The sequence below is a fragment of the Coptis chinensis genome, chromosome 1, assembly GCF_015680905.1.
Source record: "Coptis chinensis isolate HL-2020 chromosome 1, ASM1568090v1, whole genome shotgun sequence".
Taxonomy (NCBI): Eukaryota; Viridiplantae; Streptophyta; class Magnoliopsida; order Ranunculales; family Ranunculaceae; genus Coptis; species Coptis chinensis.
Genome location: NC_141456.1, coordinates 72,739,435 through 72,811,523, shown reverse-complemented (window position 1 = coordinate 72,811,523; position 72,089 = coordinate 72,739,435). Strand labels below are relative to the sequence as shown.

Here is a 72,089-nt window from a genome sequence, read left to right as displayed (position 1 = left end):
TAGTTCTGGAACTTCCATAGATATCTGATCAGGAATAGGGTTTGATAAATCAATTTCAACCAATACACTAGCATAATACCCATTCATGCGTTCCAATGAATTCATATCCACTCTTATGGGACGACCTAGACCTCTACCCAAGCTCATAAGAATGTCAACTTCCCAATATTTAGAAGGGAGTCTAGGAAACTTGACCCACACATTTCCAGTAGTTTGTCTGTAGGAATCAATATTAAAATTAGGAGACCATCTGAAGACTCTAATCAATTGTCCCTGAATATACCATGGACCTCCAAATAAAGCTTTGTTAAAGTCTGCTTCATTTTCAAACCTGAAAACAACAAAACCTTTACCCAAAGGTGAAAGCTTTACAGACCCTGTTAATTCCCACTCGCTACTAACTACCAATCTAATGGAGCTAAAATTCAAAGACGTAGCATCCATTCGAGCTATCAAAGAAAATTTACACGCCTCAATTCCCCTCTCCATAGCTTCACGAGAAATCTTAATCGCCGGTTTGTCTTTCTTTCTATACGGCATGGGTAGAGAAGATACATCAACAGACTATTTCATCCTACCTTTTGCAATATCTGTATAAGACTCCTTTGATGAAGGTGTTATATCACAAAGAGTGCTTCCTCCTTGCTTTGATACTTCCACACCACTTCGCTCAGGAAAACCTTGATGTCTACCAGAGCCAAAACCAAGTGGAACTGAAACCATGATGATACAAACTAATACCCTGAAAATGGAAGTATATGATTACATGCCAGAACTTACTATCATGCCATAACTTACTTGTTGACATACAATGGTAACATCAAGCCAATGAAAGGGACATACAAGAGTGGGAAAAACCAACAGTAAGTATATGATTAGTTAAACTTCTTTGCTTAGTTTGTATATTTGTTAAACTTTTTTGCTTAGTTACAACAACTTACGCAAGTATATGCTTTGTGTATGTAGAACAAAGAGAAAATTGTCTTTCCTCCTCCATTTGAGATAGGCATTAGAAGGCCTAGGAAGTAGAGAATTAGGGATGAGGGGCAGGAAGAAGATAGAGGGAGGACCAACAATAAGCGGAGGCAAATGACTTGCACAAGATGCCAAAAAATAGGACATAACTCTAGGACATGCAAATGACTCCTTACAGCAGATACGTACTGGAAGAAATAAAAAGGCAAATGGTAACAACAACACAACAACAGCTGAACACAACTTCACAAAACTTAACTTCATAAAATAATGTACATGTCAGGAGGCCTACAACAAGATCTACAAGTAATGTAGTTGACAAGGGTTCAAGCAACAATGGCAATGCACCAAAAAATTTACCAGCACCTGTAAAGGGAGCAACACCTGCAAATACTAGGTTAAGTAGTGTTAATCTTCTATTTGTCTTAGGTCCAAAAATATGTATACAAAGGAGACATCAAGTAGCAAAGCCAAAGCCAAAGCAAATGGACTAACAAATGAAACAACAACTGCAAATAATAGGTTTATTACTGTTTTATCTTGTATTTATGAATGTTAAGAAGTTTGTGAGTCCAACTGAATTGTATTGTATTGTATTAGGTCAAAAAATCTCAATACAAAGGAGGCATCAAGCAGCAAAGGCAAAGCAAAGGGACCTGAAGTAGCAAAATGACCATCAAATTAGCCTGAGACACTTGTATATATATTACCCACCAAGTGATGCATATCTGGAAGGCACAAAAACACTTAAGGAGCTAGAATGCAGATTTTTCCAAGGACTTGAGCATAGACATAGTATGTCAGACTTAATTGCTAAGCAAAATACCAAATCAATTATAGAAGCATTAACATCAGCAAGAAAAACTTTTGGAGCACCAGGCGCAACACCAAGTCATATTAAAAAACCTATACACAATTCCCATGGCATGTAACTACACCATTTAGGCCACCAGCACAAGCTGCATCCTCAACATTACATATTAGAGAAGTGGTGACAAAGCAGAGCCTGCCTCCTCTAACCCCTCGAATGAATGCATACAATAGAAGCAAATTCAAGGTTATCAGGCCACCTCATTCTAAGTAGTGTTTTTTTGGTGATTTCGAATTGGAAATTAGGTCAATTTAAATCAAGTATGTAATTGGAGATCTCTTTTGTTTGGATTATATTTTGACAATTGATATAACTTTGGACCATGTAACATCACACATAATATTTTGTTCAGTGTTTTGTCAAACTTATTCAACACCCAAAAAAATTAATTAAAATTTTCTTTCTGTTATCTGTATATATTTTCATATAGTTCCTATACAGTTCTTTCCATCATCTTTTTTTTATCTACCACTGGATGTGAGTGTACCTTATACCGTTACGTTGCATTTTTTATGCTGATTGTTTCGGTACCTCACGAGTCAAGATCGGACGAGTAACGAAGCGAGGATTGACTCTGGAAGTTGGTAAGGCACTGAGGACAAGATCGAAATTTCTTGATTTCATTTGGGCTTGGGCCAAAATTTAATTTTCTTAAAAAAGGCACATGCCATCAACCCTTTTAGCCCACGTGACCGCCTACTTCCTTTCTTCTCCATCACAAAAATCCCCAACCCTAGCCACCCCACTCAACTCGCGCTCGCCCCTACCTAGCTCACGACCGCCCGTAAACCCGTACACACCTCGATCCAAATTTTTCACAACCTTCCCCATTTTCAACCCCCATTCCAACTCAAAACTCCAATTTTTTTAAATCCCTACTCTAAATGGCTCGAATTCTCAAAATCGTGCTGGAGCAAAATTTTCAAGACCTCTTCTATTCTGATTTGTTTGAAGTGCACTTCAGGGCTAAGATCAGAAGAAGAGGATGGGAACTCTTGGTTTTGTTGGAAGATGTGGTTTATTCTCCCTCTCTTACTCTTTCATTTTATAATTGCATGCTTAGAGGGGAGGGTGACTGCATTACGGTTGTTAAGGATGGTCGCTCGCTGGAGCCCACCAAGGAGGTGGTGAGTGGTGTTCTAGGGATCCCTCTGAAGGCCCATGTTCAGACATAACAGTCCCCAGACGGTAAGACCATTGATGTGATTATGGTAGAAATGCTTATCGAAGGGGTTAAAAACACAAGTCTCACTACGCGTACCAGAGTTTGCTACGAAGGAACCAGCTAGTAGTATCTCAGTGGACAACCTACAACCTGTTAGGCTCGGCCAAGCCTTCGGATATAGGTAAGGTGATGCTTCATCTTCTATGGATTCTTCAAGAGCAGAATAATAGCTTCTGCATCGTCTCCCTTATCTTCAAGCAACTCTGCAAATCGAAAAAGTCAACTCCACTTCTACCAATGCTGGTCACCAAGATCATGCAGCACTGGGGGTTCCAAGCCGTAGACACCCTAGTGGAGGTCAAGGAGGCTACCACAGGTCCTATCTATGCCAACTGTGTCTAGAAATCATGGCTTCCAACTGAAGCCAGAGCCGTTGAGCAAGCACGCCCGACTGAGAAGGTGGATTACTTCGCCGAAGATGCCACTCGACAGTTGCCAAAGGATTATGCACTCATATCTCCACCAACTCAGGGAAACTATGGGTAACATCATAGCGGAATATCAGAGCGGAACAACATACCCTTAAAGAGGAGCAGCGAACCTTCTAGCAGGAGTAGCGACGTTTTCAGAAAAGTGTCACTAGAACACTGCAGAGCATCAGAGATGCGCTCCCGCATAATGATTGACATGCTAGGCTGGCCTCGACGTCAGCAAGGAGAAGGATCTTCTAGATGTCGAGATGATTCACGCACGGATTCTGACTAGGATTCCTAGTGTCCATATAGTTGGATCCATTTTATTTTTATGTTTTTTTTTCACGTGTATGACATAGTATAAGTTTAATTTTATGCTTAATATTATCTGTTTGTTTTATTTTGTTTTGTTTTTCTTGTGGAATTTGGTTTATGAGTAGAAGGTAAAACAGATACATCAAACCAAAATTTTCCATTTTTCTTTTATGCATGTTTTCAAAAATACAAAAACCCAAAAAGATTTTATAGTAGAATAAACATCCCTAGTATAATAAACCATGTATTTCTCGTTCTATATTAAACAACCCACGCCCCAAACTTATTTGGGGGTGGCATATTTTCATCATAAATAACAGAATACAGGTGTATCGTTGTTTTTGTTCGTGTTTCTATGGTAATCTCTTTCCTTATCTCTTCATACTTTGAGGACAAAGCATAGTTCTATCATAGAGTTGGTATAGTAACATTTTGCAAAAACTAGGCATTTTCTATATAGTATATATAATAGTATCTTTCTTCATTTCTAAAAAAAATTCGAAAAAGACCAAAAATATTTTCCCGTTTAGTATTAAAAAGACTTGTTTCCTTTTTCTATGATGAATAAAAAGTTTAGAAGTCTCATGATAGCAATAGAGTAAGGACTCATTCTTCGTACTTAGACTAATATACATACAATATTTTCTTCATCTTTTCATGAATGGGATGCATCAGCATTTGTTAGTATATAACAGTGAGTTTCCGAAGCCAAGGTTAAAACAATTAAGTTCCATATCCTGTGAGAATTTAGCTGAAAACCTCATCTGAATGATTATTGAGTGATGACACAAAGGATGTCAGGATAGAAAGACCACACGTCCACTTGCTTAATCACCATGCCATATCCTATGAGGGAATTTGGATCGATATAGCCAAATAAATGTTAAAAACCCAAAAATATAGTTTTTCTCTAGTTATCCCTTTTGAGCCTTCACCCTTTCTAAAAGCCTTTTTATTCTTCACCAATAATTCATAACCCGTCACAACACACAATAAAAAGCTTACCCAGCTGACGAGTTGAGAACTGGATGGTTATTAGAAAAAGAGAAGAGAAGACCTTGTACAAAAACAAAACAATTATTTGCTTCAAAAAGAAAAAGGAAAGAAAAAAAAAAGAAAAGGAAAGAAAGACCCATCCAAAACCAAAACTCCCAAAATCCAAAGGAGTGAAAATTCGAATCTCCCAATAGTTCAAAATCAAAAGGAGACAATATCAAAAACTAAATAATCAAAAGCAAAGTTAGAACTCCCAAAAATTCAAAATCATATGGAGTCACAAAGCCAAATGGCTAAAAGAATGTATCACAATTCGAAAGCAAAAGAACAAAATAAGGCTCTTCTCTGGTTATAAGTATCTTGAAGACCCAGTTTCTCATCTTATCAGATTTTGTTTTTCCCTTCCTTTTTCTTTCTAAACCATCACCCTAGCCTCATAACTCCTTATAAAATACCTCTAGCTCGATTAGGAATAGGATGGTGTGATAGTAAATGGCATGCGTGATCAATCGACCCTGGTTCCTTTGGACGTTATTTGAGTATGTGACTAATATAAGTGCCTGCTGCACTTGAGAGAATGAACCTTTAGTGAATCTATCAGAAAGTTGTGATTGTAACACACCCCTATGAGAACCCACCTTAAGGAAGCTCTCCAAAAGCCTCGGAAACAACTTTGATTTTGTATTTCATTGCTCATGTTTTGTATAATTATCTTTAGATGTATAAATTACTGAACATATATTATTCTAAGTTCAAAGGAGCTTGTCCTTATTCACCGCTAATGAGATGTATGAACTTCTGAGAATAAATAAGGAAACAATACCATTTATACTAAATAGAATAAGTTTGTGAGTACATTCACTGGAAAACTCTCACGAGACTTAAAGCTCGTCCACTAGGGAATTCCTAGTGGTTTATGGCCTTGTTGCATATGGTCAATGCAATCGCATTCTGCGAAACGAGATTAGTATAATTGATAAAAAAATCACCCATTTGTGATCTTGGTTTTTTCTCTCATTCTTGCTTGGGGACAAGCAAGATGCTATTTGGGGATGGTGATCAGCTCCCAAATGTGCATTTTATTATCCGTATATTGCTACATTATAGTCCCTCTTATGCTTAACAAGAAGACAACTCATAGCTTTTACTTTCTTTTTCAGGTTAAAGAGCATTTCAAACCACTTATCATAAAAGCTGCGTCTTAGCACCAAAAGGAGCCTTAATCACGCTTATTATGAAGACCAGTAGTTGATGTGGAAAAGTGCTGAAACAATCAAATTCAACCGGTCAAAGTCAACAGTCAAATTCCTCAAATCAGAAGACCAAAGATTGATGCCCTTATTTCAAATTATGAAGACTTTCTGCCTAAACCTACCTTGGTCAAGAAGGCACTAAAAAGCAAAAGTAAAAGTGAAATGGGTGAGGTATCTAGTTTGTAATGGAGAAGAGCAAATCTGTAAATGGCAAAAGTAGGGGTATATAAACAAAAAGATAGGGAGACAGAACTCATCCATTGTCTTAGGATTTAAACCATTTGGTTTGTTTATTTTCTTGTCTTGCTTTTAAATTCATGTTTTTAATTTCTTGTTGTTTTATTTTATTTCAATCAACTTGTTATTTCCTTTTCTTTATTTCAATCAAACTTGTTACTTGCTCTTTGTTTTAATGTTCAATCTTGTTTGTTGCTTTCATTTCAATGTTTTAATCAATCTTCCTTTTATGTTTTCAAGTCATTTCAATCAAACAATCAAAGCTTTCAAATTCATTGGTTTAAAACAATTCTAATCCTACAAGAATCTACCTTTCTTCTTCATATCTCCCTTACTCAAACTCTAAACAATTTAGGATGAACCTCAACTTCTAATCTAAACTCTGTCGAAGTATACTCACTACAATATTAAAGCTTCAAATGGCGCCATTGTATTTAATAACTACACTATTATAAGTATATTTAATAATATATATTGAAGGATTAAATATATGTGAATTGTATATTCATTAAAGTATCAAGAAGATATGTTTAAAGTATATTGTATTAAACGAGAATGAAAGAAATAAAGTAACCCAAAGTGATACTATTCCCTATTTAATTTTATCTTTTTGCCTCTACCTCTTGTCTCAAGAATCTGATGTTAAAAGACTCAAAAAATTTCAAAAATTTCCTTTATAAAAAATCTTTCCCCTCTCGTTTAAATCTTTTCCCCTTCTAAATCTATCTCGTTTCTGAAAAACTTTTCAAAAATGTCTTCTGTAGCAAACAAAAACCCTCCACCTAGCAAGACTAGATGGATCAGTTTCAATGATCGTGTGCAAGCACTTCTTAGAGAACTGCAGCTTAAGATATGGACACATATACTGAAAATCATTCCTGGTCAACTTGCCCCGGTCTTCAACCTCATAATAATTATGTTTACAAAGTCTACATGTGTTATCCCCCAGTGCATTACGCTCAGTCTAAGAGAGTAATCCAGCCATATGGTTGGGATTGACTCAAGTTTTCAAAAATTTCCAAGTCTTGGGGATCTGACTTAAAACGACCCCACATATAGTCTTGAATATCTGACTATAAAAGATTCACGTTATGTTTTCTCGATGCATTCCATGGGAGTGCATCAATAAGGTAACCAGACCACTCCACTTGGAATGTGTGGTTGTAAGTGTCAGAGCCTTAGTCCACGTATATCTCACATTTTCTTTGTAAAACACTTTTTACTCGTCGTTTGAGTAAGTGTGACCCTTTGGAGCGAGTATACAAATTTTCTTTTCTTTATTTTATATTTCTTTGTCAAAATAGTTGTTTTTCTCTGTTCTTATTATAAAAGATTTTTGATACATCAATAGTCATGTGATCTTTCAAAACGGGCAATGGATTCCACATAGACCAACCCTTAGAAGTATGCAATCTCCATTATTCTAAGGGTGGTTTGAGGATCAGTTATGTGTTACTAAGGGTCGCCCATATCGCCATGCACTTTCTGTCTCAGCTTAACCTACATAGATAACAATTGTCCCTTGCGCACCAACATACCATCTAGAAGTCTGTGCTTTCAATATACCAAATGCACCATGGAGGCAACACCCAAAGCCACAAACCCAACCACCTCCAGGGTTTGTCAACCATCAAATATATTCAGACAATGACAAGGTACCTACAACTATCAGAACAGAGCATTGGTTCCATCCCATTTTAACCAGAACAAAATCCACTAAAAAGACCTAGTTCCACCACCCGCTAGTGTCCAACCAGCTAAACCCTTCCATTATGACTTACGCAGTAAACCCCCAACACATATAACTGAAGCCACAGTCTGACTGGATTAGGTTTAATAAAGAGCCGACATGAAAGTTGCCTAAGATCACTTGTTATGGGTTGCTTTAAAAATTTAGGGTTAAGAATCACGACTTTTGAGTACGAGTTTCTTAAAACAACTCTCCATAGTTTTCAAAACTAGAGGATATAAAAATAAAAATTATTCGCCCCAGAGTAACCAAAATGATACCGTATCAACGTATAATTTTATCCTCTTCTCAAAACCTCTATATGGTTAGAGATACCTTTAGATTCAGAAAAACTTATTCAAAAAAAAAAAAAAAAAAAAAAAAAAACCACACACACACACACATTTCATGTGTATGTAGTATAGATAGTTGTTTACATACTTTGCATTTCACATTTTTTTTTCCTTCACTTGTTAGTGTAATAATATTCATGCATGCATGTTAGATTTTCTGCATTTTATATGCTTTCAAAAAAAATACAAAAAACCAAAAAGGTTTTATAGTAGAATAAATATCCCTAGTATAATAAATCAAGTATTTTTCGTTCTATATCAAACAACCCATGCCCCAAACATATTTTGGGGTGACGTATTTTCATCATGAAGAACAGAATATAGGTGTATCGTCATTTTTCCTCATGTTTCTATGGTAATATCTTTCCTTATCTCTTCAAACCTTGAGGACAAGCATAGTTCCATCATAGAGTTGGTATAGTAACATTTTGCAAAAACTAGGCAATTTCTATAGAGTATATATAATAGTATATGTCTTCCTTTCAAAAAATACTTTCGAAAAAGACCAAAAATATTTTTCCGTTTAGTAATAAAAAGTCTTGTTTCCTTTTTCTATGAGGAATAAAAAGTTTAGAAGTTTCATTTTAGCAATAGAGTAAGGACTTGTTCTTCGTACTTAGACTAATATACGTACAATAGTTTCTGCATCTTTTCATGAATGAGATATATCAACATTTATGTGTATATAACCAGTGAGTTTTCAAAGCCAAGGTTAGAACAATTAAGTTCCATATCCTGTGAGAATCTAGCCAAAAGCCTCATCTGAATGATTATTGAGTGATGACACAAAGGATGTCCGAATAGAAAGACCACATGTCGAATTACTTGATCATCACGCCATATCCTATGAGAGAATTTAGGCCCTTTTTGGATCGATATAGCCAAATAAACATTATAAACCCAAAAAGATAGTTTTCCTCTAGTTACTCCTATTGAGCCTTCATCCTTTCTAAAAGTTTTTTTATTATTAACCAAAAATTCCTAACCCATCACAACACACAATAAAAAGCTTACCCAACTGATGAGTTGAGAACTGGATGGTTATCAGAAAAAGATAAGAGAAGACCGTGTACAAAAATAGAACAATTATTTGCTTCAAAAAGAAAACGAAAAGAAAGATAAGAAAAGAAGAAAAGAAAAAAAAAGACCCATCAAAAACCAATACTCCAAAAATCCAAAGGGGTCAAAAATCGAATCTCCCAAAAGTTCAAAATCAAAAGGAGACGATATCAAAAACAAAAAGAAACAAAAGAAAGGTTAGAACTCCCAAAATTTAAAATCATAAGGAGTCACAAAGCCATACGGCTAAAAGAATGTATCACAATTCGGAAGCAAAAGAACAAAACGTGGTTCTTCTTTGGTTACAAGTATCTTGAAGACCTATTTTCTTATCCTATCAGATTTTGTTTTGCCCTTCCTTTTTCTTTCTAAACCATCACCCTAGCCCCGTAAGTCCTAATAAAAGACCTCTAGCTCGATTAGGAATAGGATAGTGTGATAGTAAGTGGCAAGCATGATCAATCGACCACGGTTTCTTTGAACGTCATTTGAGTATATGAGGAATATAAGTGCCCACTACATTTGAAGGAATGAACCATGAGTAAATCTATCAGAGAGTTGTGATTGCAACACACCTCTATGAGAACCTACCTTAAGGAAGCTCTCCAAAAGTCTCGAAAATGACTCTGCTTTTGCATTTTGTTTCTTATGTTTTGTACAATTATCTTTAGATACTTAAATTACTGTACATATGTTATTCAAAGTTCAAAGGAGCTTGTCCTTATTCACCGCTAATGAGATGTATGAACTTCTAAGAATAAATAAGGAAACAAGACCCTTTGTACTAAATAGAAGAAGTTTGTGAGTACCTTCACTGGAAAACTCTCATGAGGCTTAAAGCTCATCCAATAGGGAATTCCTAGTGGTTTAAGGCCTTGTTGCATATGGTTAATGCAATCGCACTCTGCCAAACGAGATTAGTATAACTGATAAGAAATCACTCATTTGTGATCTTAGTTTTTTCTCTCATCCTTGCTTGGGGACAAGCAAGATGCTATTTGGGGGTGGTGATCTGTTCCCAAATGTGCATTTTATTACCTGTATATTGCTGCATTACAGTCCATCTTATGCTTAACTAAAAATCAACTCATAGTTTTTACAGTCTTTTTGAGGTTAAAGAGTATATCAGGCCACTTATCATAAAAGTTGCATCTTAGCCCAAAAAGGAGCCTTAATCACACTTATTAGGAAGACCAATAGATGCTGTGGAAAAGTGCTAAAAAAGTCCAAGTCAACCGGTCACAGTCAACAGTCAAAATCAACAATCAAAGTCCTCAAATCAAAAGACCAATGATGGAGGTTCTTATCTCAAATTATATAGAATTTATCGCTGTACCTACCTTGGTCATCCAAAAACCAAAAAGTAGGGGTATATAAACAAAAAGCAAGGGAGAGAGAACTCATTCATTGTCTTAGTATCCAAACCATTTGGTTTGTTTATTTTCTTGTCTTGTTTTTCAATTCATGTTTTTAATTTTTTGTTGTTTTAATTTATTTCAATCAACTTGTTATTTCCTTTTCTTTTTTTCAATCAAACTTGTTATTTGTTCCTTGTTTTAATCTTAAATTTTTTTTGTTGCTTTCATTTCAATGTTTTCATCAATCTTCTTTTCATGTTTTCAAGTCATTTCAATCAAACAATCAAAGCTTTCATGTTCATTAGCTTAGGACCATTCTAATCCTACAAAAGTCTACCTTTCTTCTTCATATCTCCCTCACTCAAACTCTAAACAATTTAGGATGAACCTCAACTTCTAATCTAAACTCTTTTGAAGTATAATAATTAATTATCTAATATAATATATTATATTAATATATTTAATTATTTAATATTGTACAATAATATTATTGTATTAATTAAATATTAAATATTAATATATATATATAATATTAAATAATATATTTAAATATGTTAATCCAGTATATATTAATTTAATATTAACAAATATATCAAATATACTTACAATATTGGTGTTATTAAATACAATGGTGCCATTTGAAGCTTTAATATTTTAGTGAGTATACTTCAAAAGAGTTTAGATTAGAATTTGAGGTTCATCCTAAATTGTTTAGAGTTTGAGTGAGGGAGATATAAAGAAGAAAGATAGATTCTTGTAGGATTAGAATGGTTCTAAGCTAATGAACTTGAAAGCTTTGATTGTTTGATTGAAATGACTTGAAAACATAAAAGGAAGATTGATTAAAACATTGAAATGAAAGCAACAAACAAGACTGAAAAGTAAAACAAAGAGCAAGTAACAAGTTTGACTAAAATAAAGAAAAGGAAATAACAACTTGATTGAAAAAAAATAAAACAACAAGAAATTAAAAACATGAATTGAAAAATAAGACAAGAAAATAAACAAACCAAATGGTTTGGATCCTAAGACAATGGATGAGTTCTCTCTCCCTTGCTTTTTTTTTATATACCCTTAATTTTGCCATTTACAGATTTGCCCTTCTCCATTACAAACTAGACATCTCACCCCTTTCACTTTTGCTTTTGCTTTCTCTTTTTGGTGCCTTCTTGACCAAGGTAGGTTTAGGGAGAAAGCCCCCATAATTTGAAATATGGGCCTCCATCTTTGGTCTTCTGATTTGAGGACTTTGATTGTTAACTTTGACCTTTGACATTGACCGGTTGACTTTAACTTTTTCAGCACTTTTCCATAGTAGCTATTGGTCTTCATAATAAGTGTGATTAAGGCTCCTTTTGGTGGTAAGATGTAGCTTTTATGATAAGTGGTCTGAAATACTCCTTAACCTGAAAAAGGCAGTAAAAGCTATGAGTTGTCTTTTTATTAAGTGTAAGAGGAACTATAATGCAACATTATACGGATAATAAAACACATATTTGGGAGCTGATCACCAGCCCTAAATAGCATCTTGCTTGTCCCTAAGCAAGGATGAGAAAAAAATACTAAGATCACAAATGAGTGATTTATTATCAGTTATACTAATCTCGTTTCGTAGAGTACGAATGAATTGACCATATGCAACAAGGCCTTAAACTACTAGGAATTCTCTAATGGACGAGCTTTAAGCCTCGTGAGAGTTTTCTAGTGAAGGTACTTACAAACTTTTTCTACTTAGTACAAAAGGTCATGTTTCCTTATTTATTCTCAGAAGTTCATACATCTCATTAGTGGGGAATAAGGACAAGCTCCTTTGAACTTAGAATAACATATGTATATAAATTTAAGCATCTAAAGATCATTGTAAAAAACATCAGCAATGAAATGCAAAAGCAGAGTTGTTTCCGAGGCTTTTGGAGAGCTTCATTTAGGTGGGTTCTCACAGGGGTGTGTTGCAATCACAACACTCTGATAGATTCACTTAAGGTTCATTCTCTCAGGTGCAGCGGGCATTTATATTCCTCGCGCGCATACTCAAATGACGACCAAAGGAACCGGGGTCGATTGGTCACACTTGCAACTTACTATCACACCATCCTATTAATAATTGAGCTAGAGGTCTTTTATTAAAAGTTAAGGGGCTAGGGTGATAGTTTAGAAAGAAAAAGGAAGGGAAAAAAAATCTGATAAGATGAGAAACTAGGTCTTCAAGATACTTGTAACCAGAGAATAACCTTTTTTTGTTCTTTTGCTTCCAAATTGTGATACATTCTTTTAGCCCTTTGGTTTTGTGGCTCCATATGATTTTGAATTTTTAGAAGTTCTAACTTTGCTTTTGATTTTTTTTTTTTAATATCGTCTCATTTTGATTTTGAACTTTTGGGAGATTTGAATTTTGACTCCTTTGGATTTTTAGAGTTTTGGTTTTTGATGTGTCTTTCTTTTCTTTTCTTTTCTTATATTTATTTTCTTTTTCTTTTTGAAGTAAATAACTGTTCTATTTTTGTACAAGGTCTTCACTTCACTTTTTCTGATAACCATCTAGTTCTCAACTCATCAACTGGGTAAGCTTTTTACTGTGTGTTGTGATGGGTTAGGAATTATTGGTGAAGAATAAAAAGGCTTTTAGAAAGGGTGAAGGCTCAAGAGGGGTAACTAGAGGAAAACTATAGTTTTGTGTTTTTAACGTTTATTTGGCTATATCGATCCAAAAAGGGCCTAAATTCCCTCATAGGATATGGCGTGGTGATCAAGCAAGTGGACATGTGGTCTTCCTATCCGGACATCATTTGTGTCATCACCCAATATTCATTCAGATAAGGCTTTTGGCTAGATTCTCACATGATATGGAACTTAAATGTTCTAACCTTGGCTTCGGAAACTCACTGCTAAATACACACAAATATTGATACATGTCATTCATGAGAAGATGCATAAACTATTGTACGTATATTAGTCTAAGTATGAAGAACGAGTCCTTACTCTATTGCTATCATGGGACTTCTAAACTTTTTATTTGATCTTTCTGTAAAACAGCGGTCGGGTTTGTCATTTTCGTTCGCATTTCAATGAAATTGCAAATGTATATTTATAAACAAAAACTAATTCGATCACGTGATTTTGTGAAAGTGAATTTAGGTAAAAAAATGATGAAAATAAAATAAAATAGACTTTGATTTCGGAGATAGAAAATCCGTTTGAGCGAATCATATCTCTGTTAAAAGAGTTAGTCTCGATTTTTGATCCCTAATAACGACTCTTCATCTCTGAACGAGCGTTATTAGCGCGTGGAATCGATTCAGAACCCCATCTCTGGGTGAACTTACTCGGTTCCCTAATCATTATAATTATTGAAACACCCTCCCTAACGGATATAATCTTCACTTGGGCAGAATTTCTTCTCCGAGATCACAGAACTAAAGTGTTATTCTAATTAACAGAAAATAAAACTGAATTAAAAACATTTTAATTAAAAACTGAAAATTAAATTCTTCATTACACTAGGAAAGCAGTAAACTACTCTACTCTTACTGATGGAATGCTAACCATTCTATCCCAAAAACTGAAACTAGACCCTTCTATTTATAGTTTTTATGACAGTCTAGATTCAATCCATCTAATCTAAATCTAACAGTTAGAAATAAAATATAATATCCTAGGGAATATTTTAGGAATATTCTAGGGAATATTATAGGAAATATTCTAGGAATATTATCTAGAATAGTAATGGGCTTGGACTAAATAGTAACAGGCTTTGGCTTTATTTTCATATTCCAAACCGTACGACCATTTTTTGGAAGCTAGATACCGTTGTGTAGAGTTTTCTACGCTGATCATTTTAGTTGGTCAAATGCATGAGTAGAGTTAGGAGACAGAAGATATCGCCATTTGAAGTTTTCTCTTGACTTTCGGGCTGATTTAGGTCAGTTTGACCAAAATCTCTTCTTTAGCTGGCTTAAGGACTCAAGTTTGGATTATTCAACTTGTTTCATGGTTCTCTGAGTCCATGAGCTTTGCTGGCAGTTTGGAGTTTTAAATGAGCTGATACTGAAGATTTCAAGTCCAAGCTTTATTCGGCTGTATTTCATACTAAAACGCAGGTTCTGTGTGTATTTTATCGTTGTCTGTTGAAACCTATGAAAACATTAAAATACAATTAATTTACATTTATTAAATACATAATTGACCCAAATGTAATGTCTCTACGGGGTTTAAAACACAGTTTTGGGTACTTATCATTATTCATCATAGAAAAAGAAAACAAGATTTTTTAATACTAAACGAAAAAATATTTTTGGTCTTTTTCGAATTTTTTTTTTTAGAAAGGAAGAAGTATACTATATAGAAAATGCATAGTTTTTGCAAAATGTTACTATATCAACTCTATGATAGAACCATGCTTTCTCTTCAAAGTATGAAGAGATAAAGAAAGAGATTATCATAGAAACATGAGCCAAAACGGCGCTACACATGTATTTTGTTATTCATGATGATGAAAATACGCCACCCCCAAATAAGTTTGTGACGTGGGATATTTGATATAGAATGAGAAATACATAGTTTATTATACTAGGGATATTTATTCTACTATAAAATCTTTTTATGTTTTTGTATTTTTTAAAACATGTATGAAAGGAAAATGGAAAATTTTGGCATGATGTATCTGTTTTACCTTAAACCAAATTCCACAAGAAAAACAAAACAAAATAAAACAAGCTGATAATATTAAACATTAAATTAAACTTATACTACATCATTCACGTGAAAAAGAAACATAAAAATAAAATAGATCCAACTATACAGACACTAGGAATCCTAGTCAGAATCCGTGCGTGACTCGTCTCGATATCTAGTAGATCCTTCTAATTGCTGACGTCAAGGCATGGAATGTCTATCATTACGCTGGAGCACGTCTCTGATGCTTTACTGTGTTCTAGTGACACATTGCTAAAAAAGTCCCTGCTCCTGTTGAAAATTCCGCTGCTCCTCTCTAAGGGTATGCAATTCCGCTCTGATATTCCACTGTTTTCGCTATCATGTTACCCTGAATTTCCCTGAGATGGTGGAGATATGAGTGCAGAATCATCTAGCCTCCATGGAGGAAGTGAATTATATCCATGGGCTGAGTGAACTATCGAGTGGCATCTTCGGCGAAGTAATCCACCTTCTCAGTCGGGCGTGCTTGCTCAGCAGCTCTGGCTTCAGGTGGAAGCCTTTACTTCTAGATGCAGTGGGCATAGATAAGACCTGTGGTAGCATCCTTGACCACCAACTAGGGTGTCTGTGGCTTGGAACTCAAGGTTCCTAGTGTCCAACTATGCCCACTACGTCCAACGTTGGGGTTTCCAAACCACAGACGCATTAGTGGAGGTCAAGGACGTTACCACAGGTCCTATCTATGCACACTACGTCCAGAAGTCATGGCTTCCACCTGAAGCCAGAGCCGCTCATCAAGCACGCCTGACTGAGAAGGTGGATAATTCTGCACTTCGTCGAAGATGCCACTTGACTATTCACTCAGCTCAAGGACGAAATTCACTTCCTCCATGGAGGCCCGATGATTCTGCACTCATATCTCCACCAACTTAGGGAAATTCAGGGTAACATGAAAGCGGAACAACGGAATATCAGAGCAGAACATCATACCCTTAGAAAGGAGCAGCGGAATATCATAGTGGAACAACACAGTGTCACTATAACACTGCAGAGCATCAGACACGCACTCCCGCATAGTGATAGACATGCCAGGCCTCGACGTCAGCAAGGACAAAGATCTTCTAGACGTTAAGATGAGTCACGCACGGATTCTGACTAGGATTCCTAGTGTCCGTATAGTTAGATCTATTTATTTTTATGTTTCTTTTTCACGTGTATGACGTAGTATAAGTTTAATTTTATGCTTAATATTATCTGCTTGTTTTATTTTGTTTTGTTTATCTTATGGAATTTGGTTTATGAGTAGAAGGTAAAGCAGATACATCATGATAAAATTTTCCATTTTTCTTTCATGAATGTTTTCAAAAATACAAAAACCCAAAAAGATTTTATAGTAAAATAAATATCCCTAGTATAATAAACCATGTATTTCTTATTCTATATCAAAAAACCCACGCCCCAAACTTATTTGCGGGTGACGTATTTTTATCATGAAGAACATAATATAGGTGTATCGCCGTTTTTGCTCATGTCTCTATCATAATCTCTTTCCTTATCTCTTCATATTTTAAGGACAAAGCATAGTTCTGTCATAGAGTTGGTATAGTAATATTTCGCAAAAACTATGCATTTTCTATATAGTATATATAATAGTATACTTCTTCCTTTCTAAAATTTGATTCGAAAAAGACCAAAAATATTTTTCCATTTAGTATTAAAAAGTATTGTTTCCTTTTTCTATGATGAATAAAAAGTTTTGAAGTCTCATAATAGTAATAGAGTAAGGACTCGTTCTTTGTACTTAGACTAATATACGTACAATAGTTTCTAGATCTTTTCATGAATGACATGATAGGGTTATTTACTAAAAGCATTACTTTTGTATTAACTCTAATTCTTTATATTTTGAATGAGAATCATATGGGCAAATGTTATGCATATTATATATGTTATTAGTTATATGCATGTGTCTAATACTTTATGTTGTAGATGATATGGTGTGGACACACAGAAGATCATATCATCAGTACCTTATAAAGTATAAGTAATCGTTCACAACATAGATGGATTTGGACAAACCATTAATACAGTTGTAGTATAATTTGGTATTAGTCTATCTTGACTATAGGATTACACTAGTACACTTTGTGTGTATTGAATAGGACCAAGTGAGGTTGTTTCTCTTTATACTGACTATATAAGAGAACAAACGCCTCTGTTATTATGGATGCTTGTCCTTCTAATCCGGATATAATAACGGGCACTTATATGCATTATACATTGCTTTAAATCATCAATGAGTGAGATTCATTTGTGAATCAACAAACTCGATGGATTGGGTAATGACATTGTATGTAAGGTGTGCTGTTGATTATAGAAGGAATCCGTGTCCCGCAAGAAGTCGGGTTGATGATGTCCCCTTGAGGAGCTCAAAAAGATTGTCATGTAAACCCTGCAGGTGGATTTATTCTGACATGACAATGAGGTTGAGTGGTACTACTCAAGGACATAAGAAGTTTATTAATGTAGTTATCAGTAACTTGACTTAATCAACGGACATTCGATATCTTAAACACGGGGAGATCAACGAGCATATAATATGGAGCCCATAAACACTGACACGTAATTTGGGATTAGGGCGGTAGTGCAACAATGGCCTTTAGTGGAATAAGCCATTTGTTGACGGACTTGGGCCGTGTGTTCTGGGCGAACATGGGAAGCCCAAGCCCGTCAGGAGGCCCAACCCTAATTTCTCCTGATGGTCCCTGTTGTAGCCTATAAATAGAATACTCTTTCTCTCTGGCCGAAATTAACATTTTCACTATTCACTGGATTAGAAAAAGAGTCAAGGAAAGATAGATCCAAAAATTGGATCTAGCTTTGTGAGAAAGAAGGGGATTGGTAGATCGTTGCCCACACAACATCCAATCTGTTCTAAAGGAATACAACAGAAAATCAAGGGGTTGATTTCGGATTTGATAAAGCTTGGATTCTCAGAGTTATCTAAATCGGATTCATAGGTATGTTTTCTATTCAAAATCGTGAGAACCCCATTAATTTCACTGCGCGTGGTTCTCACGGTTTGTAGAAAATTTTCATTCTGAATAACGGTTCCTACACGGCATGCATCAGCATTTGTATGTATATAGCAGTGAGTTTCCGATGGCATGGTTAGAACGATTAAGTTCCATATCCTGTGAGAATCTAGCCAAGAGCCTCATATGAATGATTATTGAGTGATGACGCAAAGGATGTACGAATAGAAAGACCACATGTCCACTTGCTTGATCACCACGTCATATCTTATAAGGTAATTTAAGCACTTTTTGCATCTATATATAGCCAAATAAACATTAAAAACCCAAAACAATTTTCCTCTAGTTACCACCCTTTCTAAAAGCATTTTTATTCTTCACCAATAATTCATAACCCATCACAATACACAATAAAAAGCTTACCCAGCTGATGAGTTGAGAACTGGATGGTTATCATAAAAAGAGAAGAGAAGACCTTGTACAAAAACAGAACAGTTATTTGCTTCAAAAAGAAAAAGAAAAGAAAAGAAAGACCCATCAAAAACCAAAACTCCAAAAATCCAAAGGAGTCAAAATTCGAATCTCCCAAATGTTCAAAATAAAAAGGAGACTATATCAAATACAAAAAAATCAAAAACAAACTTTGAACTCCCAAAAATTCAAAATCATATGGAGTCACAAAACCAAAGGGCTAAAAAAATGTATCAAAATTCGGAAGCAAAAGAACAAAACGAGGTTCTTCTCTAGTTACAAATATCTTGAAGACCCAGTTTCTCATCTTATCAGATTTTGTTTTTCCTTTCCTGTTTCTTTTTAAACCATTACTCGAGCTCCTTAACACGTAATAAAATACCTCTAGCTCGTTTAGGAATAGGATGGTGTGATAGTAAGTGGCAAGTGTGATCAATAGACCCCAGTTCCTTTAGACGTCATTTGAGTATGCAAAAAATATAAGTGCCCACTGAACTTGAGAGAATGAACCTTGAGTGAATCTATCAGAGAGTTGTGATTGTAACACACCCTTATGAGAACCCACCTTAAGGAAGCTCTCCAAAAGCCTCGAAAACAACTTTGCTTTTTCATTTCATTTCTCATGTTTTGCACATTTATCTTTAGATGATTAAATTACTGTATATATGTTATTCCAAGTTCAAAGGAGCTTGTCCTTATTCCCCGCTAATGATATGTTTGAATTTCTGAGAATAAATAAGGAAATAGGACCATTTGTACTAAATAGAAGAAGTTTGTGAGTACTTTCACTAGAAAACTCTCACGAGGCTTAAAGCTCATCCTCCAGGGAATTCCTAGTGGTTTAAGGCCTTGTTGCATATGGTCAATGCAATCGTACTTTGTGAAACGAGATTAGTATAACTGATAATAAGTCACTCATTTGTGATCTTAGTTTTTTCTCTCATCCTTGCTTGGGGACAAGCAAAATGCTATTTGGGGGTGGTGATAAGCTCCCAAATGTGTGTTTTATTACCCGTATATTGTTGCATTATAGTTTCTCTTACGCTTAACGAAAAGACAACTTATAGCTTTTACTTCATTTTTCATGTTAATGAGTGTTTTAGACCAATTATAATAAAAGCTGCGTCTTAGCACCAAAAGGAGCCTTAATCACGCTTATTATGAAGACCAGTAGCTGCTGTAGAAAAGTGCTAAAAAACTCAAAGTCAACTGGTCAATGTCAATGGTCATAGTCAACAGTCAAAGTCCTCAAATCAAAAGACCAAAGATGGAGGCCCTTATTTCAAATTATGAAGACTTTCTCCCTAAACCTACCTTGGTCAAGAAGACACCAAAAAGCAAAAGCAAAAGCAAAAGTAAATGGGGTGAGGTGTCTAGTTTGTAATGGAGAAAGGCGAATCTGTAAATGGCAAAAGTTGGGGTATATAAACAAAAAGCAAGGGAGAGAGAACTCATTTATTGTCTTATGATCCAAACCATTTGGTTTGTTTATTTTCTTGTCTTGTTTTTCAATTCATGTTTTTAATTTCTTGTTGTTTTATTTTTTTTTCAATCAACTTGTTATTTCCTTTTCTTTATTTCAATTAAACTTGTTACTTGCTCTTTGTTTTAATGTTCAATCTTGTTTGTTGCTTTCAATTCAATGTTTTAATCAATCTTTCTTTTATGTTTTCAAGTCATTTCAATCAAACAATCAAAGCTTTCAAATTCATTGGTTTAGAACCATTCTAATCGTACAAGAATCTACCTTTCTTCTTCATATCTCCCTCACTCAAACTCTAAACAATTTAGGATGAACCTCAACTTCTAATCTAAACTTTTTTGAAGTATACTCACTACAATATTAAAGCTTCAAATGGCGTCGTCATCATGGATTGAAGGAGTGAGAGTGATTTGTTGAGAATCTAAGAAGTGAGCATCATTCTCATCTCTCCATTTGTATTTTTTTTCAATTTTTCGTCATTTTATTTTTATTGTTTCTTAGTACTATCGACTTTTTTTACAAATCATGTTGCGGGACAACAAAGCTAGAGAGGAGCTAATCAAACCGACAAAAACCGATGTCAAGCCACCTGTGCGGGCGTGGCGAGGGCGACCGCCCAGCCACCTCTAGTAAAGTGTGTGCAATTTTTTGGTAGTTTAGTTCATTTGCAACGAACAGTTGTACTCCTAGCCCGGATTTTGTAATAGACTAGGAGAAAACAATGGAACTTGTTTGTAATAGTTAGTGATAAACATGAGTTAAACTTGGTTTAAGTTACATACTTACCAAGGGATTAGGGTTTTAATTGCCTTGGGAAGTTCAAGTGTGTGAGGCAAGTTGTGGATCATAGCTCACACACTTTGAATCAACTTGGTAATCAACACTCTAAATCCATTTGATTCTAGTTAATCTAGGTGATTAATCTACAACTAGTTAATTAGATTAGTATAATTTTAGTTTAGTTTTAAGTTTGAGCCCTACAAGGCAAAGTTGTATAAATTGTCAAAAACCCAACTTGTAGGCTTTTTAAGTGGGCCTTTATTGTAACTTAAAACAGGATAAAACTTGAAAGGTTGGGCCTGATTCTCAGATTAAGCGGCAACCGACGTTGTCTTTTCCTCAAGCAACATGTAAGCACAGCTTGAGAGGTAAATTCTAAACCTCCTCGAAGCCCAAGTAAGAGGATACTTTTGTGTTCAAGCATGCTTACGTGATTGTTTGAAATTTACTTTCCGCTTCCGCACTGCAATTTAAATTTGCATATAAGGCTGAACCCGAGCCATAACAACCATTGGTAAGTCATTACCCAATGTAGGTAAATTGGACGTTGCTTGATTCTTGAAAGCCCTAGACCAAAAAAAATTAATTAAAATCACTCAACTAGAGCCCAAGTAGTCACTCCAGAAAATGACAAAAATTTAGCCACGAGGATTTAGAGTAATCAGTTACCAGATTTCGGTGGACAAACTACCTTCCTCACTCCCCTCCCCTAGATTCATCATGAGTGAGATTCTTGGTAGCACACCACTTGGTGAAGTGACTGCCTACACTTCTAAGACGTGTAGTAGAGCCATCCTAATCTCGCGCCCAACTGTTCCTCTGAATAGGGCATAGTAAAATATAGACCAAAAGCAAAGTTTTCAAAACTCCATACTTGCACAAACGAATTTCAATTGCTTGAGCATACATTGCACCGTTTGGCATGTTAGGATAGTTTTGGGGTCTTGCTAAAATTGTATGATACTACATTCAGGCACTTCTAGTATTAGCAAGAATAAAACTTACCCACGTAGGAGAGTTCATCAACCTAGACAATCTCCTGTTTCTAGTCATCCATCTCTTAAGATGGCTGACGAAGTAGTGCAAGTTGAAGAGCCTCTCTCCAACTTCTACACACCATTACAAGATGGGCCTCCATCTTGTATATATATGACTCACACCGCTTATGAGCAATTTTAGGATTCCACTGAACGTGTTCAATCTTCTACCCATCTTCCACAGGTTAGAACACGAGTTACATTACGAGCATCTATGCCAGATACATGAAGTATGTAATATTTTTCATCATTCGGGCATCACCGACGATCTGGTTAAGCTACGAGTGTTTCCTTTCACTCTAGCTGGTAAGAGTCACGCTTGGCTTCTCTCACAGAAGGCCAACTCTTTCGATACATGGGAAAAGGTTGTGTTCTCCTTCATGAAGAAGTATTTTCTGCTTAAGAAAATAGAAGAGATAAGAAGCAAGATATAGTTCTTCAGACAGACTCCGAGTGAGACATTTTCCGAATAATAGGATAGATTCTCTGATCTACTCTATTTATGTCCTCACCATAAACTAGAAAAATCCACTCTTGTCCAATGTTTCTTCAAAGGCCTTCTCTCATAACACAAAGTAACCCTCGACATCATAAGTAATGGTAATTTTTTAGATAGAAGTGCAACCGAAGCTTTAACCTTTCTTGAAAACCAAGCTGAAAAGAGTACCCATTGGGGCGACATAAACAATTCCAGAACAACCCAACCTAGTACATCTAAGGCTAGTGGTATTTTTGAGGTGAAATCAAATCTAGAAATCAAAACCCTAATAGAAACCCTCACAAGAAAGATAGATGCCCTCACAACCAAACAAAAAGATCAAACCCCTCATCCCGTCATGAACGTAAATACCTTACCATGCAACTTCTGTCTAAGCTTAAATCATATAGATGCCACCTGTCCCTTGATCACAAACCTATCATCGCTTCAGCCAGAAGAAGTATGTGCTTTCAATGTACCAAATGCACCGTGGAGACAACATCCAAACTTCGCATGGACAAACATTCCACGAAACCAAACAACACCAGGTTTTAACAAACTAACAAATACCTTCAGACAAGGACAATGACAAGGTACCTATAACAATCAAAATAAAGCATTGGTTCCATCCCAATTTAAGTAGAACTATCAAAACCAACCTATCAACAACCAAAGAGACCTAGTTCCCGTTACACCATCAACTAGTGTCCAAACAGATAAGCCCACCAAATAATGTTAGTTATTTGTCATGCAACAATAAACCCAAATCCTAGCATCCATGCAACAATATTTGAACTTGTTAGCCCAAGAGCGAACCCAGAAAAGTTCATTTCCAGGCAAAAAAATTCAAAACCTTTAAACCCAAGAGATTAAGGCAGTCACAACATTGCGATCTGGCAAAACTGTTAATAACAAAGTAGTCTTACCAGAAGATCCTACACCCGTAGAGGTAACCATTCTAGTACCAGAACCAAAAATTGAAACCTAACTACCTCCACGTGTTCCTAGCAATGTTCCTATTCCTAAACCATCAATTCCTCCACCTAACCCAATTAGACAATACAAACCAAAGGCACCTTTTCCAGCTCGCCTCATGACACCCAAAGAGGATGAAAATTTTGATAAAATCAGAGAAACATTCAAAAGTCTAACCATAAACCTGCCATTTCTCGATGCCATCAAATATTTATCCAAGCATGCCAAGTTTCTTAAGGATATTTGCACCAACAAAAGAAAAACTAACATTCCAAAAGATGCCTTCCTTACAGAACAATTCACATCCCTCACAGAGACCAATGGAATCGTAAAATATAAAGATTATGGTCGTCCTACCATCCCTTGCACTATAGGAGACAAGTACACTGCAACTGCCTTGCTCGATCTTGGAGCAAGTGTTAACCTCTTTCCATCCTACGTCTTTAAACAACTCGGTTTCCACGACTTTCCACCTACCACCATGACATTGCAATTAGCCGACCGATCCATCAAATACCTAAAAGGAGTGGTAAAAAATGTGCTTGCCAAGGTTAATGATTTTTACTACCCTGTTGATTTTGTCATCCTCGACACCGAAATTGCTCATGATGCCATACCCATCATTCTAGGGCGCCCATTCTTGGCAACTACCAACGCCCTCATAAATTGCCGTAATGGATCTATCACCATGTCTTTCAGGAATCTCTCAGTAGAAGTTAATGTTTTCAAGATGATGCAACCACAGATGGAAGAAGAGTTGGATGATGAAGTCAGTATGATAGATAGTGTAGTGCAAGAGTACTGTGACCGGAATTTCCCAGAAAATGAGGTGCATCAGTTCTTATCCTTTAAAGATTCATAGTATGATATAAATCAGTATAAAGAAGATACATCGGTAGCTTTGGAATCGGTTCCCTTATGCAATTAAAATGATGAGTTACTTGAACAGAAAGAGACATCACCAGCCCAGGTGTTTTCAATAGAAGAACACGATCCTGTAGAGACATTGTTACCCATAACACCTTCTCCAGCTCTTAAACCTCTCCCTCCTTACCTAAAATATATCTATCTTGATACTGATGGTACACATCCCAGCATTATTTCATCCTAGTTGTCAAAAGAGGAAAAGGAGCACTTAATTAGAGTGATTCAAAAATACCGTTCTGCCATTGGTTGGTCTCTCGATGATATAAAGGGAATTGATCCAAAGATTTGCACTCACCGGATTCACCTGGAAGAGAATGCCAAGACCTCTAGAGAAGCGCAGTGCCGGTTAAATCCAGCTATGAAAGAGGTAGTAAGGGCAGAGATCCTGAGATTACGGGATGTTGGAACCATTTACCCCATATCTGACAGTGAATGGGTCAGCCCTATTCATGTGCTGCCAAAGAAATCTGGGATTACAATGGTCCGTAATGAGGAAAGAGAATTAATACTAGCACGTGTTCCCATAATGTGGAGGATTTTTATTGATTATCGGAAGCTGAATGCCGTCACAAGGAAAGATCATTTTCCCCTGCCATTCGTAGATCAGATGCTTGAACGTTTAGCAGGACATGCTTATTACTGTTTCTTGGATGGCTATTCAAAGTACTTTCATATTTTAATTGATGAATCAGATCAAGAAAAGACTACCTTCACTTGCCCTTTTGGAACATATGCTTATGCATGTATGCCTTTCGGTCTCTGCAATGCACCTGCCACATTTCAACGCTACATGTTACACATTTTTAGTGATATGGTGGAGAGATTCATGGAAGTATTTATGGATGATTTTTCCCTCTATGGAGATTCTTTCGACAATTGCTTATCCAACCTATCCAAAGTATTGGCGCGTTGTTAGGAAAAAAATCTGGTCCTTAATTGGGAGAAGTGTCACTTCATGGTTAAAAAGGGAGTAGTGTTAGGTCACATTGTGTCTAAAAATGGTATAGAAGTAGATAAAGATAAAATACACAAAATTTCTACTCTACCTATTCTGCGGAACATCCGTGACATACGAGCCTTTCTAGGTAATGCTAGATTTTATAGAAGATTCATCCAAGATTTCTCAAAAATTGCTAAACTTTTAACTAATCTTCTTATAAAAGCCGCACCATTTGAATTTAACTCGGAATACATGCAGGCTTTCGAAAAGTTGAAAGCCGCTTTAATAACTGCATCTATAATTCAACCTCTTGATTGGTCGAAACCGTTTGAGCTCATGTGTGATGCTAGTGACTATGTTGTTGGCACTGTTCTAGGTCAAAAATATGATAATGGACCTATAGTTGTTTACTATGCAAGTAAAACTCTAAATAAGGCTCAACAGAATTATACGACCACTGAAAAGGAATTCTTAGCCATTGTTTATGCTTTAGACAAATTTTGTCTATATTTAATAGGTTCAAAAACCTTAATCTACACTGATCATGCAACACTTAGGTACCTTCTCGCAAAGAAGGATGCTAAGTAGAGGTTGATCCGATGGATTCTCCTCCTGCAAGAATTCACCTTGGAGATAAAAGATAAAAAAACGAGTTGAAAACGTAGTAGCCGACCACCTATCTAGGTTAACTGATGATAGTGACGGTGATTCTGAGCCTATTTTAGATTATTTTCCTGATGAGCACCTTTACGCGATCCTCTCTGCACCCTGGTATGCTGATATTGTGAATTATCTGGTGACTCAAGAGACTCCGTCATTGTGGAATAGAAATAAGAGGAAGAAATTCCTGGCTCTAGTAAAGTACTATTATTGGGATGACCCATATCTTTTCAAGTACTGTCCAGATCAGATCATCCGACGTTACATTCCAGAATGGGAACAATCTGCCATTCTTTCCTTCTGCCATGATCAGGCTTGTGGAGGGCATTTTAGTGCCACTAAAAGCGCTGCTAAAGTCTTACAATGTGGATTCTGTAGGTCAACACTCTTCCACAATGCATTCCTTCATTGCAAGGCATGTGCTCGTTGCCAACATCTCGGTCATATTTCTACACGTAAATTGATGCCCTTAAATCCCATTCTCATGGTGGAGATTTTCGACGTCTGGGGCATTGATTTCATGGGATCTTTCCCAATTTCTAATTGTTTCATTTATATCCAAGTAGCCGTAGACTATGTATCTAAATGGATTGAGGCCATTCCATGTCGTAACAATGATAACAAAACAGTCATCGAGTTCATAAAAGAAAACATTTTTCCAAGGTTTGGTGTCACAAAAGCCATCATCAATGATGGTGGATCACATTTTTGTAATAGAGTTTTTGAGCATATCATGAAAAAATATGGAGTAACTCACAAGGTTGCAACTCCATACCATACTCAAACAAGTGGTCAAGTTGAAGTCTCTAATCGAGAGATTAAACGTATCTTGGAGAAAACAGTTAATCCAAATAAGAAAGACTGGTCTCTCCATCTGAATGATACACTATGGGCATACAGAACCGCTTTTAAAACACCTATAGGGATGTCCCCCTATAGGCTTGTCTTTGGAAAACCTTGTCATCTGCTAGTTGAACTAGAGCATCGTGCCCTGTGGGCAATAAAAACCTTTAATTATAATCTCGATGCGGTAGGTGAAAAACAAAAAATGTAGATAAACGATCTCGAAGAGATTTGAAATGATGTTTATGACCTTTCAAAAGATTACAAAACCAACATGAAAAGGATTCATGACAAGCATATGTTATGAAAATATTTCAAAGTTGGTCAAAAAGTTTTGATTTATAACTCTAGATTGCATCTTTTTCCAGGAAAACTGAATACTCGATGGACTGGTCCTTTTAATATAACTGAAGTCACCTCTTATGGGACTGTTACTTTAAAAAATCATAAGGACAACAATACCTTTAAGGTCAATGATCAGTGCCTTAAACATTTTCATGAGTTATGGTGTACGGATGTCGAAGAAATCCTTCTCCAAGATCCCATCTACGAGGATTGAATCCTCCCTTCTGATGTATTCCTTTCCCATTCCATTCCATCTTTTGCTTTAAGGGGATACATCAATAAGATAACTGGACCTCTCCACTTGGAGGGTGTGGTTGTAAGTGTCGAAGCCTTAGTCCACAGTATATCTCGCATATTCTTTGTATAACACTTTTTACTCATCGTTGGAGTAAGTGTAAACCTGTGGAGCGAGTAACAATTTTTCTTTTCTTTATTTTATACTTCTTTTTCAAAAATGTTTGTTTTCTTTGCGCTGTTAATGATAGATTCTCGATACATCAATAGTTAACTGATTTTTCAAAAATGGGCAATGAATTTTACACAGACCAACCCCTAGGCATTCGCAATCTAGGGGTGGTTTGAGATCAGCTTTGCTTACTAAGGGTCCCCTATATCACCGAGCTATTCACCCAGGTAAAGACATTCCGTGTCTTGTGCAGTAAATCCCCCAACTCGCGTAGCTGAAGCTCTGTCTGTCTAGATTGGGCTCGCCATAGAGCCGGCACGAAAGTTGCCTAAGATTATCTATTTTGTTTTTAAAGTAAGTAACTTAACACCTAGAATCACAGCTTTTGAGTACGATTTTCTTAAAACATCTCTCCATAGTTTTCAAAACCATAAGATATAAAAAATGAAAGTTATACGTCCAAAGTAACCAAAAGGATATCGTATTAACGTATAATTTTATCTTCTTGGCAAAACCTCTATATAGATAGTGATATATTTTGAATGAGAAAACCAACCCAAAAAAAAAAAAAACGAGGCGTCTCCCAACGAGAATTAAACAAATAGAGTAACCAAAAGTGATACTATTCTCTGTTTAATTCTCTCTTTTTGCCTCCACCTCTCTATTTTCTCTCAAGAATCTGACGTTAAAAGACTCAAAAATTTCCAAAATTTTCAAAATTTTCAAAATTTTCCTTTCTTAAAAAAATTTCCCCTATTGTTTAAATCTTTTCCTATTCTAAATCTCTCTCATTTCTGAAAAACTTTTCACAAATGTCTTCTGTAGCAAACAAAAACCCTCCACCTAGTAAGACTAGATGGATCAGTTTCAATGATCATGTGCAAGCACTTTCTAAAGAACTACAGCTTAAGATATGGACACATATACCGAAAATCATTCCTGGTTTAGGTAAGAGAGAAGGCTGGTGCTTGAATTGTCAAACACCAACTTGCCCCGGTCTTCAACATCATAATAATTCTATCTACAAAGTCTACATGTGTTATCCCCCAGTGCATTACACTCGGTCTAAGAGAGTAATCTAATCATTTGGTTGGGATTGCCTCAAGTTTTCAAAAACTTCCAAGTCTTGGGGATCTGACTTAAAATGGCCCACCTTTTTAAAATTCTGTCAAACTTATTCAAAACCCAAAAAAATTAATTAAAATATTCTTTCTGTTATTTGTACATATTTTCCTACAATTCCTGTATAGTTCTTTCCAACGTTTGTTTTTCATCCACTGTTGGATGTGAGTGTACCCTATACCGTTACGTTGCAATTTTTATGTTGATCGTTTCGGTACTTCACAAGTCAAGATCGGACAAGTAACGAAGCTCGAATTGGCTCTGGAAGTTGGCAAAGCACTGAGGACAAGATCGGAATTTCCTAATTTTATTTGGGCTTGGGCCAAAATTTCGTTTTCTTAAAAGAGGCACGTGCCATCAACCCTTTTAGCCCATGCGACCGCCCATTTCCTTTCTTCTCCATCACAAAAATCCCCAACCCTAGCCGCCCCACTCAACTCGCGCTTGCCTCCTCCTAGCTCGCAACCGCTCGAAAACCCGTGCACACCTCCATCCAAATTTTTCACAACCTTCCCCATTTTCAACCCTCATTCCAACTCAAAACCTCAATTTTTTAAATCCCTACTCTAAATGGCTCGAATTCTCAAAATCTTGCCAGAGCAAAATTTTCAAGACCTCTTCTATTTCGATCTATTTGAAGTACACTTCAAGGTTGAGATTAGAAGAAGACGATGGGAACCCTTGGTTTTGTTGGAAGATGTGGCTTATTCTCCCTATCTTACTCTTTTGTTTTATAATTGCATGCTTAGAGGGGAGGATGATCGCATTACAGTTGTTAAGGATGGTCGCTCGCTGGAGCTCACCAAAGAGGTGGTGAGTGGTGTTCTGGGGATTTTTCTGAAGGCCTATGTTCAGGCAGAACAGTCCCCAGACAGTAAGACCATTGACGTGATGATGGTAGAGACGATTCTCGAGGGGGCTAAAAACCCCAAGCCTCACTATGCATACCAGAGTTTGATACGAAGAAACCAGCTAGTAGTATCTCAGTGGACAGCCTACCACCTGCTAGGCTCGGCTAAGCCTTTGGATATAGGTAAGGTGTTGCTTCATCTTTTATGGATTCTTCAAGAGTAGTTGAATAGCTTCTGCATCGTCCCCTTTATCTTTGAGCAACTTTGCAAACCGAAAAAGTCAATTGCCCCACTACCAATGCTGGTCACTAACATCATGCAGCACTGGGGGTTCCAAGCCATAGACGCCCTAGTGGAGGCCAAGGACACTACCACATGTCCTATCTATGCCCACTGCATCCAGAAGTCACAGCGTCCACCAGAAGCCAGAGCCGTTGAGCAAGCACGCCCGACTGAGAAGTTGGATTACTTCGCCGAAGATGCCATTGGATAGTTCACTCAGCCCATGGACGGAATTCACTTCCTCCATGGAGGCTAGAGGATTCTGCACTCATATCTCCACCAGCTCAAGGAAACTCAGGGAAACTCAAGGTAACATCATAACGGAACAGCGGAATATCAGAGTGGAACAACATACCTTTAGAGAGGAGCAGCAGACCTTCCAACAGGAGCAGCGACCTTTTCAGCATAGTGTCACTAGAACACTACAGAGCATCAGAGACGCACTCCAGCGTAGTGATAGACATGCCAGGCCTCGACGTCAGGAAGGAGAAGGATCTTCTAGACATCAAGACGAGTCACGCACGGATTTTAACTAGGATTCCTAGTGTCCACCGTATAGTTGGATCTATTTATTTTTATGTTTCTTTTTCTCGTGTATGACGTTGTATAAGTTTAATTTTATGCTTAATATTATCTTCTTGTTTTATTTTGTTTTGTTTTTCTTGTGGAATTTGGATTATGAGTAGAAGATAAAACAGATACATCATGCCAAAATTTTCTATTTTTATTTCATGCATGTTTTCAAAAATATAAAAACCAAAAAAGATTTTATAGTTGAATAAATATCCCTACTATAATAAACAATGTATTTCTCATTCTATATCAAACATCCCACGCCGCAAACTTATTTAGAGGTGGCGTATTTTCATCATGAAGAACAGAATACAGGTGTATCACCATTTTTACTCATATTTTTATGGTAATCTCATTCCTATCTCTTCATACTTTGAGGACAAAATATAGTTCTATCATAGAGTTGGTATAGTAACATTTTGCAAATACTAGGCATTTTCTATATAGTAACTATAATAATATATTTCTTTCTTTCTAAAAAAAATCTCAAAAAAGTTCAAAAATATTTTTCCGTTTAGTATTAAAAAGTATTGTTTCCTTTTTCTATGATGAATAAAAAGTTTAGAAGTCTCATGATTGAAATAGAGTAAGGACTCGTTCTTCGTACTTAGACTAATATACGTACAATAGTTTCTGCATCTTTTCATTAATGACATGTATCAGCATTTGTGTGTATATAGCAGTGAGTTTCTGAAGCCAAGGTTAAAACAATTAAGTTCCATATCCTGTGAGAATCTAGCCAAAAGCCTCAGATGAATGATTATTGAGTGATGACACAAAGGATGTCCGGATAGAAAGACCACACGTCCACTTGCTTGATCACCACGCCATATCCTATGAGGGAATTTAGGCCCTTTTTGGATCGATATAGCCAAATAAACATTAAAAATAAAAAAAATATAGTTTTCTTCTAGTTACCACTCTTGAGCATTCACCCTTTCTAAAATCCTTTTTATTCTTCACCAATAATTCCTAACCAGTCACAACACATAATAAAAAAATTACCCAGCTGATGAGTTGAGAACTGGATGGTTATCAGTAAAAGAGAAGAGAAGACCTTGTACAAAACCAGAATAGTTATTTGCTTCAAAAAGTAAAAGAAAAGAAAGACCCATCAAAAACCAAAACTCCAAAAATCCAAAGGAGCCAAAATTCGAATCTCCCAAAAGTTCAAAATCAAAAGGAGATGATATCAAAAACAAAAAAAATCAAAAGTAAAGTTAGAACTCCCAAAAATTCAAAATCATATGGAGTCACAAAGCCAAAGGGCTAAAAGAATGTATCACAATTCGGAAGGAAAAGAATAAAACGAGGTTCTTCTCTGGTTACGAGTATCTTGAAGACCCAGTTTCTCATCTTATCAGATTTTGTTTTTCCCTTCCTTTTTCTTTCTAAACCATCGCCCTTGCCCCGTAACTCCTAATAAAATATCTCTAGCTCGATTAGGATTAGGATGGTGTGATAGTAAGTGGCAAGTGTGATCAATCGACCCCGGTTCCTTTGGACGTCATTTGAGAATGCGAGGAATATAAGTGTCCGCTGCACTTGAAAGAATGAACTTTGAGTGAATCTATCAGAGAGTTCTGATTGCAACACACTCCTGTGAGAACCCACCTTAAGGAAGCTCTCCAAAAGCCTCGGAAACAACTATGTTTTTGCATTTCATTGCTCATGTTTTGCGCATCTATCTTTAGATGAATAAATTATTGCATATATATTATTCTAAGTTCAAAGGAGCTTGTCCTTATTCCCCGCTAATGAGATGTATGGACTTTTGAGAATAAATAAGGAAACATGACCCTGTGTACTAAATAGAAGAATTTTGTGAGTACCTTCACTGGAAAACTCTCACGAGGGTTAAAGCTCGTCCTCTACGGAATTCCTAGTAGTTTAAGGTATTGTTGAATATGGTCAATGCAATCGCACTCTGCGAAATGAGATTAGTATAACTGATAATAAATCACTCATTTATGATTTTAGTTTTCTCTCTCATCCTTGCTTGGGGACAAGCAAGATGCTATTTGGGGGTGGCGATCAGCTCCCAAATGTGCATTTTATTACCCGTATATTACTGCATTATAGTTCCTCTTACGCTTAACGAAAAGATAACTCATAGCTTTTACTGGCTTTTTTAGGTTAAGGAGTATTTCAGACCACTTATCATAAAAGATGCGTCTTAGCACCAAAAAGGCTTAATCATGCTTATTATGAAGACCAGTAGCTATTGTGGAAAAGAACAGAAAAAGTCAAAGTTAACAGTTTAAGTCCTCAAATCAGAAGACCAAAGATGGATACCCTTATTTCAAATTATGAATACTTTCTCCCTAAACCTACCTTGGTCAAGAAGGCACCAAAAAGCTAAAGCCAAAATTGAAAAGGGTGAGGTGTCTAGTTTGTAACGGAGAAGGGCAAATCTGTAAATGGCAAAAGTAAGGATATATAAACAAAAAGCAAGGGAGAGAGAACTCATCCATTGTCTTAGGATCCAAATCATTTGGTTTTTTTATTTTCTTGTCTTGTTTTTCAATTCATATTTTTAATTTCTTGTTGTTTTATTTTATTTCAATTAACTTGTTAGTTCCTTTTCTTTATTTCAATCAAATTTGTTACTTGCTCTTTGTTTTAATCTTCAATCTCGTTTGTTGCTTTCATTTCAATGTTTTAATCAATCTTCTTTTTATGTTTTCAAGTCATTTCAATCAAACAATCAAAGATTTCAAGTTCATTAGCTTAGAACCATTCTAATCCTACAAGGATCTACCTTTCTTCTTCATATCTCCCTCACTCAAACTCTAAACAATTTAGGATGAACCTCAACTTCTACTCTAAACTCTTTTGAAGTATATTCATTACAATATTAAAGCTTCAGTGCTCAAGAATGGTGAGATCTATCCCAAAGTCTGCAGGAAGTGTAATCAACTTTGTCTGATTGAAATGGTTGACAAGTGATTGTGTCCAGCAATACTTGAGGATAAAGAGAAAAGCGCTCAGAAAAAAAGCTGATAAAAGATAGAAAAAAGAAAACAATAACAACAACTGCTTCACAACCTACAGAACCATGTCCAACACCACCACCTATTTAGAGATCACCAATGCTTCATCTTGAAGGCTCCACATACACATCAGCTCCACCCACCACAAAAAGAATCACTTCTATCTAGTAAGCAGTGAAAGAGGTTGTTTTAGCTCTCTATGCTACTGGTGTCTTCTATAAAAATAAGTGATTGTTGTAAGTCAAGATGACTAGTTTATGTTGTTTTGTTTAGAGTCTGGTTTATGTGGTTTACTTTATATCTGTTTATTTCAGGTGTCTATTTTATGTTGTTTCTTCAAGTATCTATAAAAACTCGTCAGTTTCACCTTCAAAGCTTCAGTAACTTTGGCCTCCAAAATTTCTTTCTTACTCTTATCAACCCACTCGAAATAATTACATGTTGAGGATGGATCATCATCGTAATGCATACACCCACATAGCACCGTCTACCTCGGTTTTGTGTGGTTTTCGATCTTCTAATTACTACTAGATCACCACACTCATCACATGTTCATCGAGAAGTAGTAGAGCTTGAAGACATGTTCAATTGAATTTACCCCACTACTGTATTAGAGTTTAATGGAGAGAAGTAGTTGAGATTGCTAGTCTATATATAGGCTTCTTCCTGACGGCTTCACAACGACTACTTTTGGCGGGATTAAACGGGATGAGGATGTGATGTGTATGGTTGTCTCAACGGACCATTTCTGTACGGATTGTGGCTGTCCGATTGGAGCTACAAGATAGTGACACGTGTTGGATCAATCAAATCAAGTGGGGGTCTTTAGGTAAATTCTTAGTGAGAAGGGTACTAGTTGTCTTTTCCTTTAAGTCAATAGTAGTCGTTGATAGCAATTGATGAGATGACGACACGTGGAATTAATTTGGTTAATTTTGAATTTGGTCATAGACAAAGTCACGAGGTATTTTTGTCATTGCATCCACACAAGGCCACTTAAGTCTTTTCATATGTGCTCACAATGAAGATCACAGTCAACTTGGGTTGACTTGGATGTGTCGTGGTCTTGGGGGGGTGGGGGTAAAGCAAGAAAATTGTTATTCTTAGGTAATTATTAAGGAACGCGACTTTGTTTGTTCTAGATTGTAGTAGCTACCGAGCATTCTGGAAAATCATATTTTTAAGTTATTAATTCATTATTGTTGTTATAAACACGGTAAATTTCACTTCTTGTTCAAAAAAAAATATAATGGTTCTACTGTTTAATTAACAATAACTCTTTCTTTACACATTTTGTAGAACTAATTTCCTGTATTTTTCATATTTTGTTAGTTACATATCATTTGAATCAAATAACTTATGCTTATTATTTGTTTATGCATTACCTAACAGATTGTCATGATTACTTTTGCTCTTATTCTTCTTGCTACGGTTGTTGCATGTGTTGGGGAAGATGATAATTGGTGTGCATAATTGACTTGAATACTTCTAAAGCGTGATTATCATCAAACTTATCAATACCCTTCAACTTTTGATACATTTAAATATTTGGGTAAAACTTCAACATCAACTCTTGTCAAATCGTGTTATGGTAATCTTAAACTTGATTGTACGAATGACATGTTTGATGACACATGCATGGACAAACCTTGGGTACTTACTAGAAAACTTTAGGAGACCTGGAGTAAGAACCCAAAATAATCCTTGCAACAACCAACTTAACAAGATACATCTCAACTTTAGTTAATCTCTTTGCCTCCTCACAAAACATAATAACCCTCCAAACCCATGATAGAAAATTTTCAAAAAAAAAACCATGGCAAAAATATGGATCACATTTTCAGAGATAACAATAATTGTATCACTTGAAGCCTTAATCTATATACCCAACACCATTTGAAACACAACACTGAAGATGAGATTAATTTTTTTTCCCACAACCCCATCTTCTCCAAGTGATTTAATTTGAGATTACAGATCGTTAAGACATATGAAACTGCAATTTCATACAATATAATCTTCATCTTAATTTAGAAGAAAAACAGCTAATCACCGATTCGCAAAATGAGTGTGCGGAAAAAGTGGGGAGAGTGGAAAAATGAAAATGAGTGAGGAAACCTATATAAACTAACATTTTATGCATGATGGTCATGGCGGGGGACATACCTCACTCTCAGCTAGTTTATATATACAACATAAGACTAGTAATGCGAGATCACACAAGTGTATGAAAAAGAAAGATATTCTTCATCATATATCATCTTGATGAAACCTAAACCTTTCCCATGAGATGTAAGCTTAACTATGATCATCATATCATATCATATCTTATTCGTTTAATAACAGTTTATAATTTAAAAATGACTTAAAAGTACCTTACAAATTAAAAAGGTTGTGGATGTCGTTAAGAATAGTGTCTCTACTTTTATTTCTAGAATTTATGGTACGGTATTAAGTTTGCTCATTTTTTTTTTAAATTTAAATTTGAAGTGCATGTTTGTTGATTTTGTTCTTGTCATTTGATCTTATATATATTGAACTAAATCATTTCATCTTATAATCTCTTGCACTTTATAGTAGCGATGGTATATTGTTTAAGTTCAACTTGAATGTTTTTATTATATATGTTATATTTATAATGTACACATACTTTATTTATATTATCTCTTGTCATGTGCTTTATGTCTAGGTCTATATATTTGCTAGCATGGTTTTCCCTAGAAACAACACATTTATGATTGTGTTTGTTGGATAAAGATTGGTTAAATGAAGATATTGATTATGTAAGAAAACAATCTCATAAGGTTACTTCCAAAGATTTAGTCCTGGAAGAAAGTGATTCTCATCCAAGGAAGTCACACTAATAACATCGAGTAAAATCAAGAGAAGAGGAACTCATTTATCGCTTTAACTCTATGAACTAAATTTGTTATTTGTTATGCGTTGGACAACAAAATTGGTCACTGATTGATAGTTCTTTTTCTTTAGTGTATATACAGTAAATTACATTAGTATATCACATCTCAATATGATAATCAATGGCATCAAAGCTCTACCAATAATCTAACTTTATCAGGTAGCTATTACCCCCACAATGTCTAATTATGCATATTGTTGTAATTTGACAACTAGGAACTAAAACTTTTATGAATATAACTTTAAATTTTACATTAGTATATAGAGATGTATGTGATATGTCTAATTACTGAGTTCTCTTTATGAGTTCTCTTTATTAGTAAAATTTTATGAGACATATCACATACATCTCTATTACCAGTATTTACTTAATTTGAAACAAAATTGTTTGATTTAGCATAGATTTCTCTTTACCACTGTATGAGACATATCATGGCTTAATTACCAATACTTCATTTAAATAATAAGTGTTTGACAATTTCAGACAACAAACTTTTGTTTTGCTCAATAGCAGCATAGACTTCAATTTTAAAAGACCTATTCCTCACGGGGTAGGACATCGCACAAACGCAAAACATTCTTTAGTACATTTAAAACAATCAAACAAACAAAATACCAAAATCTAAAAACTACCTGAAAACAGTCACGCCTAAACCCCGAACATAGATTTTGCTTTATATTTTGATTAGAAACACCTGGGCACATTAAAACAACAAAGCAATTAACAGCTAGGTGTTTTAGAAGAAATAGAAAGCAAATTGGAAGAAGAAAAATGAGTGGTTTACCTGAGTGAACATAGCGAGAAAGTTTCCATCCATAGCTCCATAGTCTTTTAAGCATTTTCATATTTTACCTATGAGTATGACGAATACATGCATGGCTTGATAATCAAACTATCTTTTACCAATTTAAACAAACAAAACATGCATTAAAATAAGCAGGCTATATATATTGGTTACGTTCATACCTTCGGACTCTCCGTTTCCTTAAATCACAATTAATCGAATAAAATCAATCAAACCGTACGTATCCAACTCATGTAAAAATCAAACCGTATACATATCGACACTTAAGAGTATATAAAATAACTAACTAATATTTCTTTTCAACGTAAGCCGAGAAGAAAATCGACGCTAAGAAACTTGTTTTAAGATTTCAAAAGTGTGACTAGCTTTCAAAGTTCCTATAATATCTATTGGCCTGGTTTAATGCTAAACCATATTTAGAATTGTGGGTTATTAGTTGTAATGATATCAATTAGTGATATAACCAAATTCGATGTGTATGCTAAAGATTAACTTTAACACCGAACTTGATTCTAGTAAATACATTACTCTCTAACTAATATTTAAGTATAATATGAGCAAGGTTGTCAAACCCACCTCAAGATGAGAAGAATATATAAACTACAAGAGAAGAAAACAATGAATATTGTTGGAGAGAAAATATATTTGTGGTTTTTTATTATACTACTTTAAACTAACGAATCACATAAAACTAGATTATCAAAATAAATAAAAGTAAGGTTTTATGAATGGAGATTAGGTTTTGAGAGATTTTTTTTTATAGGTAAGCTAGGTTGTTATAGAGGTCCCCCTATCCTTTTTCATTACTAAAAGAAGCTTGGTTACAATCTCAAGTACATTTTGCCACTAACATCTTCAAAGACAATTTTTTTTCATATCCTCCGAGAATAAACTAGGAATAATTTCAATAAATCTAACATAAGGTATAGTAAAAGCTAATAAATCTGCTAATTTGTTAGTCTCTCTATATGTATGATGAACTGAAAGAGTTTTAAATCCACATTTTTCAAATCATTAATATGTTTACCAAAAAGCTAGTGTGCACAGGGCTGTGAACCACTCATTTTAAAATTTGTGACCAGGTGTTTAAGTTTTAGCCAACAGCAACAGGGTAAAAATGTAAAGGCTCCCTTTTCCCTAAACTCTCTCTCTCAATGCGAACTCTCTCCAAAAACACTTTAATGTCCGAAACAAAAAAGACAAGGCCAAAATTTGGGTGCACCCTGCGCACCTTAGAAGCCCTCTAAAAAAAACAAAAACATTTTTTTCCTTTGCCTGCTTTCTTGTTTCAGTCTTCTTCTGTTCTCTCATAGTAGGGTTTATAGATCTGAGAGAAGAAGAAAAAGACATGGCTTTCTCTACTATGATTAGATCAACTATAGCAGCATCACCTCTTTCTTTTATTGAACCTCCCAAGGTGATATATCTTTAAATATTAATATTATTTCATTTTTTTTATATATGTAGTCATGATTACTTGCTTGTTTTGGTATGATTTGATGAGCTGAACTATGAAAATAATTTGTTAATGAATGACTGACTTTTTTAAGCTTAGACATGAGTATTGGTTATTTGCTTAAAGGTAGTATTTTGTGTTATGAGTGGAGATATAAATGAAGTTTCGATACTATCACCTTTTTTGTTGCTGGTGTTGTTTGTCGAAACTGCTTAAGTTGCATCCCCAACTTTTATTGATTCATAGTGTGATAGTGAATAGTACACCCTCCACTATCAATCATCCATTACAATGTTTGTGAGTTTTACATCAAGAGGAGGATAAAATAATATCATATGGGCATGTTTGAATTAAATGGTTTCAAAGAGAGGAATAAGTTTTTTTTTTAAGTGGAAATTTTATTGATAATGATAACGAATTTTACAAATAATTAGGACAAACGTGCAATAAGCTACGCCGCAAGTCCTTTCTGAATAGCAAATCCTATCCTTCTAAAAACAAACTCGTTAGAACCAGCTGTCATGACGTTATTGTCCATAACTTTCCGAAGTCTCTTGAGGAGCTCAACAGATTATTGTTTCAAGAAACCGAAAGTGTTGAAACTGAACGGAATGAAACAATGCTGGTTAGCCCTGCAAGCTTCCTCATGCTTCTCTATCTTCCCTGTCGCTACTCTCTTAGCTACTTCTCCCACCTCAAAGTCACCATTCCCTAACCCTACCAATAGAGAGACTCCAGTTACATCAACACATGCATATTTTCCCTTAGACCAATTGTAAATCAAGACATCTGCAAGCCGAAGTATCGATCTGCCCTCATTCGGATCAGTGAGAAAGTTAACAGGAGCTTCTTTCTTCACTTGTACCCCAGCCCTCCAAAATGAATCACACAAAATGTCTCTAACATGATCATGTCGGTATTTAAACCCAGGAAAATGTCTACAATGTGCTGCATAGTCCCCAAAAGCATCTAATATACTCTTCTTGCATATAGGGCAAAGACCACCATCAGGGTACAAAGGAATCATAAGACGGTACCGAATAATGACACGATATTCCACCTGTGACATATGCTGTCCAAGTCCCTCCATCGGAATAGCAAGCAGAAAATCTTTTGCATGTTCCGACTGCAAGCAACCAATGACTGCTTTTTGATGAACAGATAACTCAAACTCCCTCTCAAGACTAGCAACAATCTTACCGTAGAAAGCTTCCACCAAAACTTTTTGTGGTTTTGAGGGGACGATAACATTCATAGCCAAAGAATCAAGGTCAAAATCGGGAAGACAGATACGTAATGTACTGGTAGCATCATCAAGGATTTCACCCATAGGCACTGGACCACAACTCCTAAGAATGTGGTTCTGAAGCTCTAAAGTTTGAAAATGGGAGGCCACAAAAGCAAAAGTAGAGACATCAAAGGCACAATAGATACCTAACCTACCAAGGCATAATGGAAGCGTTGCTAAACGCCACTGCAAATCTACGAAGCCAAGACCATCAGAAACTGTAATACCCTACAGAACCATGCGAAGATGTTGATCCAAAGTCTCAGTTGCCTCCCTAAAAAATGATGGTGGACAAGTACAAATCACAAAGACCAACTTGGAGAGGCCAACACAAGCTCATAAGAGTGCTAACTCACACTGTGGATCCTCCAATACAGCTAAACGATCCATCGAAGTCATAACCTTTTTCAACACGTTTGTGAGCAAGACTCATGACAAAAGAAGAATCAGTGCTAACTGCCCCTCCAAGCAACCTGACCCCCAATTTGAGGACGGGATAAGTCTAAAGGAAAAAGACCGAGAGTGGAGCGACGTGGATCAAGTGATGGCCAAAATATCTCAGTCTTAGCCACATTAAGAACCAGCCCATAAGAAGGTCCTTCTTCTTAAATCATACTCAGAGCTGCCGCCACCTGTTCTGTATCCCCAATTAGAGTCCCATCATCTAAGTACCAAGCCTGGAGCAATAACTGACAACTGGACTGGATTTGTAGGATCAGAGGGTGTAACACAAGTGCAAAGAGAAGGGGACCCAATGGATCACCTTGCTGAGCCCTAGAAGCAAATCATCCCCCACGTATAATCTCGCAGGCTGAAAATATAAATACTCAACCCAGGGGGCAATAGCGGGGCAACGAATGCGAACCTCTCTCAACATATTAGTTCAATCAACCATGTTAAATTCATTATGAAAATATACTAGCAACATAGAAAAAGATGTACTGTCACCATTAGCATATACCATGTGATTGACAGCATGCAAAATCGCCTCTGCTCCACCAGGGACACCGACCCCATACTGAAAATCCTGCAAGTACCCTACCACATCTTGGAAACTCCTTTCATTGCAACCTTGGAAACAAGAAGTCGCCAAGCCATGCCCACTGCTATCGGACGAATGCTATTATCCGGCTTAAGGAGTGGAGTAAGTGGAGCACTCACTATGAATTCCGCTAACGCTGTGGACATCGTCCCTGTAACCAAAGATTTACCACAGGAGTCAGGGCATCTAACAAGTCATACGATATAGCTTCTGCAGCACCACTCATGGCATCTAACAAGTGCTGAGCACAGAGACCATCCCGACCACATGAAGTTCCTTTCGGAAATGACTTAATGCATGACAATAAAATGTCTCTCTCTACCAATAAAGGGGGCTCATCAAAGGGAATAGTTGGTCTCACAAGTGGTTGCCATATCAGGTGTTTCTCTTTTAATGCACGTACAGTCTTTGCAGTATTAGAGGCAACCCCTGATGATGACAACACTTTTACCGCTACAACAAAATATACATCAGCCATTTTTTGTAAGCATTGACGCACATTCTGAGAGGGGACGGATTTCCTGGTTGACTGGATTGAAGGAGGCTCTATTACAGACTCTAATAGATGAAACATCCCACTAGGCTCATTCTATATCGTTGAAGCATGGAGAATCTGTTTTTGCTGAAGGTTTTTCCTAGTACCAGAACGACGTTCCTGTCAGTTCTGTGGTTGAAAAACTTGCAGAGTGCACCGCGGCAGAAAGAGGAGGTGAACCCAATGCATAACTGAACTAGGATCAACCGTGATATCCCAGAGGGCGGATTTCAATGCACCAGAAAATGCCAAATGACAAGCCCGTGGTATACTCTTCACAGTTTGAAAAGGAATACAAAATGCACTATCAAGTAACGTCTCATCCAGAGAGGACGCAACAACAAGCATATTAGGGGTATTATCGTCACCCCTCTGCATGCACGTAAAATCTATAGTGTTGGGCTTAGGGGGTGGCTGTGGTATGCCTACAATGACACATTCAAGTTCCCCATTCTCCATCAAGGCAGGTGGTTGTATGGTATTATCTGGATGACAACATTGTATACCAAATGCGTGGATGCACAGACAATGGCCACAAATCCATTTGTCTAAAAACTTTAAAGAGTTCTCCAGTGACAAATACAGTTCACTATCATCATTCGGTTCATCCCGTATTCTGTAGATACTCAACTAGCAATCCATGTGTTGTTTATCAAAATGCATATAAAGCTAAGGAACAGTAAACCCATTACCATTTACTCCATTGGTGCGGCCGTTAAGGAACAGTAAACCCATTACCATTTACTCCGTTGGTGCGGCCGTGACGACCCCAGAAAGTACAATGAACGCGTTTCTTCGGGGGGTGGGGCAGTGAAACTGGAAGAAGCACTTTTCTTCCCTTTCATAGCCAAATCCCATCAGCAGCTCAACAAACCCCAAATACGGTCAAACAAACCCAAAACCTTTACAGACAAATCCCAAACCTCGCAGACAACTCAACAAATCCCAAATTAAAACAGAACACCCCCAAAATTCAAATCCCGTCGAACAACCAAAACCCGACGAACAAAACCCCCAACGAGCAAAACCCAAACTTGTAGAACAAAAACTAAATCATTATTTGATTTTGGACTTAAGGGTGGGTGGGCAGCACAATAGGTCTCGGGTGCTGGTTGGAAGCGTCAGTTGTGTTTGTTTTTTTTTGTTTGGGTGCTGGTGAATTAAGGGGTTGGTGATGGAAGTTATAGGGTTGTGAGGCGGTTTGAACTGGTGGTGCGGTTAGAGATTGGTGGAGGAGTTAATTGACTGGTCTGAGAACGGTGGGGAAAATTATAGAGAAGGTGGCTGGAAGATAGCGGTGGTCATCAGTTGATACTAACTAGCTTCGGGAAAGCTGCTGGTGAAGCAGTGATTAGAAATGGTGGGTTGTGAGGCAATGGTGATCGAAAAGGGTGCTGGTCATGGGGAAGCAATGGTGGTGGTGGCGGTGCTGCTACGAGGTAGGGTTTTATGTATGATGATAAAGGATGATGGTGGTGGTGGTGGCGATGGGTGGTGAATGGTGGGGGAGCAACACGAGTGGTGTTGCAAGGTTTGTAGTAGATCTGGGTGGCGGCGGTGCTGCTCCAACAGTCGATTTTCTACTAGGATGATAGTGGATGATGGTCGTGGCGATGGGTGGTGGTGTAGGTGCTGCGGGGAGAGAGAGGTGGACGGTAGATGGTGGTGCAGCATAAGTGGTGCTGCAAGGGTCGGGGAGAGAGAAGCAATTTTTTTTTTTTATATTGTTGCTTGTTTGTTTTATTTGAATTTACAATGATTTTTGTTACTTTTTGTCTTTCTCAGCAATCATTCAGTGGCAATCACAGTCTGAAGTCAGCTAAGGTCCTGACAAGCGTTTTCGGTAACTCAGTTCAAGTTGACTCATTATCCTTACAGTTGAGTGATCAAACATTGTGGTTTCTATGACATTGTAGTGAATTTTTCTTTAATTTCACAGTAAATCTCATGATTCTTTGTTTGAATTGTATAGGAAATGTAGTGGAAGAAGTATTCAGCCTATCAAAGCCACAGCCACAGAGACACCCCCTACCATTCCTAGTAAGAGCTGTATTATAGGACTTTTAAGGTGATTAGTTTTTAATTCTGTGAAGTTGTCTTATTTTGTGTCATTTTTGCTCATGTATAGAGTCATGGAGCCGTGGAAAAACAAAGATTGGGATCAACGGTGAACTTTTTTATCTTGAAATCTTGTTTATTATTAGCTTATTTGCATCTTTTAGGTTCCATCTAGACTAGCAATGTCACAGTTTAGTTTTAGAGCATAGAATGAATCTAGTCTTCCAGTCTATCTGAAAATTACTATCGTGTAGGTTTTGGCCGGATTGGAAGGTTGGTCTTACGTATTACAACAAGCAAAGATGATATCGATGTTGTAGCTGTAAATGATCCATTCATTGATGCCTCATACATGGTATGGGGACACTATTTGTATCTTCTCCAGCTTTTCTTTTCCTTTCTCTATTGCCATTGGAGCTAAATTTTACAAATGCATGTCTTGTTTGTACCGACTATGAGATTAATTGTGAGACTTGAGGTGGTTTATGTCACTATATAAAAATTAGTATCAGCATACATCCTTAGTTCGATCCAATGTAAAACCTAACACATTTTTCTTTTTTGTCTTATACGTACTTTAAATTGTGCTACTTAGTGAAAATTTTGGGCTGATGTTATCCTTTTTCAGGCTTACATGTTCAAATATGATTCAACTCATGGAGTTTATAAAGGAACCATAAATGTAATTGATGCTTCCACTTTGGAAATAAGGTTGTAGTCACAAACAAAAGGTGATGCTCTGGTACCAGCTTTCTTATCAAGGCACTGGTGCTTATTGAAGAACATAGTTTCTAGATTTTAACAACATATTTTTCTGCAGGGACCCTACAGAGATCCCTTGGGGTGAATATGGGGCCGACTATGTCGTTGAATCTTCTGGTGTCTTCACAACATTGGAAAAGGGTTCACTACATATTACGGTTGGTGTTATTAGGTTCAGTATGAGCTGAATGTCTTCTGCTTCTCTTAATTACACCCCACCTTCCTTTTTCTTCTTCTTTCTTCAGCTTATACTGACTGATCTGCTTTGCCTCTATAGGGTGGTGCCAAGAAAGTTATAATATCAGCTCCATCGGTAGATGCACCCATGTTTGTGGTTGGAGTGAACGAGAGGACGTATAAGCTAAGCATGAACGTTGTTTCCAATGCTAGCTGTACAACCAATTGTCTTGCTCCTCTTGCCAAGGTCTGTAAGAAACTTTAGATTATGTAGATCAGTTCCATTTGCTTCAGCTTTAATGTATATTCGTGTTACCTCGTAGACATGCTTGAAAACAAGTGCTACACTTTACTTATCAAATATATCTTGAAGGTGGTCCATGAAGAGTTTGGCATTCTTGAAGGCTTAATGACGACTGTTCATGCAACTACAGGTATATCTCTCTCCCTTCTCTGCTCTAAATCTCAAGTGCATATATGTTGGAAGATTGTGGTGGTAGAATATGTGATATAAAGGATTGGGGTAGTATTGGCCCGACATAAGCTGTGGTAGGGGAAACCGGGGTGCAGAGGATCAGCAGAAGGATGGGCCCGAGCTAAGATATGCGGAGGGTTCACGAACACCCAATCAGTCCGCAGCCTCTTGGGTACACGGTAGAAACCCTACACGTGGGAGAAGAGTGAGCGTGGGATGAAGGAACAAGTGGACGACTATGATAGAGGGTCAGGGGTATAAATAGAACAGTGGGAGAGAGAGAGAAATGAACTTTTCGGTGAATTGAGGGGGCGAGACCTAAGGAAAAAAGAGGTGAAAGAGGGAGGTAGAAGAGGCGTTCCAACAAAGATGAAAACCCTTCCCTAGACGACATCATTTTGTTTTTATAAGTCGGATTGTGATACTCAGTTCCCAAGATCACAAATTAATCGAGGAAAAAAGTCACCCAAAACAAAAAACTTGTGTTCTTTTCTTTTGAGGTGCGCTTTATGGTGCAACTCTCTCTCTCTCTCTCTCTCTCTCTCTCTCTCTCGATATTTGATAAATTGGCTTCTTATTCATTGTTCAAAGAATACAGAAAGGGTGAGGGGAGAGACCTACCATCATATACATAAAAGAGAAAAGATAAAAATGGAAATCAAAACTAGGAAAGAAAATTGAGAAAACCCCAACTAAGTAAAACCTGAGATGACAACCCCCCATCCAGTATTAGACTATCAAAAGAGAGTCCCCTCTAATATCCAGAGGTCCAAAGGCAAAGGTTATAGCCCTCTTCAAACGGCTTCTTTCATACCATTCCTCCTACCTGAACACTGACTTTTAGAATTTGAAATTTTTGCAATTGTAAACACCCATCACTGTAACATCTTCTGCTTTCCTGTTCAGCGACTCAGAAGACTGTGGATGGCCCTTCAATGAAGGATTGGAGAGGGGGCCATCGAGCTGCGCAGAACATCATACCCAGTTCAACTGGTGCTGCAAAGGTACTTGGAAAATCACCAAATAATCTCTTTTTTTCACCTTCTTTTCTCTTAAAGTTTTTAAAAGACCATGGTTTCTTCCCTAGAACTATATAGGCTATTGGAAAAGTACTTCCAGAACTCAATGGCAAGCTTGCTGGTATGGCCTTCCGTGTACCAACTTCAAACGTTTCTGTTGTGGATTTGACTTGTCAACTTGAGAAAAGTGCTTCCTATGAAGATGTCAAAGCTGCTATCAAGTGTGCTTATTGTTTCTTCCTCTTTTGTGAACAGAGTGGAACAATTTTCTCATTTGCATCAAATTGTGGACTCTGTTTTTTTTGGTTTTTTGTTATGGATGTTGTTAATGATGTATGCAGCTAACCTTGGTTTATTATTTTCTACCGAGGTATGCTTCAGAGGGTCCATTGAAAGGCATTCTTGGATACACATACGAGGATGTTGTCTCTAATGATTTTGTTGGTGACGCAAGGTAGAGTCGAAACTTTGCATGTTCGTTTCTTTCAGTGGTTCAGGCGACAGCTGACCCATTAATATGAGTTTAGTCACTCTAATCCATTAAGCTTTCACAGGGACTGCTTAATTACCCTACCAACTGCTGACCCCAGTGACCCAGCTAAACAAAAAAAATGACAAAATTGAGTACGGGAGAAACAGAGCAATGTGTTTTAAAAGTGAGAGTGACACCTAACTATTTTCAAAACACAGTCGGTCACATCAATAAAACCCCTTCAACCGTTCAATCCCATCGCGATACAAACCAAACACACATTAACAGTAGATGTCAACCAATAGCAGAGACTTATCTCTACTGCTGGTTGTATAAGATCTAAATAAGACTTCAGCATACGTAGGAAAAATATAAGTTTCTCAGCAACAACGCAACCTTAGGGCATCTCCAATGGAGGGTGTAAATTGTTTGAAGTGTAAATTTTACACTCTAAATGTCAAAAACATGTTTCCAATAAGGGGTGTAAATCCCAAGTGATAAGCTAATAGCTAATAGAGGGGGTGGGGAATTCCCTATCAAGCTATTAATTAATAAACATTTCGGGCGTCACTTGAAGTAACGTCCCAATTAAAAAGAAATTATGACGTCACTTAAACTCATGTCTGTTTTATTTTTTTTTAGAATTGTAATGTTTGCGACGGGTAAAGACTGTTTTGGCCTAGTTTTAATAAACTACGGACGTTACTCAAAGTGACGTGTGTTTTATTTATTTTTTGGTTAAACCCCTTGTGACGGACTTTGACTGTCAGTTTTTTAATTTTACAAACTCTTAAACTTTGTTGCATTGGATACCATTTTGGATGTGGAAACTATTAATGTGTAAAAGGGACCATAAAATCCTAGTGGCACCTATGTGGCACTTATGTGGAGGTGTATATATACACTCTCCATTGGAGATGCCCTTACTATTTCGAAAAGCTAGTGTGCAGGGTGCATCTGCGCCCAGGGCTGTGAACCACTCATTTTAAAATTTGTGATTAGGTGTTTAAGTTTTAGCCAACAGCAACAGTGACGGTAAAAATGTAAAGGCTCCCTTTTCCCTAAACTTTCTCTCTCACTGCGAACTCTCTCCAAAAACTCTTTAATGTCCGAAACAAAAAAGACAAGGCCAAAAAGGATGGAAAAGAAGTGGTGTTTCAATAATAATACCATAATCAGTAATAGAAGCAGCAAATAAACGTCTTTCATACAGAAGATTTAAGAGTTCATCTCCAAGATTTCTTATCATCCACTTCTGAACCAGATGTTCTTTTCCCAACTCCCTCCTCTTCAACGTGCCCAAACACTTCTTCTTTTCGTCAGATCTACTTCTTCACTCATTGCATGTAAGCAATAAACCCCTTTCTTTACGTTTTATTTGTTTTTGGAATTTGGGGTATGTTTGTTTTTGGATTAAAATGCTTATAGTGTGGTTCAGATGTAATGAAGTTCATCTAAATGATGACCCTGTTAAAACTTAGCTTGTAAGTGTTTATATGTAATAATTTTGAAGATTTTGGTGTGTTTATTTGATGAATTTGAATGATGGGTGTTTGTGATATCATTTGGTGCATTGGTTCTACTTTATATCTGAGGTTCGGACATTTCCCTTAGTTTTCATGTTAGTAGTGGTATATATCATAAGAGTGATTATTGTAATATCTCCTTGTTAATTCCATGTACAAGTTGAAGGCTCCTAACTACAGCCTATATAGTCAAATACTCAACATATACTAGTGTCATCCTGTTTACTTCTACAAGATGATCACAAATCCTGCAAGAGAGAGAGAGAGAGAGGTGGTGGGTTGTTATGTACAACATAGAATGAGTCTTCTTATAGCTTTTGTTGTATGGTTTCTAGTCATTTATGGTGTGCTTAATCATATTCCCAAGCCTATTTTAACTTGCTTATTTCAAAATTTCAGGTAGGGAAACTGTGAGAGATGTGGTTTTCTTGCACAATGAACTGTTTTTTGCTCCAGCTCAGAATAAATAAGACTATTCTTTTTACTATAAATTCTTGACAATAACAAACTTAATTTTTATAAGAAATTTAGTAGAAATGTAAGCATATTTGTCTTTGCATTAGTTGTATATGTTTTCTTTATCTTGTGCCAACAAACTATCAATGCATGTCCAGACTCCTCAAGTAAAGTTCTACATGCATGATTTATGTTTTCTCTAGTTCCGCATTTTATATCTTCGTTCATTTTGATTACATGCATTCTGTTGAAATTTAATTCATCTGTGTGAGAATTTCTATTGATATTATCTCAGTAATAAGAAAATTAGAGTTAGAATGTGAGAGCGAAGATTAGAGTGAGAGAAAAGGACTTTTTCACCAATCCCATTTTTTTTTGGCTTAGGCTGAGTCCAATGGCTCCCTATCCCTTTAAAAGTAGTGTTAAAATCAATAAAATAGAGCTAAAGTCAACAAAATAGAGCTAAAAGTCAATAAAGTAGAGCTAAAGTCAACAAAATAGAGCTAAAGTCAAAGGATTTTACTCTCTATCTCTATTTAAAATAGAGATAGCTCTATTTTGTTGACTTTAGCTCTACTTTATTGACTTTTAGCTCTATTTTGTTGACTTTAGCTCTACTTTATTGACTTTTAGCTCTATTTTGTTGACTTTAGCTCTATTTTATTGATTTTAACACTACTTTTAAAGGGATAGGGAGCCATTGGACTCAGCCTTAGAGCAAGAGAGATGTGAGATGTAATGTTACAATATTATCCTTAACTGTTCATTTTACCAAAACTTTGTCCTGTCACCCTAGGAAAATTTAAAATGAGTGGCTATAAATCCAGTGCACCCTAGCTAAAAAATATGGGCGGGCATCACCACTCCAATTTTCTCTCTCGCTCTCACCTAAATTATGTTTACATCTCCAATTTTATTCTCTCTTAGTGTACTTTGATCATTCTAAATCTTCAGTATCAAGTTAGTTGATTTCTTCTGTCTCCTTGTTTGAATTGTGATTTCTTATTTATTTGTGAAGTCAAAAGTGCATCAATCTTTTGATATGACAGTTTATGTGGTATAATTCAACACTCATAATTCAATTAGTTAAAGTGATCTAACTCTTTTTGGGCTCTTTTTGTATAGTTCAGTATGTTAGTCTTTCTACAGTATATATATGAGGTGTAGTTCATATATGAACTAGTCCTGAATATGACACTTTATGTGGCATATTTCAGTATGTTCACTATATGAGAACTAGCCCCAGATAAAGACACTTCATGTTGCATATTGCACTGTGTTAGTATGAGACTTTATTTGGTATAGTGCACTATACACAAAACGAACTACTCTAGATTATGACATTTAAAGTATGATAACATTAATAATTTATAAGAAGTCATGAATAAGACACATTGAGTAGTATATTAGTATGTTAAAATTGTGAAGTAATCCTACATATGACATCTTATATAGTATATGGTCTAGTGTATGACAATTTATGTGGAATACTCGTGTATATGGCACTTAAGTGGAATACTCGTGAATGAGAGAAAATAATGGTAATCTTGATTCCAACTTTTACTATCACTTGATTCCCAGTTTCCAACAAACACTCACAATCATCATCTACTGGATGGAGCCTATGACATGGGGGATTTGGGTACTGCTAGTGGTGTGTCATTAACCTCTACTCATTTATGTGATGTAATACTATGACAATTTTTATCTCTAACTTTTCTATTACTGAACAATTAACCTAAAGGTATGAGGGTTTCACTATGTTATTTCCCTATTATTTGAATTCACATTCAAAGCACGACCTAATAGGTATGGAAATATAGGAACCTCATATAAGAAAATAAGGTTATGATAGAGTTGGCTATCCCAGTGGCTGTCAGGTTATAATGATCCGTCTTCTTAAATTGAAAAAAACTTTTAATTTGAGAGGATAGATCATTATAACCGAACATCCTCCTGGGGTAGCTAACTCTATCATGTCCAGCTTCTCAAATATTTTCTTATATTTTAGGTTAAGAGTTGTTCCATAGACATAGATAAACAATGTCATAGTACTACATCACATACACAAAAGTTAAGTGTGACCAAAATAATGTGGGAAAGGACGAGAAAGTCGGCTTACACAAAAACTGAACAAGAAGAATGAGAGAGAGCGAGGGAAAACAGAAAGTGGTTATGGTAATATGTGTTGACGACTGTCCGATTACAACAAAGCTTGCTGAAAAGCTACTTTCAGTAGACTCTTCATCAACGTTTCAATGTCTTGATTCTCGGAAGCATATAGTGGTTGGGAAGTTTTTCAAGTCTGCACATGTAAAGTATGTAAAATGTAAGTAAATCTGAAAACCTTTTATGATGCCTAATGTTCATTTGACTGTAAAGAATGCGTAGTCGTATGTATTTGCAATGACAATTGAATTTTCCATCACCGAGATGTATATGTTATTGTATTAACTGGTGTACGTAATGTATGTATTTCATTGCAGCACCGTTACTTGGGATGGAGACACAATTCAAGTACATGGTAAACAGCTGGAAGAATTGATGCTTAACATATTTGTTAATGGCCAGGTAAGCTATGCACACAATTTTTTCTCATATATCATCGATGAAAATTGACTTACTTCTGGGATGCACTATGCAGGTATTAAATTGGTATCCTCGAGAGATAGATAAGATAATTTATAGTAGTCGTAAGCCTCAGAACAAAGCACTTAGCCATTTCTTTGACACTATGACTTTCGTATGTTTGAAACCTAAGGTTATATAATACACAGTGTTGCATACTATCAAGTTGTAAACTTGTATTGCTTTTTTAGTGGTAATTATAACATGGTTAAAATATGGCAGTGAAGTTCAGAAAGGCTTTAGGATTACATGTAACAGTTGTCAGCACAAGTATATCTTAAAAAAAAGATGAAGCCCTAAATCTCCTTAAAGCTTATGACAGATTTGTGTGCAAAACTGACAAACAACAATTGGAAGTATGTTATGGTTGTAAGCTATACTGGCCTTCTTTGTTTTTTCGATAAGATATTGATAATGCCCATATGTACTTATGATTCACATTAGTCTACCTCTTAAACTTGCATACCTCTAATAGGTTATCTTATCTCCAGACAGTGATATGTTATATGAAAGGGACAAGAAACTTTTGAATGGTGACCGAATGTTTTCTTGAGTTCATAGTTGATACTGCATATGGTGATCATCCTTTTGATCCATACATGACACTCTTGAAGACTATGGGTGTTTTAGTTTTAGTGGGCTTTCTTTCCAAGAAAAGTTAAAATTCATCCCACAAGCCTTAGAAATAGGTTAGTTATCTGTTTTCCTTCCAATTCTCCAAAGTATGGTAATTATTTATTTGTTTGTTGAATTAGTCTTTCTGAAACTGGTTTTTAATTGATGGAGATGTTATAACACATAGTAATAGGCTGTTAGTGGTCGTGTCGGTACTAAAATAATTTCCTATCTTCTTGGTAGGTTCCAAAACTCTTTCCGAGAGTGTAATAGGTGGTACGAAGGATACACAAGAAATGTTAAAATTCTGTGCTGCCAACAAGATATACTCAGGGATTTAAGTTATTCCAATCGACTACATAAATGAAGCACTTGAGAGGATATGCTACATCTAGTAGTTTAATATGAGTATGCTACATCTAGTGCTTTAATATGAGTATGCTACATCTAGTAGTTTAATAGGATTAGCTACATCTAGTCATTTAATAGGCGTGTGCTATATCTAGTAGTTTAATAGGAGTATGCTACAAGCAAAAGGAATAGTTAAGGGTAAGAAAGTAACAACACATCTTCTCTCCCTCTAACCTCCATATGGCGTGAACTAAACTTTTTCTTTCACTAAAATCCATTCAACTAGAGATCTCTTGCTTCCATTTCTCGTAGTGTACTTTGATCTTCAACAATTATAAGTGTGAGGTTAGTTGATATCTCTTTTGGCTCCTTCTCTTTTTCATGTCTAGCTAAAATTTCACAAGTGAATGGTGTGTGATTTGGACAATTTGAATGCAAAGTGTTTAGGGAACCGTAAATCACACACATTTGCTCTTTTGTTCATTTAAAAAGTGATGCGTAGTATTATTCTGACAGTTAGAAAGGTGTATCATGTTAAACTTTTCTCGAATGTCAAATGAATAAGAACATTAATTGTTTCTATTGTCAAATGAAGTTGACATTGAATCAAATGAACTTGACATTGAAAATTTCCAAAGTGGTATATGGTTTGAGCACCATAGTTATTTGGTTCTGACTAGATTCTACTGTTCAAGCATTTGTGTTTTTTTTTTTACTATTACCACTGTGATTACTTCGTAGAGTATGAAATCGAGTGAATATGCGCTAAAAGTGCACTTGTTTCATGTAGCAATCCGATGATGAATCACTTCTCTGACGACGAAGAAGATTGGCTTCGAAATGCATGTTTTGATAGTTTTACGTATGAAGATAGTGATTTTGTGGATGTGACATCTATGGGGGAGGGTGAAAATGTTGAAATTCATGAGAACAGTGATAGAGACAGTGACGGGTGTGAGGCTAGTAGAGTTTTCGAAGCAGACAAAGCAACATTCTATTCTATGCGGTTCAAGACCACTGATAAGGCTTTCGCAATTTACAATCAATATGCAAAGTTAGTCGGTTTTAGTGTTCGTAAAGATACTTATAGAATGCGTACAAATGGTGTTCATGTTAAGTAGAGATTACTATGCTCAGCTGCTGGTGAACGAAATGTAAATAGTGTCACACCCAGAAAATGAGACATCGAATCTAGAGAGTCGAAGCCCATCACTAGGTTTAAATGTAAAGCCCGCTTCGAAGTTGGTTATGATTTTGAATCAAATTTGTGGGTTGTGAAGGATTTTATTGTGGAAGACACACATCTACTTGTATCAGATCCGAGCTCGATGTTCTTAAGATCACATAGAAATGTAAGTGAAGAAGATTTGCAATTTGCTACACGAGCCTAGTTGGTGTTCGTAAATGCAAGGTGATAGATGTTTTAGTACATAGGGCTGGAGGTTTCTCATGTGTTGGTTTTTTGAAGAAAGACTTGCATAATCATATGGGGCTTGATAGGAGAAATCGATGTATTGATGGTGACGCCAACACACTGCTGGATTTCATGGATAAGAAGGTGAAGGGAGATCACTTATTTCATTACAATTATAACTTAAATGAGGGTGGGCAACCGGTTAGACTGTTTTGGGTAGATTCCACCTCACGTGCGGATTACAGTTGCTTTAGAGATGTATTGTTGTTTGATTCATCATACAAGAGCAACCAGTACATGATGCCGATTGTTGTGTTTGCTAGAGTGAACAACCATAACAAACAGTAGTGTTTGGTTTTGCGTTATTGACGAATGAGTGTGTAGAGTCTTACGAGTGGGTATTGAAATCTTTTGTTGACGAGATGTATGGCAAACACCCTAAGTCAGTGATCACTGATGGTGACCCGACAATGCGCGAGGCTGTGAGATCTACTCTCCCAAATTTGAAATATCGCTTGTGTTGTTCGAACATTATGAAAAATTGCCTAAAAAATATCCACATCGTTGGATTTCCAAAAGATTTCTACTCTATTATGTTTATGAAGTGCTCATCCAATGAGTTCGAAGAAAGGTGGGAAACACTCGTGAAGAAATTCCAAGTCAGTAATAACAAATGGGTGAACATGATATACATGAAAAAAGAGATGTGGGTAGAAGTATATCTCCATGGTGAGTTCTTTGCCCGTTGCAGAAGCACCCAACATTGCGAGAGTATAAACTCCGTAATCCAACTTCATGTGAAAGCTGGAATGCAGTTGTTTGAGCTGTTTGGAAAAATGGAAGTGGTAGTTGCAAAAATCTGGCACCAAGAGCACGAGGAAGAGGTGATGACGACAGTAACCAAACTAGTCCTTCATACCCACTTGAATGAATATGCAAATCAAGCTGCATCTATCTATACTCGAGCTGCTTTTGGTTGTTTTAAGAAGAATTAAAGGATGAAATGATGTACATTGCAGATAGTAAAAAAGATGTGGGTGACAATATTCGTGTGTACACCATGAGTTGCCATTTGAATAGGCAAAAAAAGTCGACTATGAGATATAATGTTGTATTACAGGACGCTAGTTGTTCATGTGGGCTATTTAAGTCGTCTAGATTTCCATGTAGACATATCATTTCAGTTTACAAACATGAGGACGTTCGTGTGATACCTAAGGGCTGCTTTTTAAGGAGATGGACACGGGTTGCTAAATTAGTTGTTCCGTTAGGCGATCCAAACTTTTCTGACCGAGCAACCTCTGTTATACGTTTCAGTGATCTTACAACCAAATATATCCAGATATGTTTGTGGGCCTCCCAAATAGCGGAAAGCACTAAAGCTTTCAATGTTTTTTTAGCTTCTTTTTTTAGAAAGAATCAAACTCCATCTGCTTCTGAAGGTAACCTACATACTTCTTTTGAGATGCCTAATAGTCTAACGGAAAATCCAATAACCGATGAGACTTCACCAACTTATGAAGGCATCCCACGTGTTCCTTTTGAGATGCCTTTTACTCCGCCTAAAACCACACATCGGCAATCGGTTAATGATCCCCCATATGTAAAATCCAAAGGCCGACCGCAAAATCCTAGCAGATTTCTGATAGGGTTATATACTAAAAGCATTACTTTTGTATTAACTCTAATTCTTTATATTTTGAATGAGAATCATATGGGCAAATGTTATGCATATTATTTATGTTATTAGTTATATGCATGTGTCTAATACTTTATGTTGTAAATGATATGGTGTGAACACACAAAATATCATATCATCAGTACCTTATAAAGTATAAGTAATCGTTCACAACCTAGATGGATTTGGACAAAGGTCATTAGTACGGTTGTAGTATAATCTGGTATTAGTCTATCTTGACTATAAGATTACACTAGTACACTTTGTGTGTATTGAACAGGACCAAGTGAGGTTGTTTCTCCTTATACTGACTATATAAGAGAACAAACACCTCTGTTATTGTGGATGCTTGTCCTCCTAATCCGAATATAATAACGGGCACTTACATGCATTGTACATTGCTTTAAATCATCAATGAGTGAGATTTATTTGTGAATCAACAAACTCGATGGATTGGGTAATGACATTGTATGTAAGGTGTCCGTTGATTATAGAAGGAATGCGCCCGCAAGAAGTCGGGTTGATGATGTCCCTCGAGGAGCTTAAAAAGATTGTCATGTAAACCCCTGTAGGTGGATTTATTTCGACATGACAATGAGGTTGAAGTGGTGCTTACTCAAGGATATAAGTAGTTGATTAATATAGTTGTCAGTAACTTGACTTAATCAACAGACATTCGATATCTTAAACACGGGGAGATCAATGAGCATATAATATGGAACCCATAAACACTGACACGTAATTTAGGATTAGGGTGGTAATGCAACAATGGCCTTTAGTGGAATAAGCCATTTGTTGACGGACTTGGGCCGTGTGTTCTGGGCGAACATGGGAAGCCCAAGCCCGTCAGGAGGCCCAACCCTAATTTCTCCTCATGGTCCCTGTTGTAGCCTATAAATAGAATAATCTCTCTCTGGCTGACATTGACTATTCATTGGATTAGAAAAAGAGGCAAGGAAAGATAGATTCAAAATTGGATCTAGATTTGTGAGAAAGAAGGGGATTGGTAGATCGTTGTCCACACAACGTCCAATCTATTCTAAAGGAATACAACAGAAGATCAAGGGGTTGATTTCGGATTTGATAAAGCTTGGATTCTCAGAGTTATCTAAATCAGATTCAAAGGTATGTTTTCTATTCAAAATTGTGAGAACCCCATTGATTCCGCTGCGCGTGGGTTCTCGCGGTTTGTAGAAATATTCGTTCTGAAATAACGGTTCCTAGAATTTCAAGGTCACAATGAGATGAAAAAGAATAAGTGTGGCCATTGTGGTGAGACAGGTCACACAAAACCCACATGCACACTCTGGCATCCGAAGGACGGAGGTAAGATTTATTTACCTTTGCGATTTTTTCTTTGGTATGGTCCCAACTTTGTAATGTCTATATTTCCAATTGTATCTTTTGATTAGTTGTTGATTCTACTTTATTTCGGGAACATTTTCATTATGTTGCACTATTTTACAGGTCCAAGTATTAACTGCAACTATGTTGAACGCACTGCTCAAGTTGCCGACCTACGTAAGGAAGATTACGAGTTGAACAGAGATATAGGGTGTAAGTTAAAAGTTTGACGTTATAAAATTCATTTCCGTATAGACCTGTGGATAACATGCATTGATAAGAGTGTTCGTTTATGTTTTACTTACATCAAAATATGTTACTACAAGGTGTGGGAAGACATAATAACATGCATGCATGTACATCTCACTTTTAGTTTTAGAAATTTCCTTTTGGAGCACATGACATTTTATTTCTTTGGGTTATAAGTAAGTAAATGTTGTTTGTTTCGTGGCCTTAGTGAGATTGGGTAAAGGAACACCGGGATCTCGAAGGTACAAGTGTAGCAATTGCCAATTTACGGAGCACACAAAGCCTAGGTGTCCGCATCCATATAAACACAATAGTGAGCAAGGTACGACACATATTTTAGTTTCGCACTTGTTTAACTTAGATGGTGATGACGTTATAATGTAAACTTAGATTGCACAATTCGCGCAACTCTTTTATTTTTATTTTCTATTGAACTTACAGGATTTTGTGGTGATGATGTTCCTAATGGTGAAGTTATTGGTCATGTTCCTGGTGGTGATGTTCCAGGTTATGATATTAGGTACACCACTCAAGAAAAATTCAATATTGAGAAGTTTTGTAGTGAGGATGGGTGGGTGTTTTTCTGCATGACAGATATTTGATGTAAGGGAAAGAGATGTGCAACTGAACAATGTAGAATATTTGTGTTGTTTGAAGCAGTTGTTGCTAAGCTTCTCAGAAGATTTAGCGATTGTTGTAATAGTTAGAACAATTGTTACAACGGTATTTATTTTGGCTTCAGGAATCGAATACATATTATGATTTTGTTTATTACAGTTCAGGAAGAAGTTCACTGATGTTGGAACTTGTCAGTCCATGAGTCTTTTGAACAGATAAAATTTCTACATATCACACTTTATATGGTATAATTTGGAATATGATACTCTATATGACATATTGCAGTGTGTTAACTATTATGAAAGCAGTTCTCAGTATGATACTTTATGTGGCATATCTCAGTGTGCTAAAGTAAAGTTTGGGCCTAAAGCCCACAATTCGAATGTTAAACCCCATTTAGCCTTGTTCTTTTCTCTTTCTTTCTTCTCTATCAACGGTAAATATAGTAAACTCCAAACTTCCGACAATAGTTAAATGGTAGAACCAAACTCCAAACTTCCAACAACCTAAAAGTACATAACTTGCAAATTCACTATAGAAGATGAAGAAGAAAACAACCAACAGTAAAAAACCAGCAAGGAAGAAAGCAACACCTATGAAAGCAGTTGATAGAGCGAAGAAGAGGAAAATGAGGAAAATGTGCATTTAGAGTCAATGGGGAGGGGGAGCAAAAATCGATGCCCGCGAGAGAAGGTCAAAGACAATGTTTAAGCTTGTTGTTAATTTGTGGATTTTTAAGCGTAGGCATTTAAGTTTTTTTAGGTTGGATTATTTAGAGGAATGTAATGCTATTAAATGATCGAATCTGAATAAATTGGTTTCTTATACTTATTTCCATGCATAATCTACATGAAATACAGTTCGCAACTAAGAAGAGGGAAGGGAAGGAAGTGGTAGTTTAGAGAGTGGGTGAAGATAACAAGAACAAGAAGGAAGAGAAGGTAGTGGATGAAGATAAGAAAGAAACGAAATATTATCCTTTTTGCTCAAGCTTGTTACCAATTTTTTATCTTGCCAATAAACTCAGTGAGTCAAAAGTTGGTGATGATTTCAATGATCTAATGGGTAGAACACCATTTGGTCACATTTTTAGAGTGTTCTTTGATGATTTGTTATACAAACAAATGTTGGTAAAAAAAACAAGCATCATAGTGGATATTATTAAAACTTATGATGAAAGGTAAAAAGCATTCAAGTTAGGAGAGGTGTTTGTCAAATTAACAGCTGAAGATGTTTCTAGAGTGTTTGGTATGCCAATGAATGGGAGTCATGTGACTACAAACGTAGATGCGGACGAGTTGAGTAAAACGGGGTTTGTGACTCGTCACTTTGGCGGAGAAAAGAACTTGTCCAAGGAATTGATTGTAAATGCTATTTATAAAGTGGTGAATTCATGGAATGGCAAGCAGGATGAAAAGGACTTCATCAAACTTATTTCATTATATATTATCACCACTCTTCTCTTTCCAACACCATCAAGAACAAAGTGTTGGTTTTTGAAGTACTTAGAGAGTGTAAAAATAATGAATGAAGTATCTTGGACAAAAGTGATACATCAAAACCTTATGTGCCGAATGAAGATTTACTATCGTGAACCTACAAAAGTAAAATCTTGCACAGTTATTCTTTTGGTAACTTACAATCTGAATTCACTTTAGTTTAGTCATGTTTTTATGTCATTTTATTATTAATTTCATTTTTTACATGTTTACTAACTTTTTTTTTGGTGGTTCTTGATATCAGTACTGGTTGTGTAATCACGTCAATTTGGTTGAAACAATGCCAAATAGACTTGCTGATTATGTACCTTCGTTCGCAAGATGGGATATTGTAACACTCAGCAAAATGCTTCGTACCCAGTGAGAAGGTTATATACTAAAAGCATTACTTTGTATTATCTCTAATTCTTTATATTTTGGATGAGAATCATATGGGCAAATGTTATGCATATTATATATGTTATTAGTTATATGCATGTGTCTAATACTTTATGTTGTAGATAATATGGTGTGAACACATAGAAGATCATATCATCTGTACCTTATAAAGTATAAGTAATCATTCACAACCTAGATGGATTTGGACAAACCATTGGTACGGTTGTAGTATAATATGGTATTAGTCTATCTTGACTATAGGATTACACTAGTACACTTTGTGTGTATTGAACAGGACCAAGTAAGGTTGTTTCTCTTTATACTGATTGTATAAGAGAACAAACACGTTTGTTATTATGGATGTTTGTCCTCTTAATTCGGATATAATAACGGGCACTTACATGCATTGTACATTGCTTGAAATCATCAATGAGTGAGATTCATTTGTGAATCAACAAACTCAATGGATTGGGTAATGACATTGTATGTAAGGTGTGCTGTTGATTATAGAAAGAATCCGTGACCCGCAGGAAGTCGGGTTGATGATGTCCCCTTGAGGAGCTCAAAAAGATTGTCATGTAAACCCTGTAGGTGGATTTATTCCGACATGACAATGAGGTTGAGTGGTACTACTCAAGGACATAAGAAGTTGATTAATGTAGTTGTCAGTAACTTAACTTAATCAACGGACATTCAATATCTTAAACACGGGGAGATCAACAAGCATATAATATGGAGCCCATAAACGCTGACACATAATTTGGGATTAGGGCGGTAGTGCAACAATGGCCTTTAGTGGAATAAGCGATTTGTTGACGGACTTGGGCCGTGTGTTCTGGGAGAACATGGGAAGCCCAAGCCCGTCAGGAAGCCCAACCCTAATTTCTCCTCATGGTCCCTGTTGTAGCCTATAAATAGAATACTCTTTCTCTTGGCCGAATTCACTATTCACCTAGTTTAGAAAAAGAGGCAAGGAAAGATAGATCCAAAATTGGATCTAACTTTGTGAGAAAGAAGGGGATTGGTAGATCGTTGTCCACACAACGTCCAATCTATTCTAAAGGAATACAACAGAAGATCAAGGGATTGATTTCGGATTTCATAAAGCTTGGATTCTCAAAGATTACATCTAAACCGATTCTCAAAGGTATGTTTTCTATCCAAAATCGTGAACCCCATTAATTCCGCTGCGCGTGGGTTCTCTCGGTTTGTAGAAATATTCGTTCTGAGAATAACGGTTCCTACACCCAGGCCTTGTCAAATTTGAGCGTGGACAAGGCGAGTGAATGTATTATAATTTGAAGTTATTTCCCTTCCCCTTATATGATGTCTTCTTCAAAATTTTGATGTTGTCAGAATTTCATTCCAATTATGGAAGTAGTTTTCACTGTCCGAAATTTTGTTGCAATGTCAAGTTCATTTGATATTGATTTGATTTTTTTATCACTTGTGAAGTTCATCTTCTTTCCCATGTCAAATGAACTTGACACTGATCATTTCCAATGTCAAATGCATTCGACAGTAGTTTTTTCCAATGTAATTTTTTTCCAGACAAATCCCCTATTTTCAATGTAAAATGAACACTTTACATTGCATTCTTACTATGTGAAGTTATTATTGGTGTTTTCAGGTGACAGCTGAAATCAAATTTAAGGAAGTGGAGCTTGTTACGATGACAAGTGATCCGATTCCAACAGAAGAGGACTTAAGGGGAAGGTATATTAAGTTGGAAGAAGAAAATCAAAGCATGCGGGTAGAAAATGAAGCCTTGAAGGCCAAATTAAAAGAAAGAGAAAAAGAAATTAAAAGTCGTTGGTGTAAAAGCTCTCAATTTATAAGTACGAAGAAGGACGAGGAGGGTAAGAAGGAGAGCGAGGAGGATGCTAAAGAGGAGTCCAAGAAGGAGTCTGGGGTGGAGGCTGAAAAGGAGATGTCGCATTTTAGAGATAATGATATGCAAGCATTGCCATGGACACCGTCTATTCCAGTGGATGTGATGCTAACAAATGAAGCAAACCAAGAGGAGCTACAACTAGAGTTACGATCAATGGTTGTAAATCAAAAGAAAAGGACGAGAAAGCCAACACAAAAAGTGAAGAAGAAGAATGAGAGAGAGGGAAAATAGAAACTAGTTACGGTAATATGTGTTGACGATTGTCCGACTACAACAATTCTTGGTGAAAAGCTACTTTCAGTAGAATCTTTAGCAGGGTTTCAATGTCTTAATTCTCGAAAGCAGTTAGTGGTTAGGAGGTTTTTCAAGTCTGCACATGTAAAGTATGTAAAATCTAAGTTAATTTGAAAACCTTTAATGATGCAAAGTTCATTTGAATGTAACGAATGCATAGTCGTATGTATTTGCAATGACAATTGAATTTGCCATCACCGAGATGTATATGTTATTGTATTAACTGGTGTACATAATGTATGTGTTTCAATACAGCACCGTTGCTTGGGATGGAGACATAATTCAAGTACACGATAAACATACAGATTTGTTAATGGTCACATAAGCCAAACACACATTTTGTTCTCAACTTCTCATATATCATCGATGAAAATTGACTTACTTCTGGGATGCACTATGCAGGTATTAAATTGGTATCCTCGAGAGATAGAGAAGAAAATTTATCCTGGTCGTAAGCCTCAAAACATAGCACTTAGCCATTACTTTGGCGCTATGACTTGCGTATGCTCAAAACCTAGGGTTATATAATACACAATGGTGCATTGATAGGGTTATATACTAAAAGCATTACTTTTGTATTAACTTTAATTCTTTATATTTTGAATGAGAATCATATGGGCAAATGTTATGCATATTATATATGTTATTAGTTATATGCATGTGTCTAATACTTTATGTTGTAGATGATATGGTGTGAACACACAAAAGATCATATCATCAGTACCTTATAAAGTATAAGTAATCGTTCACAACCTAGATGGATTTGGACAAGGGTAATTGCCTGAATCGGCCATAATAAATACACATTGTTCTCCAACCGGCCATGCCATTCAATTTTCACTAATTCAACGGGTTTTTGACCCTTTTGCCCTTCCGTACGACACTCTCTCTCCTCTGCAACACACTCTCTCTCCTCTTATACTTCTGATGTTGACATGCACAGTCATATCTATCCGTTAGATTCTCTTAGCGATACGTATCAGCAATTAATGACCATTGGATTTCAACCTAGCAAAAATGAAAACAGACTTTAGCTATTGTGGGATCACGAACTAGCAACTTATGGATCTACTGTCAACAACTTTTACGTTGTTTTTGTAATTCAAAGATGAGACAATATTTACCTCATTTTTTGTGCCAACCTCAAAAAGTTTTTACAAAACTCCAAAGCTATACTTTTTTCTCTGGTTCTTCTTTTTTTGATCTTCTACTCTGTTTTTCTCCTTTTTGATTTTTCTAAGGATTGTGATAGATGAAAAGAACTCAAACCTCGATAATGGTCAGTTTTGATGTTTGTTTAGTTGTCTTTAGTGTTAGTTTGTTTCTATGTAGGTTTATGTTTCGGTTTGCTTCTTTGTAGTTTTACGTAGAAGTGTGAGTGTTTTTTTTATAAGGTTTCCATGGTGGTTTACCATTTTCAAGTTGATTTTTTTTGTCATAATTATGGTATTTATACAAGGGTTATACAATGTCATAAATGTAGAACAATAAATGAAAGAACTTTACTGTCGTTTTATTAAAAGCTCCTACTTTTTATTGTGCTGACTTTGTATTTTTTCAGGTTCATTCGATATGCTTATTTATTATGATGGCGAGATGAAATCTGACAAGCATGGTGTGATGAAGTATCTAGGGGCTGAGGTGAAATTGAGAGTGTTTGATGTGGATACTCCCTTTGAAGGATTCATGTGTCTTGTTGAAATTTGTGTCATCCAAGATAAGATTGGGTTTTTCTGTTAGGTATTTGATGAACAAGTCCCCTTGTAGAATCGATGAAGAAACCGACTACTTGAACATGATTAAGAAGTAGAAGAAGACTCCAACGAAAGCAATGAAAGTTTGGGTTATCAATGAAGCAATCGTCATCACACCTTGTGGTATAGGAGCAGGACAAATTAGAAGATCAAGTCATGGACAACCCTCGCGGAAGAACAAAAAGTTAGATCGAACATTTTAAAACAGATAGTGTTACTCCTGGAAAAGGTGGTGGACAACCTAGAGTGCAGAATAAACCGGCTAGTTGTGAGCTATTTAAACAAGAAATGGTTAGAAGTGCAAGTCCTGGATCAAGTTATGGAATTCCTAGTACAAAGAAGAAACAAGTTTGTAATGAGCCGTTTAAACCTTCTCTGCTGCCAAAGAGTGCTTATCCTGGATCAAGTGGTGGACAACATTGTATTAAGAAGAAACTCAATGAAGAAATTCCAATTACTGATTCTCCAAGGAAACAATCTTTTTTGAAAGAAAAAGTGCTAGCTCGACAGAAATATTCTTTCAATCAATTTAAACTTGTGGACGAACCAATAGGTAAATCACTAATTTTATTTTAGTTATTCTTAGTTCCAGTAAATGGTTTGGTTGCTGACGGTTATAAACGTTGTGTTCCCCAAACAGTCCACTAGAACAACCTTCAATTGCAACTCGTCAATTGCAAGATGTGGAAAATGAAAATGTCCCACACAGCTTGGAGACGTTCGAAAATTAAGGTCATGGCAGGTGAGGGATGGGGAACAAGTAGTACACCTATAAATATGTTAGTTACGCATAAATGTCTGTTCAATTACTCACATTTAGTAACCATTTTAGATTTGTTCCGAAAGGGAAGCTCAAGTGCAATTGGTAGTTGCAAATCAATAGAAGAAAGGATACCTCTTCCAATTGTCATTGAAGGTGAGTAGTATAAACATTATAGGGGATAATTATAGTTTTAGTCGCTGATAGTCCATGCACTAATGGTAGACCTATTATAATGTAGAGGATGATCCTACTGGTATTGAAGATGCTGATAAGCCAGACTATGAAGAGTTTGATTCTCAAAATCCATATGGAGATACAGCTGACATTCCTGAGGAATACATAATTGCCAGTCCTCGAAGTAATGAGGAGGTTGAATTTCAAATACTAAATGATTTAGTTGATACAGCTGACATTCCTCAAGAAAACATAATCGGCAGTTCTCGAAGTAATGAGGATGTTGAATTTCAAAATGAATATGAAGATGTTTCTGCGGGTGAAGTTGTGGTAGTTGAAGATGATGAAGATGATCAAGTTAAAGAATAGGATCATGATGATGACGATATATGGTCGACTCCGAATCGAAATCAAGAGTATTTGTAGGGGGACACACCTATGACAGCTGTGAATGATGGCGATGAGGAAGGTGAGATTGATTTCGAATTGGAGGGAATGGTTGATGCTAGGGTTATTGGTGCTAAAGATCTGAATTTTGAAGACCTACGTCAAGGATATGATCTTTTGTGTGGTTCTCATAGTCCAAAAACCACTACGAACCAAAGTGAGGTTGTAAATCCTTGTAATGAGGGGTTGAAGTTTGTACCCTGATAAAATGTAAAATTGATAGTTTACCTACGAAATGAACGATGAACTCAAAACGCAAGTAAACTAAAACAAATTTACGTATCTATATTTATCAAAGTTTCTACTCTCAATTTTATCGAAATAGAGTGGAGTAACAAATTCGTTCCACTCCTAGTGCTCTAGCATGGAATGTTTTCTAGTCTAATTAGTCGGTCTTAAGCCTAATGAGAGCTTACGAAGGGTGTTATACTACGATACCTATATGAAATTGATTATATTGAATTTAACTACGAATGCTATGGAAATATGATTGTTTTTGAATCTAGATAAAGGATTAGAGGGGAATTGAATCCACCTCGAATCCAACTTAATAACCTAGCATAGATTCTTGTATCTCGATTCTTATGTTCTTACGGCAAGAAATTCGAGTTATAATCCCTAGTGTTCATGGCATTTCTACCGAATACTAACTAGCATGTGAGGTCGTCCACCCATTCTCATGGCGAATCACGACCTTCTAGAGTGGAATAGATTCTACAATGCTTCTACACTATACCACTAAGTTTTCATCAAGGCTTCATCAACCCCTCTAATGGAGGTTTTAGCCTTGAGTCATCAAACCATCATTTCCCATTGAATTATAACTATTCATCATATTAAAATTCTAACTTAACTAAATTAACTAACAATGTTTCAATCTACTTAAACTACGAAATGATAATCAACAAGAATTAAAACTAGATCTATAAATTGAGATGAAAAAATTGAAATTGACAAAATAACTATTTTATTTATCTAATCAATCAAGAACAATGATTCAAAGACTTAATCTAAAACAAGAATTGAAAATGGAACTAAAACTTAATTAATCTACTGAAAACTAGATCTAGAATTATCTATATGGTTTTAGGTCTAACTAGATACCATTAACAAAGAGCTAAGCTTTGGTTTTTATACTTTCAGATCCAAAAATTGTGCATGGGCTTGGAGCCATGTTTTGGGCCAGAGAATCAGGCCCAAAACCCAATACTTTCAGTCTAAAAAGGCCTCTTCAGCTGCAGTTGGCTTCAACAGACTTTTTTTCTACTTCTGCTGCTCTGATTTGATCAAGGCTTAAACCATTGGAAAGCTCTTTCCGACCCGGTCGTTTTGACATAAGTTAGGCCCAATTCCGAGGTCTGAGTCCAAAGATATGGTCTTTGGAAGTTCTGTTGACTTTGTGCACTATTTCTGCCCACGTGGACTTTGACTCTTCATCTTTTGACCGGGCTTTACAGAGGCTTTGTCTTCTTGAATCTTGGCCTTTAATCATTGAACTCCTTAGCAACCGACCTTTGCTCCTTTATCTCGCTAAAGTGGCACATTTCTGCACATGATGGACTTTTAAGGCCTGAAATGCATAAAAACACGTAATCAGTATTAACTCTTAATTATTACTCACATAATTGGTCTAAAAGTATGACTGTTACAGGGTTAAAACTACAATTTTGGGCTCTTATCAAACCACCCCCAAACAGCATTTTGCTTGTCCTCAAGCAAAGATGAGAAATTAGAATAAGTGACCAAAAATGGAGTTCTATCTACTCGTTTTATTTGAGTCGCGATTGCATTGACCATATTCAACAAGGCCTTAAACCACTAGGAATTCCCTAGTGGACGAAGTTATAGCCTCGTGAGAGTTTTCCAGTGAAGGTACTCACAAACTTCAACTATACTACAACGACTAAGAAATAAAACTATTGTTTCCTCATTCATGTCCCAACTATCTATACATCTCACTAGCAACTGAATAAGAATAACCAAGTTAAAAACCTAAACTAATATATGCATAATAATCAATCATCTATGATACAAATATATATACTATGAGTAATACTATGAAATGCCTAGCAGGTTCGTTTCTGAAAACTCGGAATAGCATCCTTAAGTAGGTCCTCACATAATTGTCAAGATGAAAATCACTCTGATTTTTCCGCTCAAGTTTCGCTACTCCAGTGTACAGTGGGCACACTTTACCTTACAATCTCAATGACAACAAGGAAGCCGGAGTCGATCAAACACATCTGCCACTTACTATCACACTAACCTATTCCTAATTGAGCTAGAGGTCTTTATTAGGTGTTGCGGGGATTAGGAGATGGTTTAAGAAGGAAGGAAATGGATATTCAAAAAGACAAGTCTGAGATAATAGAGTATTTATATTATGTAACTTAGAGAAAACCTTGTTATTTTCTTTTGCTTCTATACTTTGTTTCCATCCTTAGCCATATTTTTTTCTTTTTCTTTTCTTTGGCTTTTGACTCCCTTTTATTCTCTATTTTTTGGAGTTTTTATTTATTTCTATTATTATTATTATTATTTTTTCTATTCCTTGGATGGAAACTTCTTTTCTTTTTAAAAGCAACTACTAATTTTTGTTTACACAGGTTTTTCTCTTCTTCTTTCTTCACTCATTCTATTCTCAGACTTATTCTAGATTGGGTAAGTTGAATTTTTTATTTTGTTTGTTTTTGTAACAGGGTAAAGGAATTGTGGTTTATGGAAGGCTAAAGAAAGGCTCAGAGGGGCGACTAGCGGAAAATAATTCATAGGTTTGAATTTCTGGCTATATCGATCCAAAGAGGGCCTAAATTCTCGCTTAGGATATGTGATAAACATAAAATGAATAGCTTACCTACGAAATGAACGATGAAATCAAAACGTAAGTAAACTAAACTTGATCTTATGGGTCTATGTTTATCAAAGATTCTACTCTCAAGTCTATGAGATATAGTGGAGTAGAGTGATTCGTTCCACTCCTAGTCCTTCCGCGATCTTTGTGTTCTCACGTGTAAGTAATCTAAACTTAAAGTCTAATGAGAGATTTACTGAAAAAAGGCAACTAGACTACGATGCAACTACCCACCGAAATGCAACTAGTCGAAGATGGGAATAACTAAGGGAATGCTACGTTGATTCGATGATAAGGAGTTAGAGGGGAATTGATTCCACCTTAACTTCGACTTAATCCTATTAACTACAAATCGTAAGTAATCCGAATTGAATCGCTTCAGAGAACAATTGGTTCTTCCTAATCCCCTAATTACACATGGCATTTCTACCAATTAATAACTAGCATGTGAGCGATTAAACCCATTCTCATGGTGAACTAAACGTTTCTAGAGTGGAAAGGAAATTACGACGAATCGTTAATCGGAATCGAAGCTTTCATCAAGGCTTCTCAACCCCTCTAATGGAGGTTTAGCCGAGAATCATTACGCAATCATTTCGATTAAATTTAAACTAAACATGATATAAATAATTGAAATTTACTTAATTAAACAATAATGAAATCTAATTTAATGACTAAAATGCAATAAGGACGAGGAATTGAAATTGGATCTAGAAATGGAAATGACAAAAATCGAAGTTGATAGAAATACTACTTTATTGACCTAATCAAAATGAAGAACAAGATTCCAAGGTTTAATCTAATACAATAATTGGATTTGAAACTACACTTAATAAAAAACAATTAAATAAAACTAGATCTAGAAGCTATTTTAATGGCTACTTTCTATTCTAAGCTACTTTTATTTTCTAACCTAAAAATCTACCATTAACAAAGAATTAAGCTTTTGTTTTATACTTTCAGATCCAAAATCATGCATGGGCTGGGAGCCATGTTTTGGGCCAGAGAATCAGGCCCAAAACCCAATTCTTTCAGTCCAGAAAGGCCTCTTCAGCTGAAGTTGGCTTCAATAGACTTTTTGTCCACTTCTGCTTCTCTGATTGGGTCAAGGCTTGGACCATTGGAAAGCGCTTTCCGAGCCGGTCGTTTTGACATAAGGTAAGCCCCATTCCGAGGTCTGAGTCCAAAGATATGGCCTTCGGAAGTTCCATCTTTTTGTGTGTTTTTTTACGCCCGGCCGACTTTTCAGCTTTTGACCGGTCTTTTAGAAAGGCTTTGTCTTCTTGAATCTTGGCCTTTAATCACGGAACTCCTTAGTAACTGACCTTTGCTCCTTTATCTCGCTAAAGTGGCACATTTCTGCACATAATGGACTTTGAAGCCTGAAATGCATAAAAACACGTAATCAGTGTTAACTCTTAATTATTACTCACATAATTGGTCTAAAAGTATGACTGTTAAAGGGTTAAAACTATAGTTTTGGGCTCTTATCAATATGGCATAGTGATCAAGCAAGTGGACGTGTGATTTCTCTATCCGGATTTTACTTCTCCTTTGTGTCATTTCTCAAATGTTTCGCTCATATAAGGCTTTAGGCTATATTCTCACAGGATTTGTAGAATAAGTACTCTAGCCTAGATTTCAGAAACTTACTGCTAACAATCATAGATACTCATGTAATATATTTATAGATAGATGCAAAGATTATTACATACATATTAACCTAAGTTGCTAACAATTATTCTGATGCAAAAGCTACGTGAGACTTCTAGATTGTTAAGCACATAGAGAAGGAAAACAATACCAATATTCCTAAGTGTATAGCATAAATTTATTTATTTATATTTTTGAAATTTTTAACTTGAAAACAAATGCATATTATACATATCTATATCCTAACATATGCCTTAATTACACGTGTTTCTATGCCCCAAAAACAAGAAGCATGTTTTGTCCTCAAAGCATTTAAATAAAGAGGGTAGAACAATATCATGGAAACGCGTGAAATTCTAGGACATCTGCAAAACAAGGTTAGAACATACTAATATAGGAAAAAAAAAAATTGACGCAACTCTATAAGAGTTCCACCCATTATGGGGTTAATGTAATTAAATATGCTTGGGACATAAGCGGCAATAACAAAACTAAAAAACTTACCTTATCTCCCGCTTTAAACGCGTCCTCCTCCTCATTAAAGAGATGAGGTTCCTTCGCATCCTGCCAGTCCATTATAACTTGCCAAGCTTGCCGCTATTTATCATCTACTAATGCTAACCTGTTAAGTGTTATTATGTCTGATGGGATGTAACGGGCGCACCAAATGAGGCTGCACCTGCCATCCCCGCCAAGTCATTATTCGCAATGAGCGAACCACCCAATTGGTGGGTCTCATGACTTCAACCCTTTTCCAATCTGTGAATTGTGCACAGAATACAGGTAAACAACTACGCATGATGCGGCTTACCAACACAGGCATAAGAAGATACTTACGCCTCATGGTTTGGGCTCTCTTAAGACTAGCGACTAAAACTCGGGGAATGTCATATCGGTGACGTCCCTCAGCTAAAGCGAGGAAAATGTCACCAGCAGTACTGTTTGCAGAAATGAACTGCCATTCCCCCAAAATATTCATCAGGATGAATAACATGGTGGTGCCTACGTTTAGGGAAAGGCTGCCAAGGGCAATGCTATATCGCCCCTGGTCCATTACTCAAAATACCCCTCCCCCATAATACTCATGGAAATATGTATAATCATAAAGATATGCATTATCGGTCATATATGCCCATGTGTGAACAGGATCAGGTATTGGTAATCCTGAAACTAAAGCGACCACATTTTTATTTAATTGATGTGTCGTGTCATCAACTACGACGGAGAATTCTTGTTCTCCATCCTGATTACAATAGAATTTAACATGGTCGTAGAAATAAGCAGTAAGCTATGGTGAATATGAATCGTCATCACTTACCAGTAGATGACGCCATCTTAACTGCAGGATCCTGTGTCGGAACCAATGTCCATAGGTCTCGGTGCCCAACACGTCTTCGAAAGACTGTTCAGGTATGACTATAGGGGATGTCATCTCAACTACTCTTTGAATAGTTCCCAAAAAAAAAAAAATCCTGGAATGACCCTCTGAAAATTGGAATTTTCCGCGTTATTGGGACAAGCGGTGATGAAAAGGCCAGATAGGGTATGGGTCGTGCTCGTGGGTTTTTGCTATTACAGTGTTTGGGCGGGAGTCGCGCTCAAGGAGGGCGCGGGTCGCTACCGACTAAACTTTGTGAATTGTATGCAGCAGCGCTTCGTAGAATCTTTGAAATAGAAATTTGGAGGAAAAAGAAGGAAAAGCTTAGAGTGAAAGGTGCGGGATGATGGTGGGGTGTAGTGTGGTTTGTTAGTGTAGAATGAAGGGAGTTTAAATAGGTTTTGAGCTTCCAAAACGAATCTGCAAGTTCCCAAATTGTTTTAAGGCAATTTCCGGAAGTAGAAAAATTCTAAACCCGAAAACGGAAACAAACCATTTTTGTGATTTTCTAAAAATCCTGGTATCTTTCATAATGGATTTAGAATAGTAACTTCTAAACTCTCCTACATTTCATGCTACCACCACACAAATCATAGATATGCCGATATCGGATAAATTATCAACCTTTCTTTCAAGACTACTTTACCGCGGATGATCATATAACGAATTATGCTCGATATAAATATTACCACCCCCAAACAAGTCGGGAAGGTGGGATTAATGAAAAAAACAAGCAGTACTCGAAATTAACCAATTATATTAAAAATAAAATTTAAATCCAAACAACATTAAACAAACACATTAATATTTAAATTTAACTACTTAATTAAAATCCAACTAATAAAACAATCAAAACCATGAAATAACAAATAACACAACCGATGGTGAACACCTAGCCATGTGATGAAGATGGGCGGGAGATGGAGATTGGTCCCGCATGGAGAATGGCTTGAACCATCTGTTCTTCGGCGACAACACTTCATGCCCTGTCGGACTCGGGTGAAACAGAGTCCTCCACGGGTGGCATGCGTCGTAGTATCTCTATTCGAACAAGCTACCGTGCTTCCATCTCAACCGAGGATCGTGATAATCGGGCTTGTTGATCTTTGGTGGATAGTCTCCATGTTAGACAAGATATCGTCCTGAACCCCTTCGAGCATTTCAAGTCTCGTCTGAAGGTTTGTTTGCTTCTTTCAAACTACAATCTGTCTATCTCGGATATCTTCACAAATACCATAAACGCAACGCAAGGCAGTTTGCAATACTTGCATGCGTTCTAAATTAGAACTACATTTATCTAATGCATCGTCATCCAGACATGTCATATCCTCCCTTTCATCCTCCAACTCAACCATTTTTTCTTCAGACAACGGCCAAGTCTCTTGGATGCAATCTGTATAGATACTTGCATTAGAATGCAATTTGATCTTAATAGGAGCAGATCTTGCAACAGCTCTAAAGGAGAGCATGATCTTAGTGAT

The 72,089-nt window shown here is 36.4% G+C and overlaps 2 protein-coding genes across 12 annotated transcripts in view; one reads left to right on the top strand and one right to left on the bottom strand.

Annotated features, from left to right (window-relative positions):
• Positions 1 to 723, bottom strand: part of LOC147525128 (uncharacterized) — a 2,570-nt gene extending 1,847 nt beyond the window's left edge. Inside the window, exons 1-2 of the mRNA XM_086578233.1 lie at positions 579 to 723; positions 1 to 347 (exon numbers count right to left, since the gene is read on the bottom strand). The exon at positions 1 to 347 is cut by the window's left edge and continues 49 nt beyond it. Of these exons, the coding sequence (XP_086434359.1) occupies positions 1 to 347; positions 579 to 723 (492 nt within the window). The remainder of the gene's footprint in view (positions 348 to 578) is intronic.
• Positions 724 to 42,175: 41,452 nt separating this feature from the next.
• Positions 42,176 to 57,616, top strand: LOC147525127 (glyceraldehyde-3-phosphate dehydrogenase GAPCP1, chloroplastic-like). 11 transcript variants are annotated; one of them, XR_015221073.1, is made up of 11 exons: positions 42,176 to 43,371; positions 43,467 to 43,558; positions 43,654 to 43,721; positions 43,810 to 43,848; positions 43,994 to 44,094; positions 44,368 to 44,470; positions 44,560 to 44,659; positions 44,779 to 44,925; positions 45,052 to 45,112; positions 46,060 to 46,157; positions 46,241 to 46,585. XR_015221073.1 is itself a non-coding variant. In XM_086605540.1 (8 exons), the coding sequence occupies exons 2-8, from the start codon at positions 44,827 to 44,829 to the stop codon at positions 53,035 to 53,037; spliced, it is 597 nt and encodes a 198-aa protein (XP_086461666.1). In that variant the 5' UTR covers positions 44,560 to 44,659; positions 44,779 to 44,826; the 3' UTR covers positions 53,038 to 55,731. The 11 variants fall into 11 exon arrangements, 8 of the variants coding, with proteins under 8 accessions (XP_086461666.1, XP_086461659.1, XP_086461671.1 ...); XR_015221074.1 differs by having other exon boundaries at positions 45,065 to 45,112; positions 46,241 to 46,476; XR_015221072.1 differs by lacking the exons at positions 42,176 to 43,371; positions 43,467 to 43,558; positions 43,654 to 43,721; ... (1 more) ...; positions 43,994 to 44,094; positions 44,368 to 44,470 and adding exons at positions 51,113 to 51,197; positions 56,780 to 56,869; positions 57,114 to 57,227; positions 57,347 to 57,616 and having other exon boundaries at positions 46,251 to 46,393; positions 46,543 to 46,626.
• The last annotated feature ends 14,473 nt before the right edge of the window (positions 57,617 to 72,089 follow it).

Excerpts from the sequence above, each read along its gene's own strand:
- LOC147525127 (XM_086605526.1), top strand. The coding sequence starts at position 44,827 with ATGTTTGTGGTTGGAGTGAACGAGAGGACGTATAAGCTAAGCATGAAC. Across the intron at positions 45,113-46,059 it reads GACTGTTCATGCAACTACAG|CGACTCAGAAGACTGTGGAT; the intron begins GTATATCTCTCT and ends TTTCCTGTTCAG. Across the intron at positions 46,158-46,250 it reads GTTCAACTGGTGCTGCAAAG|GCTATTGGAAAAGTACTTCC; the intron begins GTACTTGGAAAA and ends AGAACTATATAG.